General features: G+C 49.1%; 1 protein-coding gene across 1 annotated transcript; it reads left to right on the top strand.

Moving 5' to 3' along the window:
- The first annotated feature begins 44,616 nt into the window (after positions 1-44,616).
- On the top strand, positions 44,617-48,228 carry LOC128947942 (E3 ubiquitin-protein ligase RBBP6-like). Its single transcript, XM_054292467.1, has 4 exons — positions 44,617-44,782; positions 45,423-45,492; positions 46,989-47,025; positions 48,136-48,228. Exons 1-4 carry the CDS (start codon positions 44,617-44,619, stop codon positions 48,226-48,228), a joined length of 366 nt encoding a protein of 121 aa, XP_054148442.1.
- The last annotated feature ends 23,051 nt before the right edge of the window (positions 48,229-71,279 follow it).

Below are 71,279 nucleotides of genomic sequence, written 5' to 3'. Positions count from 1 at the left end.
GGTAAACCCGAAAGACGTGCAGGCAATTGTTAATTCGGTTGCAGACAGGGGGATTAATTCTGCCATGGTTTCCACACTCATTTACAGCGTTTTTGGAGGCGATGATATGCTTCCCTTTGATATCAAACAGACTTGCAGGCTTATTTTCGATGGGGCGAGGATGATCGTTTTTAAACAGGAATGGGAGGACAATTGTGTAAAGCAGCTAGCCTTAGTAACAGCGGCAGACCATCCACTGCACGGCTCCAGCATACAGAGGCTAATGGGCACAGACCCCACTATGATCACTCCCCAGGTGCAGGCTGAGGGCCTGCGGGCCCATGAGATTATGACAACAACCCGTGCTGCCCGAGAAGCCATCCATGTTGCTTCCAAAGTTATAGCCAGACCATCGCCATGGTCCACTATAAAGCAGAGTGAGAGTGAGAGCTTCACTCAGTTTGTGGACCGCCTTCAGGCAGCATTAGATTCCTCTGCATTACCCTCAGAGGCGAAGGGTCCTGTGCTAGCAGACTGCCTGCGCCAGCAATGCAACTCAGCCACCAAGGACATTTTAAGATCACTGCCACCTGGGTCCAATGTTGCTGCCATGATCAGACATGTTGCAAAGGAAGAACACCTAGCTCCCATCCAAGCAGCAGTTCACACCGCAATAACCAGTGTGATGGCATGCTTTAAGTGTGGCCAGGCAGTAAATTGCCCCCAGTCAGATGCCCCCGCAACCCATACACCCCACGACCAGGAAAGAGAGAGAGACCACCAAGCAACCCGACATCACCTGAGAAGCTCGCTCCATCAAAATCAAAGCGGCAACGGTATCTCTGTGTGATCTTGTTTCTAGGGTTAGCAGGTGGAGGACAGGCAGACACAAAACATTACCATCACCAGCCATTCAGGTGGGTTCCACACCATCTCTCAGGTGAGGGGGTCATCAAAGAAATTGTCACAGCCGACACTCCATCTTTCGAGTTCAAGTTAAAAGACATTTTGCACTGGCATACAGGGCACCCCAAATTTGAGGAGACAACATTATTTCAGACCTACTGGTGCCCTGCTTCCAACCCAGGAAAAAGTTACTGTAATTACCCAGGGTATGGATATTGTGGATATTGGGGGTGTGAAACTATTGTGACAAGCAATAGATGGAAACCACAACAGCCTGATAAGTTCCTGCAAATTAAGTATACTCCCCACGGCTGTCTCGAACCAAAATTTGATATGGATCTTGTCCCAAGGCAGGAAACAGCACACATGCACAGGCTATATAATGACAATCCTGCAGCCGACCCATGATGGCTGGGCCACGGGCAAAGTGTGGACAGCGTTTGTTTATCTCTCTCGCCGCATCTGGGTGAACATACAAATTAGCAGATTCCCACCTCCAATATCCCAATCAGTCGGACCCAATCCAATTCTTGCAATGAGTAGACCCAGGAAGGAGATTGCAGCTAACGGTAGTTTTAGCCACAAAACACAGATGCTTAAACTAACCTCCTCCCCATCCGATCTCTTAGCCAAACCAACCCTCTCCAATCCATTCTTAAGCGTGTTAAATGCTGCCTTCTTATCGTTAAACCAATCCAACCCAAACCTCACAGAGTCATGCTGGTTATGCTACGATGTACAACACCCTTTTTATGAAGGTGTTGCCCTCGATCTCCCATTCATCTTCTCAAAGTCAGACAATCCACGCCAATGCAGATGGGACGCCCCCCAAAGAGGCATTACCCTAAGTCAGGTTACGGGCCAAGGCAAATGCTTTGGCAATGCAACCTTGGCAAAGCAGATGGGCAACGTCTGCCGGGAATTCATCAAACTTAAGGGAGGGAAGTTCCAGTGGGTGATCCCAGCTGCATTGGGAATGTGGGTCTGTCAACGATCCAGGGTGATCCCATGTGTACTCCTTGACAAATTCAATCATTCTACTGACTTTTGTGTCCGAGTTTTAATTGTTCCCAGAGTCCTGTATCGCCAGGAAGAAGAGGTGCACCGCTTGTTCGAGGAACCCGACTGGCTCCACAAACAAGAAGTGATAACAGGCATCACCATCGCAATGCTCCTCGGTTTAGGAGCTACCGGCGCTGCCACAGGCATCTCGGCCCTTGCAACACAACATCAAGGACTGGCACAACTGCAGATGACTGTCGACGAGGACTTGCAGAGGATTGAGAAATCCATTTCTTCCCTAGAAAAATCCCTTTCCTCGCTCTCAGAGGTTGTCCTCCAAAACAGGCGAGGACTGGACCTTTTGTTCATGCAGCAAGGAGGCCTGTGTGCTGCCTTGAAAGAGGAATGCTGCTTTTATGCGGACCACACCTGAGTTGTCAGAGACTCCATGGCCAAGCTGATAAACCGACTAAACCAAAGAAAAATGGACAGAGGAGCTCAACAAGGCTGGTTCGAGTCGTGGTTCAAGCGGTCCCCATGGCTCACCACCCTGATTTCTACCCTAATAGGCCCACTCGCTATAATCTTACTAACCCTAATCTTCGGGCCTTGCATATTAAACAAACTGGTGCTATTCGTTAAAAAGCGTTTAGAAATGGTTAACATTATGTTTGTCGAGCGCCGACAATTACTTTAAGGCGTGCCAGTTACTAACACACTTACAATTTTATACTAATTTTACTAACCCATGAAATTTTGTAACCTCTGCATTTTATAATTTTTTACAATTTTTACTAATCATGAGGGAGGGGGGAAATGTGAAAAGTTAGGGACATGCGTGGGGAAGAAATCGGGCTGTAGGGTCAGTCAGGACATGCCCTCCCTGCAGTCCGACCTTTGCTCCATACCTGGCCAGACCCAGCCAGACGTGAGCAGAAGGAAATGACACTGACTGCCCAAGCTATAAAAACCCTTGTGACCCCTCAATAAACGCCATTTGCTGTCCACCATGTTGGTGTCAGGAGCATATGGACCGAGTGACCCTGGGGTTAGGGCCACCGTGCCGGACTAAGAACCAGGTCGCCACGCCTTGAGAAGGCAACAGAAGAATAATGAGAAACTATGTTAGAAGTTTGAGGGGGACCACGAGGAGCCCATGCTTGGATGAAATCTAGGTATACAATAGAAAAATAAAAGTTTAATAATTAACATGAAGGTTATATAACAATAGAGTATAAAAACATGTTCATCCTGAATGCATGTCGGAGACAGATTTGTGTTTGTACCCCTGACGCCCAGAGCTCTTCAATAAAAGCACCTGCATAGAATCATTCTCGTCATTATGTGCTTCTGAACGCTGACAGGAGCAGTGGGTGGAACGCCTGACAGTGAGGGGATTAGCATAATTATAAATCTTTTAACTAGCATTGGAACTTGACATAACTATAAAACATTCAACAAACAATCTATAACTAACATTGGAACTTTATATGAACTCCTTTAACAATGAACTTTATATCAACTCCTTTAACAATTGATTCTCTACAATTTCCCCCTCTAATTGTTTGATTGGACTCAAGCCTGCATCAATTAGCAATTACTTCTTCTTGAAAGTACAATTTTCTTTCAATTTTTAATATTGGTTGTAAATTCGCTTGGCATCTTCACGTTCTTGATCATTCATTGTCATGATTTCTTTTGCTTCTTTTTTATTAAGCCCTTTTGGTATCATTACACTTGCTTGTACAGCAGATGTTACAACTCGGATTATACAGGGGAGCATGCAAGGTAGGAGGATCAAACCAGCCATTTCACATAAGATGAAAAAGGTTTTTTTTTTTTCCCACCAGTTTCCTTTTAATGACCAGAAATTGTTCCACCAGCTGGTATCAACTGTAGGGATCCACTCTTGTGTTCCAACATAAACTAACTTCCAGATTTCCTTTGAGATATTTCTAATGACTTCACTGCAGTCATCCATTACTAAGCAGCACTCAGAGGAGTTAAATTTTCAACATGTGCTTCCATCATCAGCTAATAAATAATCTACTCCTAGTCTGATTTGATACACCACAGTTCTAGTCTGGGATAGTTGTTCATGTATGTGGTCTAAAGCTAGAGAGGTTCGGTTCGATACCATCTTGAGTACTGCTTGTAATCTCAGAATCCGATTTAACCCCGTATAAATTGGGGTCCAGTGTCCCCAGGACCCATCTTGAGCCCGGGTCGCCGGTCCATAAGTGCAAATTATTTCCTGGGGGCTCCATACTCTGTTTTTCCATGTCTAGGTTCCGCCAATTTCAATTAAGTTTCTTTTTGGTCAGCTGGATCTGTTCAAATCATCATATACTGGGACCCCTTGGTTCAATCCAGACTCTTTTGGGAGTAAGAAAAATGACGGTTTAATAATTCCGATAGTGCAAGTGCTGCTCCACTCCCCGGGTAATTCAGTGTAAGCCATATTCCCACATATCCAAACCAGGTTTTCTGGAGCTTTCCAAGAAGCATCATTGATAGTCATTGGAAAATCCCAGTACTTGGATATTTCTCTCACTCCCCAGAATGGGTTTCTTCCTTTTCCAGTACACTCATGGAATTTAGATCCTTCTTGGTAGATACACCCCGTTTCTTTCTTCCCAATGGACCAGTATTTATTGGGCTTTCTAGGGATCTGTCTAGCTACTGGATGTTTTACTTTTAGATATCTTTTACAGGACATTTCTCCTACTGGGGTTTTATACATTTTCCCTTTCCTAGATATACACTACTCTTCTCCAAATATTTTAGACTTTAATTCCCACCATTCTTTTCCTTTGTCCAATAGTTGGTACTTTTTGTCTTGTTCGTGTCCATTTTAACATATCTATTGGTCTTAAGCTGACTTTTTCCCAAGGCCAGACTTTGGCCATTTGTGTATTTCCACAGATCCAGCAATTAGTTAAATGTAACTCTTTCCTGGTCTTTTCCACTAAATCTATGAACAAGTTTTTCCCACGAGATGTTTCTAGGTCTTCTTTCTCATTTATTGATGTTGTTACTTCTTTCTCTTTTATTAAGTCTGCTGTGCCTTTTTGATTGGACTTATGTTCAAAGCAAAGCCAAGCATCTCCTCTAGGACACTCCCCAGACAGTCCTTGCTGGTAAGTGGCTATATTTTGTGAAATCCAGTAAGTCTTCCCTTCCCCTAGACAGTTTGCTAACAGAGAGAGGTTGGCACAATTTAAGTTTAAATTTGTATGTACTCGTATTAAAGATCCGGTTTCTTCCCCTTTGTAAAGGGGGTAGTAACATTTAGCACATGGGCTCTTCTGACTTCCCAGCGTGATGTTAAACAAGTTAGATCAGTAAGAGCATTCCCAAGAGTCTGGTATGAGGCGTTCCCCTAAACTCTACAACTACTGAGCAGCACCCAGTGATTGGAGGGGCTGTTTTTAGATAGACTGTAGACTCACCCAGCCTTGCCTCCTGGTTATGCTTTTCTCCTACAGAAGAGCTCATTGGTTTTAGTACAGAGTTTTTATTCTCTCAGTGTCAACACATTTGACTTTTCTTTACTAATTTATTTTTGCCTTGAGGGATGTTTTATAGGAGATTGCTTTGTACACTAAGATTGGAGTTAACTGGTGTATTTTAACTTTTAAACACCAAAACATGCACCTAAAAACCTTGAATTCAATGGTCAGATCAGTTTAAGAATTTTCGGTATCCAAAATGAGAGATAAACTACTCCAAAAAAATAATGAGGTATTTACTCTTATGCCTAATCCTCCAAAATCAGAATATACACCAAAACAAACAAAGGCTCCAACACAAACTAAAAACTGTACATTCATTAATAAACATTAGCTAATAATAAATGCAACAGGAAAGTATCTACTTTTAAAAATCAAAAGTAAAATATAAATAACATTAACTGCAATTTTTAACAGTTCTTAACAAGTTTTGATTTTTTAAACAGTTCTTAACAAGTTTTTGACTATAGACAGTCTCCAATAGTCTTTAGGTCTGCTCTGGAGGGTTAGCTTTAGATTGTCTGAGTAATTAGTCACAATCCATTCATTAGAAGACTTAGTAGGGGATGTGGTTGGTTTTGACTCTTCAGTGGGAGGTGGTACAGGTCCTTTAAGCTGGGTTATATGTGTCCACCCTCTCTCTTGGGTCTGTATGGGTGTGTTGGTGGTGAGTAGGACCTGAAAAGGGCCTTCAAACTTAGAGGTTAAAGGTGCAGTGTTCCATGATTTAACTAACACCTGGTCCCCTGGATCGATGTTATGTCCCTTAGTGTCTAAGGGAGAGGTTTGAGGGAGATAACCCTTTTTCCTAAGATCTTTGAATCTCCTTCCTATGACCTTTACCTATTTTTGGGTGGCTGTCTCTCCTGGATAAATTCCCATGCTATACGGGGTTGTCAAGAAGGGGAGTTCTAACATCATTTCATAAGGTGAGACTCTTATACCTGTTCGAGGCCTTGTTCTAATTTGTAACAGTGCTAAGGGTAGACATTTAAGCCAATTCATCTGGGTTTCTGTAACTAATTTAGTTAACACGTTTTTGATGGTTTTATTCATTCTTTCTACTCTTCTGGAGCTCTGGGGATGCCAATGGGTTGTGCAACCTCCATTTCATTCCCAAGGGTTCAACAACTTGTTGTAAGACTTAGGCAGCAAAATGCGGACCTCAGTCAGAATCAACATTATCAACCCATATTGGGGAATGATGTTTTCTAGGATTGCTTTTGTGGCTGCTTGCACTCTCTCTGTTTTGGTCGGGAACGCCTCTACCCAATGGGTGAGGTGATCCACGGTCACTAATAAGTGTCTGTATCCCTGGACAGGGGCCATTACTGTGAAGTCTACCTGCACACTTTGGAATGGCTGCAAGGCCAACTCTCTTCCCCCAGATCAGAAATTACTCTTCTCATTAATTTCTGATTAATTTGTTGGCAAGTTAAACATCCCTTGGTAACTGCCTTTACTATGGTACGTACTCCCATGCACATATGATCCCTTGGAAAGTGGTCACATAATCCTTGTATTCCCCAGTGGGTCAACTCATAAAACTCTGTCATCACCTTTTGGGCTGGAGCTTTATTTAAAATTTGCCATCCATCAAGGGTCCACCATTCTCCATTTTCTTTTTGCTGTCCTCTCATCTTTTCTAACTCTCTTAATTCTTTCTCGTCAAAGATGGGTCTTTCCTCTTTTCTTTCTCCACTAGGTGTTCCCTCTATCTTAAGAATTTTAACTGGACTTTCCTGTTCCAAAGATTCTTCTTTCACTACTTGATCAGCTAATTGGTTTCCCTTTATTTCAAGGGTGTCCCCTTTTTGATGTCCTTTTATGTGAACTTCGGCTATCTCTATTGGTTTCCTCAGGGACTCTAGTACTCATTTTCTTAGCTCTTCTTGTACTAAATTTTTGCCTTAAGAATTAAGGTACCCCTGTTCTTCCCATATTTTTCAAATGTATGGGCAATCCCAAATGCATATCAGGAGTCAATATAGATTGTTTCTTTATCTTTTTCTAGTAAATCTAGTCCTCTCTTGAGGGCACAGATTTCACAGCACTGGGCAGACCAATTTGAGGGTAGCTTTCCCATTTCCTCAACTTGCGTGTTCTGCCCATCTATGGTTGCATACCCTGAGACCCGTTTACTGGCTACCATTTGTGATGATCCATCTGTAAATAAAATTCTCCCATATGGGAGCAGCCCTTTTTCTAAATCTTCTCTCACTTTAGTCTGCATTTCAATAATTTCTAAACAATCATGCTCCAGGTCTGTTAACAGCTCTCCCATGAGGAACTGGGCTGGATTTAAACATTTTGAAGTGACTAATTGGAGGCCCTTAGTACTTCTTAGGATTACTTCATACTTTAGTATTTGGGCGTCGGTTAGCCACTGAGGGGCCTTGTGACTTAAAACATCTTTCACATTGTGTGGGGTATGAACCTGGATCTTCCCCTTTCAGGTTATATTCTGTGTGTCTTCTATTGGGGTGGCTGTTGCCTCTATCACTTGCACACAGGCTGGCCACCCTCTGGCTACTGGATCTGGTAACTTGGAGAGAGATGCGACCAGCTTCCTGCACCTGCATCCTCCCCAGTCCTGTGTAAGGACTCCGCAAGCTATCCCCTCTTCCACGTTTACCAATAGGTCAAAGTTCTTTATAAGGTCTGATAGGCTCAGTACAGGGGCAGAAGACAATTTAATTTTCAGATTCGGAAGCTGTTCCTCATCATTTGACGTCCAGGTTACAGGCTCTGAGTCTATCAATTTGTCATATGGAAATTTAAGACTTTTATTATACTGATCAAGCCATAATCTGCAATACCCAAACAAACCTAGTAATTTTATAACATCTCTTTTGGTCTTTGGGGCAGGGATGGACAGAATCCCCAAAATTCTCTTGGGGCTTCATCTTTTATACCCTTGGCCAATTATATGTCCTAGATATGTTACTTCTTGTTTCACAAATTGCAGTTTCTTTTGTGATACTTTTAGGCCTTTTTCCCCTAAGAAATTTAGGAACTGTATGCTAGAACTTCTAACTTTGTCTTGTTCTCCCTCTGATGCAAGTAAATCATCAACATATTGTAAATGTCCATTCTCAGGTTTAAACTGTTCTAGGAGTTCTTCTAGAGCTTGCCAAAGAGATTCGGGGATTCTCTAAACCCCTGGGGAAGATGTGTCCACCTTAGTTGCTGTTTTCTTTTCTTTTCAATGTGGTCCCATTCAAAGGCAAACCAGTTCTGGCACTCTTCAGCCAGGGGACACACCCAGAAGACATCCTTTAAATCCATGACAGAGAACCATGCATGCTCCTTAGGTACTTGGCTTAAAAGGGTTTAAGGGTTTTGTACTACCGGTTGCCTCGCAACCATTCTTTTATTAACTTCTCTTGAATCTTCTGCTAATCGATGCCTTCCATCAGCTTTTCTCAACGCTAGTATGGGAGTATTATGTGGAGACATGCATGGTTCTAAAATCCTTCCTTTAATAGCTGGTTAATTACTGGGGCTAGTCCTTTCTTTCCCTCTGGGGAAATTGGATACTGCCTTACCCGAATGGCGGAGATGTCTTTCTGCATCTCTACTTCTACTGGTGGAATATTCAAACAACCAATTTTTCCCTCCTCCGCCCACACATTTGGGTTGATTTCATCTATGTCTCCCTTTGTCAAGACCATTATTTGTACTACCATTTTTCCTTCTTTTGGCATTACTCCAATTCCCAATTTGATTTGTAAATCATATCCTAATAAATCACAACCTAACTTGGGGATGGAAATGAAATTAGCTCAACACTCTCTTGAATTTCCTCTAATTTCTACATCTTCTATAATCTGGGCCTCCAATGGTTCTCCTTTGGCCCCTCATACTTTGCAGACCTTTTTACCGACTGTGATTCCTGTTGGTATTTTAGTCACACATGACTTGCCTGCTCTGCTATCAACTAAAAATTCAAATTCATCATTCTGGGGACCAATCTCGAAATTTAGCAAGGACTCTTCTAGATGATTCATTAAATTCCCCAGAGCATAGAACCCTTGACACCCCTATTCTGCATATTTCTCATCTCTTCTTAAGATGTTCTCTAGAGTTTCTTGCTCCCAGGCTATGGCTTCATCTAATTGGCGTTTCTTACAATTTCTCTTTAGGTGTCCTTTCTCTCCACAGTAATAACAATATTAGTCACTGAGTAGAGCCCTAGCCCCTTTTGGTCCAATAAAACCTTTGTCTCTTCTAAGTGGTTCTACTGGCCCATCCTTGTTGGCGCCTACACTTTCTCTGCCTATGGCTACCATAATTTTAGCTTTTGTTTTTGTCTTTTTTTCTTCTCTTCTCAGATATACTCTTATGGCTTCTCTCAGAAGTTCGTTATACTTTTTTCCTGCCAGTCCTCTATTCTTTCTAACTTTCATCTGATATCTGGCCAGGATTTAATTACAAATTATGTGTTGAGAAGGACTTGGCCTTCAGGGCTATCTAGGTCAACATTAGAGTAAATCTGGAAGTTTTGCTTTACCCTATTAAGCCATGTTGCTGGGGTCTTGTCTTTTTCCTAGGTGCTGTCAAATGCTTACCTGGTATTACTCCCTCTAGGGACTGATTCTTTTATCCCTCTGGTCATCAGGGACCTGTGATCTCTCATATTCTTTCTCCCCTCTTCTTGATTAGGGTCCCAGTCAGGCTCCACTAAAGGCATTTTTTGTTACCTTGGGGCCCGGGTTGGTTTTCTCGCTCACAAATTTTCATTCCTGTAGTTCTTATTATTCAAGTCTCTTCTAGGGAAAATAGGATGTTTAAGATGTACAATTCTCCTCATGTCTAAATATTAGGGGCTAAAAATTGATCAATTTGATTTGCTATTCCTACTGGGTCTTCCACTAAATTTCCCAATTCTTTCTTAAAGTTTCCAACTTCGGACGCAGTCAAGGGAGGGTTTACAAATCCAATCTCATAGCCACCCCACCCATGGGAACTTCTCTAAGGGGGAACAATATTTCCACTTCAGCCACTTTGGTCCGAGTGGTAAAACATCAGCTGTGGAGGCTGACTGGGTAACTGCACTCTTGGGCATGAGATTCTGAGATGTTGTTTGGCTTCTCGTTTGTGCTGGGGGAGGCAGAGCAGGAACTTGCTGGTGAATAAGGAGTGCATGAGATGGTTGAGGTAAGAGGACGGTAGTGAAGGGTAAAGAGAGTAAGGAGAGGGTTGAGGGGAAGGTGTTGGAGGTATAACTGGGTTAGCAGGTGGTAAAGGAATGACAGCTGAGAGAGGAGGAGGAATTGGGTCCACAGCAAGAGGAATTGGAGGAAGGATTTGAGGTACTGCAAGGGTAGGAGCAAGTAAGTGGTCAAGGAGGTCCCAGTTTTTGTCAGCCTTCCCAGCCTCTTCTTTTACTTTCCTAGCTTGCTTTCCCTCTTTTAATTTATGGACTCTTGTATTTTCCTCCTCTGAGGTGTACTTTAGCCAACAGGTGACGTTCTGTATGTGATGGGCCTTTTGCAGGAACTTAGGGCAAAACAGAACATGCATCACCTTCTAGCGGAGAGGTAGGTATCTCAGGATGTGTTTTAGGATGTTGTTAGCTCATGCAGAACGAAAATTAGAGAGCTGAAAGCTTAAGACTTAACCAGGCCATGTCTGTGAAGGATAATAAAAATGTTTCTATAAGTACATTAATGGCAAAACGAGGTACAAGGGCAATCTCCATTCATTATTTGGGGAGATGTGGTTACTAAATATGAGGGAAAGGCTGAGGTACTTAACCCCTTCTTTGCCTCAGTTTTCAAGAATAAGTCAAGTTGTCCTCAAGAAAAGTGTTCTCCTGAGCTGGTAGATGAGCACAGGGAGCAGAACAGCCCCCCCTGTAATCCAGGAGGAATCAGCTGTGGACCTGCTGAGCCACTCAGATGCTCACAGGTGTCTATGGGAGGAGATGGGATCCATCCCAGGGGCATGAGGGAGCTGAGGCATGAGCTCCCCAAGCTGCTCTCCATCATTTACCATCAGTGCTGGCTCAGCAGGGAGGTCCCAGAGGACTGGATTTGCCAATGTGAGCCTATCCTCAAGAAGGGCTGGAAGGAGGATCTGGGGACCTCCAGGCCTGTCAGCCTGACCTGGGTGCCCAGCAAGGTTAAGGAACAGATCACCTTGAGTGCCATCACAGGACGCCCACAGGATGGCCAAGGGGTCAGAGCCAGCCAGCCTGAGTTTCAATATCTGCACTGATGATCTGCCTGAAGGGACTGAGTCCAGCATCAGCAAATTTGCAGATGACACCAAGCTGGGTGTGAGTGTGGATCTGCTGGAGGGCAGGAGGGCTCTGCAGAGGGACCTGGAAAGGCTGGATCCAGGCCCCAAATCCAAAAAGGTCAGGTTGAACAAGTCCAACTCTCAGGTCCTGCACTTTGGCCACAACAACATGTTCCTGCAGCAATACAGGCTGGGGACAGAGTGGCTGGACAGCGGCCAGGTAGAAAGGGACCTGCAAGGACTGATGAACATCAGGCTGGACATGAGCCAGCAGTGTGCCCAGGTGGGCAAGAAGGCCAATTGTTCCTGGCCTGGATCAGGAATGGCGTGGCCAGCAGGAGCAGGGCAGGGATTCTTCCCCTGCACTCAGCACTGGTGAGGCCACACCTCGAGCGCTGTGTCCAGTTCTGGGCCCCCAGTTTAGGACGGCCATGGAGGGGCTGGAGCATGTCCAGAGAAGGGTAACAAGGCTGGGGAGGGGTCTGGAACACAAGTCCGGTGAGGAGCAGCTGAGGGAGCTGGGGTTGTTTATCAGGGAGAAGAGGAGGCTCAGGGACACAAGGTGGTGACAGGGCACAGGGTGTACTTGATGATCTCCAAGGTCTTTTCCACCCTTGTTGATATTGTGATTCTCTGGAACCACCCTTGGAGCAGTTGCAGGAGGAGCCCTGGACCTCCTCTTCAGAAGCTCCAGCAGCCCAGGTCCCTCAGCTTCTCCTGCCAGCCCCAAAGCCCATCCTGTCACTCCTGCAGAGTGCAATGCAATCAGGGGCTGCTGAGCCAGTGCTGTCGTGTCTGTGCCTGCAAGGATGGGGCACCTGTGTGAGCTGGGGGAGAGGCCAGGGCTGCAGAGGGGGGATGTTGTTGCCAGCTCCATGAGGACGCCCTGGGACGCTGCCCTGGGCTGTGCAGCGCACTGGGGATGGACCAGCCCCTGCTCTGCTGCTCCTTCCTGTCTCCCCCAGGGCCCTTGCAGAGCCCCAGCCATGCTGTTTGCCCCCAGCCTGCCCACGGCCAGCCTGGGGCTGCTCAGGGGGCTTTTCTGTGCTGAGCATTGGCCTGGGCGTGCCCTTGTGTGAGCCTGGGCTAGGAGTCTGGAGCCCCCAGGGCCTGGGCTGAGGCGTCAGCGCTGCCCCAGCAGTGCCCATGGCCTGTCCCTGCTGCGGCCCCGGCACTGCCACCCCCAGGGCTGTGCCTGGCCCCGAGAGCACTCAGGCCCTGCAGCAACACCAGGGCCACCAGGGCAGCGGGGCAGGGCCACGGCAGCAGCACTGGCAACACCAAGTGCTGCTGCTGCTGGGCACAGCTGCTGGGCCAGCACTGATCTGCCCCAGCTCTGCACACAGACATTGCTGCCGCAGCCCCAGAGAAGGCAACAAAAGGGGACATCTCCAGTGAAAACTTGGCTGAGAGATGCTTTACTTTGCTTAAGCCATCAAGAGCACAGCTCCTCATTGACACAGTCAGGGGCCACTGCAAATTTTGAGAGAAACAAAATGAGAAACGGTACAAACCATTGTATTTCTTTGTGGACAATATTAAAAATGTAATACAAAGTGAAAGAACCTCTAAACTAAAACCAACTTAATGTATCAAAGATGACTTATATTACAATTGATTTGCAAAAATTTTGCAGCAGTTTACTGTTTCTGAAATCGTCCATTCATCAGTATCCACACTGCAGCCTTGAGCTCCTGGTTCCTCAGGCTGTAGATGAGGGGGTTCAGGGCTGGAGGCACCACCGAGTACAGAACTGACAGGGCCAGATCCAGGGATGGGGAGGACATGGAGGGGGGCTTCAGGTAGGCAAAAAATGAGGTGCTGACAAACAGGGAGATCATGGTGAGGTGGGGGAGGCAGGTGGAAAAGGCTTTGTGCCGTCCCTGTGCAGAGGAGATCCTCAGCACAGCCCTGAATATCTGCACATAGGAGAAAACAATGAACACAAAACAGCCAAAAGCTAAACAGACAGCAAGCAATGAAATCCAAATTTTTCTGAAGGTGGAGTGTGAGCAGGAGAGCTTTAGGATCTGGGGCACCTCACAGAAGAACTGGCCCAGGACATTGCCATGGCACAGGGGCAGGGAAAATGTATTGGCTGTTTGCAGCAGAGCAGTGAGAAAGGCACTGGCCCAGGCAGCTGCTGCCATGTGGGCACAAGCTCTGCTGCCTAGGAGGGTCCCGTAGTGCAGGGGTTTGCAGATGGACACATAGCGGTCGTAGCACATCACAGTCAGGAGAGAAAGCTCTGTTCCAATGAAGAAGAGAAGCAGAAAGAGCTGTGCAGCACATCCTGAGTAGGAGATTTCTCTGGTGTCCCAAAGGGAATTGTGCATGCCTTTGGGGACAGTGGTGCAGATGGACCCCAGGTCACTGAGGGCCAGGTTGAGCAGGAAGAAGAACATGGGCGTGTGCAGGTGGTGGCTGCAGGCTACGGCGCTGATGATGAGGCCGTTGGCCAGGAGGGCAGCCAGGGAGATGTCCAGCAAGAGGCAGAAGTGCAGGAGCTGCAGCTGACGTGTGTCTGCCAATGCCAGCAGGAGGAAGTGCCTGATAGAGCTGCTGTTGGACATTCCTTAACTCTGGGCATTGTGGACTGTAGAAACAAGACCTTGAAAAGCTGAGACCAAGCTCTTGGAATCAACCCTATAGGGTTATTTTAGGAATTCCCTCAAAACTACTTCTCTACCTGTGGGGAAACTTCACTCAATATGCTTATTCTTGAGCTTGGGTTTATGCTTCTGAGTTACTGATTCATCTTAAGCACTGCTCTCAGCCTGAACCATGGGAAAGCCCACAGGGAAAACAGGGCTCCCTCTGCCCCATTGCAGTCAGACCTGCTGGTCCCCAGACAGGTGCACTTTGTCCATTCCACCTCCCTCTAGTTCAGGGTGATCCAACATAAACTGAGCTTGAAAAATTAAGTCGAGTTTTTAAAGACTGCAGTTTAAAAGTCAATTTCTCTAAGCCCTTCTCTCTTTCCCTACGCAGCTGGACAGGGAGGGATGCCAAGGGTTGGCCTGGATCTCTGCTGCCTCGAGTTGTGCCTATTGGGAGCTGTTTCTCTCTATCCAAGCCTTGTCCCTGCCAGTGCTGCCAGAGCCCAGCCCAGCCCTGGGGGCTCAGCTCTGCCCTGCAGCCCCCTCCCAGAAAAGGGCACTGCCCAGGGGCATCTCCCTGGCTGCAGGGCCTTAAGGGCAGGCCAGACAAACAGAGATGCTGCAAGCCAAGGAGCTGCTGCTGTCTGTAGGGAGAGGAGGCTGAGGAGGCACTTTCTGAGGGAGATCGGAGGCCCATCTGCTGATACCCAGGGTGACAGTGCAGGAGTCTCAGTGACACAGCCAAAGATGACAGCCCCTTTCCCTGGCCTTTAGGAGAAAGCTGAGAGCAGCCCTGGCCATGCAGCACCATCTCCACAGCAGGACGAATCTGCCCTGATGGGGGTGGCTCCTTCCACCTCCAACTTCGCCCCTGCAGCGTCCATGGGGAGCTGCCAGGCAGGCTGAGAGCTGCCCCTGGCAGGTGGCACATACCCTGGGCTGGCCAAGAGCCCTGAGGGCTGCAGGAGCTGCTCTGCAGGACAGCCCTGGGCAGCCCTGGCTGCAGCCCCAGCTTCAGCCCCTGCAGGTGTCCCTGGCAGCAGGAGCCGTCCTGCCCTGTCCCTCTGACGGTGCCCAGGGCAGCCCCGCTCTGCAGCACATTCTCCCCCCTCCTCCATCCTCCTCCTCCTCGTCCTTCTCCTCCTCCTCCTGCTCCTGTGCACAGAGAAACTGGGAGAGTCCTCCTGACACATCCGCCAGGCTGTTGGGTGTGCTGGCTTCAGGAGATCCCTCCAGGACCACAGGGGATATTGCCCTGCACCCACACACTCACCATGCACAGGGCTGTGAAGATCTTTCCCCAAGTGAAGTCTCAGCTCCATGTCTTCCCAATCCTGATTGCCTTCAGCCTGTCTCTGCCTGGCTCCTGTCCCCTCAGTGCCTGCAGGCAGAGCCCTCAGCCCTGCTGGGCTGGGAGAGGAGCTGGCCCTGGGAAGAGCTGTTCCTTTAAAGCTCAGCAGCACAGACACAGCACAAGGACCTTCGGGGATGAGCCTCTTGGGGATTTGGTGTTGTTTACATCAGACTCAGTCCCTGAGAGTGTCTTCAAAAAACTTCTCAAGAGCTCAAACTTAAATTGAAAGTCTGAAGTTTCCCGAAGTTTTAATGGTTCCCACTGAGGAACACGACTGAGAAAGTGTCCCCAAGTTCCAGTTAGTGCAGAACACTGGAGGCAGTGATGACAGCTGGGGACAAACAAGGCAAAGGTGTCTCTGGTGCTGAGCAAGGCTGGATGTGTTTCAGGAATGCCAAGGGCCAAGGCCTGAGCCCCAACCCCCGGCCAGGCAGATCCTGTCCCTCCCTCCTTGCTCAGGGCTCTTCCCAGGATGGGCACTGGCATGTGGGGATGTGCAATGGCAAGGGCAGGAGCATGGGGCAGCCCCTGCCAGGCTGCTGAGCAGGGACAAGGAGGCAATGAGGCCCCAGGCCTGCAAAGGTCACTTGTCTCCTGCTCCTGCCTCGGGCCCAGGCCCAGCAGCCATGGCCAAAGTGCTGCCCAAGTTGGCTCTGGCAGGGCTGTCTTGCAGCTGCTGCCCATCCCTGTGCCCTGTGCAGCCCAGGCTGTCCCACGGTGTCCCTGCCCTGCGCCTCTGTCCCTGCAGGCTGTCGGCATCCCCCGGCTGCCCCACCTGTCTGGGCCCTTCCTTTGCTGACAGCTCTGCCTCCTGCCTGCCTCTGCCTGTCCACACAAAGCCCGGGGCTGACCCAGACTCCTTCTGGGGGATGTGTTGCACCACTGCCCTGCCCTGCAAGGGAAATTCCTTTGTCCTTCTGTCCAGTCCTGATCTCCTCAGTGGCAATTTACATTAAATTTTTCCATTTTTCTCCCTGTTTACTATTATGTTAAAAGGATCCACCATCTCTGAAATCTCCCTTCAATCCCTCCCAGGGCTCTCCTCTGCTGTCCTCAGTCCCCACCCCACTGAGCACAGAGCTCCTCTGTCCCTGTACAGTGCTCGTGTGCTTGAGGCCAGGGTGCCTGGACAAGAAGGACGGTTCTTTTCTACAGGAAGGAAACCACAGAGCCCCAGAGTTTTGAAGGCCGATCAGAGGCAGCCTCAAGGAGGCCAAGGCCAGCCAGACCTGTTTGTCTTCAGAGCTTTTTTCTGGGAGCAATCCTTGGATAGACAGAGTTTGGGATGCCAAATCCTAGTTTTTCCATGAGCACCTGGACAAGAAGGACAGTTCTTTTCCATAGGAAGGAAAGTACAGAGCCCAAGTATTTCACAGGCAGGTGAGAGCTGGCCCTCAAGGGAACCCAAGGGAACCTAGACAGTCCTGGCAGCTTTTGTCTGGGAGCTATCCTTGGATATAAGGAATTTTGGAGGAAGATTCCCAATTTTGGCCAGAGACGCTTGCATCGAAAATGTTTTTTCAATGGAAAGAAAAGCACATCCCTCCAGTGTTTTGAAGGCAGATGAGAGGTGGCCCCCAAGATGCCAAGGCCATCCAGAGGAGTCTGTTCTGGCAGGTTTTATATAGAAAGAATCTTTGGATTTAATCAAATTAGGAGGTAAAATCCTAAATTTGGCCATGAACACCTGGAGGAAACGGAGAGTTCTTTCCCACAGGAAAGAAAGCACAGACTCCAGAGTTTTAGGGGCAGATGAGAAGCAACCTTCAACATGCAAGATCAGCTGGACCAGTCAGGCCAAGCCAACCAGACCTGCTTGGGGCCCTGCAGCACCACAATTGTCCCTTGGTTCCATAAGCCCCCATAGTATCAAAAAAGATCTTTGTTTTCATGAGGCCCAGTGACACCTCAAGCAGAGGTCTTGGTTTTGAAGATGTGGGAATATGCTCTGAGCCCAGTGCCCACGGTGCTGGTCTCTTCCTGCCGAATCTTCTTGATGAATTGGCAGACCAGCTGTAGGAGAAGGGCAAGAAGCCAGGGATGTTGCAGGGAATGCTCCAAGCGCGGTGCCAGCAGGCCCAGCCCAGGTGGGGATGGCTGCAGGTACCTGGGCTGTGCTGTGGAAGAGGCCACGGGCAGGGTCCTGCTCCAGTGTGCGCTGCAGGGCTGCACCTGGCAAAGAGCGAGCGCAGCCAGAGCTGAGGGGCTGCGGGAGAGGCCGGAGAACACGGCCCAGCCCTGCGCTCCCCAGGCAGGGACAGCCCCGGGGTGCCCCAGAGGATGGAGCACGGCCCCTGCGGGGTGTCTGCCCGGGCCCTCTTCTGTCCTGTCCATGGGAATGGGATGGGATGGGATGGGATGGGATAAAATGGGGTGGGATGGAATGGTGCCAAGTTGGTTGCGGGCACCAACCCTGTGGCCCCGCTCTGCCACTCACCCTCCTGCGGCAGCTCAAACGGCACCACCGCTTTGGTTTCATGTGCTGAGGCAGCTCCAGGGCCTTCTTCCTCCTCTTCCCCCCAGGCCACCTTGGGTGCTTTCAGGGGTCTCTGCTCCATAATAATGACTGGTTTTGTGTGGGCACCTGCAGAAGAGAAGCCTCGGGAAGGCCACGGGTCAACAAGTCCTGTGGTCTGGCCTCGAGGTCAGCTGCAGGAAAAACGCCTAGGAAAGGCTCCGGGTCAGACGGGAATGAGTGCGCTGTGCGGGGGCTCCTCACAGCACCGCTCTGTCCCGTTCTGCCCTGTTGTGTATTCCCAGCACCTGGGCAAGCTTCTATTTCCCACGTGTCACAAAGGGCCCTTGGTCACCGGGTTCCATTCCATGGCACAGAGACCGTGCTGCAGCGTGCCACCCAGGGCCCTTGCACACACTGCCTTCTGCCCTGGGGCCGCCCCCAGCCCAGCCAAAGTGGCCCAGCTTGGAAGGAATGCCTGGCCCCAGGTGTCTAAGACAGCCTGCACAGGATCTTTGGGAAGGGCTCAGAGCATCAGCAAACGCTGCCCGCCTCTTCGTGCTCAGTCCTATCCCCATAACTTTCCCTGAGAGCATTTGAATTTCTAAATTAGAATCATTTGAAGGGAGGGGATTTACATTTTCCATTTCAGAGAAGGCTTTTGCCTTCATTAGCAGGCACCTCTCTCTTCAAACCAAGACAACTGTTTATCATCTTGCAGATGCGCAGTTGCTGGGGAGCCCTGTTTTACACCAGGGACCTGGAGAACCATTCCCAGCAATTGGGAAAATCCTAGATGGTCCATCCACCCATAGATGAGGTCTCCAAATGTGCCCCAAAATGTGGTCCAGCTCTTAGGGGCCTAAAAGAGCAAGTCCAAGGGACTTGATGATATTTTTTGGCCCAGAAAGCCCTGCAGCTGATGGCACACTTCACAATCAACAGGGGACACAGCTAGGCCAAAGCCTAGACCTCTGCTGGGAGCCTTTCTCCTCAAATACCCTTCAAGCAGACCTCCATGCAAGTCACTTGGGAAAGTTTCTTCAAATGATACATTTCTGGCACATAACTGCACAGGCTTATGTGAAAGATTCTAAAGCAGCTGCTGGGGAGTCTAAGAGCCAGCACTAAGAGTGCTTGTCATCTCTTTGTAGCTAAATCCCACTTTGGGGGAATTGAGGGAGTTTGGAACGAGCTAGAGAGAAGACCTCTGAGTGTTTTAGCTGATGCCATTGCTTTTTCTTCTCTTCTACATAAAGAGGAAGGGTGAGTTTGGCTCACATCTCCACTGCATGGCTCACAAGGCCGCAAGACCTGTAGTTACAAGAGCTTTGAAGGATTTCTTGGCCAAGAAGACACTGCCAACAAGGATATTTATGTTTTGCAGCCAGTCCTTCAATATTTCATCTAATGGACTCATGCTACAGTGTAAGCTTCCTTAGCCAATCATGTTATGACACACAAACCTACAGCACTGCATCCTAAACTTCTTGTTTACCATTGTAACTACTTTTATATTTTCTAGATCTTCAGCCCTAAAACTCTAAACTTTCCTCCACTTCAACCTTCCTCCCCGTGTCTCTGCTATAATAAACTAGAAATTCACATTTTCATTTCTAGCACCTAAGTTTGGAAGCCCTTTCCAAGGTCTCCGATCAAATCCTGTCTTTAATTCAAAGCTTTGCTGACAAGACCAAAGGTCTGAGATTTCCCTGCATTTGGGTTTCCAACAACACCGATGCTGTTAGTTCCACAGTGCCCAGGGTCCGTCTTGCAAGTCAACTCTGGCAGGAACAAGGCGGCTGCCAGGGGGCTGCTTGTGGCCTCTGACAGCCCATTGCCCAGGGCTTGCCAGCACCCCAGCCCCTCAGGGGCTGCCCCAGCCCGGCCAAGCTGCCCGGCAGCAGCGCCGCAGCCCCACAGCAGCTCCAGAGCAGCCCCATCCAGAGGCACCTGGGAGCCCTCAGCAAGGCAGCCTGCAGCACACGGGCAGGAGGACACGGATGGCGCTTTCTGCCTGGCACAGGGCTTGTGGCCATCTCCAGGCACCGCTCTGGCAGGGATCCCCACAGCCCCGGCCCCTGCCCACTCGCTCTGTCACAAGCACATAGGCTTCAGCAGAACCACCAAAGGGCAAGGGGCTCTGGCCATTTCCCCTTGCCCGCTGCACGCCTGGGCAGCTTGCTGAGCACAAGCACCCTTCTCCCCATTCAGGGCCTCACCACCTCTCAGCCTGCTGTGCTGCTGAGCACAAGCTCCCTTTTCACCCTTTCCTGCCTCTTTCCCTGCAGACACTGGGCAGCAAAGAAAAGCTGCTGGCAGTCTCTGTATCATAACACATTCAAGAATTTATTTATTTACAGTAATCTACAACATATAATAATAGATGGAATTATGTGTACGCTGTAATTTATTTATTTACAATAGAGATAAAAAATTGAAAAAAGAAAAGAAAAATCTTAAAGAAAAGGCAAATTCCTGTCTGTCTCAGGTGAGCTCCTGTGTGCTCCGGGTTTCCACAGTTGGTCAAAAAACTTTTAAAGTGAGTTGTAAAACTGAGCTCTTGGTCTGCTGCCTGGGATGTGAGCTGATGGCATCTTCCCATTGTCATAACCATGTAGTGAGAGTGATGCTGGAAAATAGAACAGCTTGAGATGCCTTCCCCAGCAGTCCCGTCCCGTTTGTGGTTTGTACAGAGCCCCCAGCTGGCAATACTTGGTTTTGCTGTAACACCTCCTGTTGGGAAGGATGAAAGTTTGACAAGAAAGTCTCACAGATATGTGTGCTTAGCAGAAAGATTTTTGAATGTAGAGTCTGATGAAGGAATAGAGATGGAAGCAAGTTTTGATATAGAAAAAAAGAATTGCTGAGCCAGTCTTGCAGGATAACCAAGGAGGCAAAGGGTGTGTTAGTTAGAAGGGGTTTTATGCCCTAGAGTAAAGGATAAACCCACCCCAAACAAGATGATATTTTTACCAAGCAGAAAGATAGCACAGGCAAAAAGTCAGCAAAGTTACAAGTAGAAAAAAGGTCTCAGAATTTTCCACTGCAAGAAAAACTGAAAAACAACTTCTAGCTTAAACTGTAATGTACTGACTTTTAGTGATTGGAGAACAGTAACATGAATATGGTGATTATAGTAGTTATGATAGGCTAGAGATAAAGGTTAAGGTCTAGATTGGTTCTGCTGTATGAAGATGCTTAGCAAAGAAAAGTATATAATGCATTGTACCAAAAGAAAAGTACAGAATGCATTGTAACCTAAACTCAGGGTCTCCAGGCCTGCCTGCAGCTGGAGCTGACAGCTGTGGGCACAGCTCTGTCACCCATGACCCTGGACTGCTGTAACGTTTTGGATGGAATAAACTGCATTTTGGAGACTGCCTGGAGTTCCCCATCCCTCACTCAGGCTCTTACACTGTCCCATTTTGCCTCTGCTGCCCCAGGACAAGGAGAAGGCGGCGCCGGAGCAGCGGCGGTTCTCGCTGATCGACCCCTCCTCGGAGTCGGAGGTGATCCGGCTGCAGCACCGGCTCGTCAGCACCGAGGACGTGCTGCGCAACGCCCTGGAGCAGGGAAACCAGATGGAGAAGCTCATGGAAGCCATGAGGCTCTCCTCTGAGAAAACACAGGTACCTCAGCAAACAGGGCAGCTTAGCCCTCATCTGTGGCATTCACAATCTCTGAATGTGATTCCTTCACCCAGAAGCCAGGATCAAGTGTCACACTTGAGCCTCTTGCTGAACTCTTCATTCTTTGGCAGGCATGCAAAAACTCTGATGGATGGAGAGTCCAGAAAGCTCTCCTGTCTCAGAATGCAGATTTGTTCAGCTAATGCTGCTAAAATCAATAATGCTTTGAGGAAGGCAGTCAGCAGGTTGTGCCTGTGTGTGGCATTCACATTCTCTGGAAAAATTCCTTCACCCAGGGTTTTTCTCTGGGAAGCTGAGAAGCCTCAGAGAAAAGAAAAACAATTCTTCTCTCATTTGCTTCTCCTGTGTTGTGCTCATGTGGAATGTGTTTGAAGATTGTTTACTCACAGGTGATTGTTCCATTGGATTCTGCTGTGAGTTGTTTTCACTCTTTGGACAATCAGGGCCAAGCTGTGTCAGGACTATGGAAAGAGTCAGGAGTTTTCATTATTATCTTTTTAGCATTCAGTAATTCATTATTCTTTAGTATAGTATAGCATTATTTAACATAATATAGTATAATAAAGTAATAAATTAGTCCTCCTCATCATTCTTCCCTCCTTTCCTTGTGTGGAGTGGGCAGCTAAGGAAGGACAGGGCAGCCTTGCCAGATTTCAGTGCTTGTAAGCAAAAAACACCAGGATCTGTGTTGTCTTCAGTAAGTGTTGTTTGTTTTCCATTGCAAACTGTTGGAAATTCTGGGTCTGCTAATGGGATTCACCAGCAGGATAAATCCCACAAGCAAGAGGTAAGTTTTGAGCAGAATGTTATTTAAAACAATATCTGCTTTGTGTGGCTTCTTGCTTGCTGTAGTGGGGACAGCACTTCGCACAACTCCAGTTCCCAGGTGTGATGGGAACCTCACTAGAAACCCCCTGAAACCATGGGCAGGGTGGTGAGGGGCACACAGAGAGAGGGGCAGGGCAAAGGGACCTTCCCCACAGTCTCCTGGGTCAGGGCTGTGTCACATCTCCCCTGGCAGCCCCTGCTGGAGCCTGCTCAGCCTCAGCTCTGCTGTCCCCTTTGCATGGGTGACATTTGTGGGACATGCTGTGCTGGCCTCCCACAGCAGACTTCATCCACACATACTGGGCAGAGCAGTGGGCAATCAACTCCATGCCTCTTCCAAAAAACTCTCTGTGCTTTCCAAAAAAGTCTCTGTGCTTTCAAAATAAAGCCTCTGTGCTTTTGCCTAACAAGTTCTGTTTTTTTCCAGGAGAAGCTCTGATAGAGAAGAGGTGGAAAGGATCATTTCATGCCAGTATCAGCTCCTCTGCACAGTCAGGAAAAGCAACACCACATCTGGCTTTAGCACCTCCAAAAGACCACACACAGTATTTTCATTTTAAAGCAGGACAATGTTTATAATGTACTAACTGATGTAATCAGGACAATCCAGAGTCCAGCTTTCCAAGACAGCCATTGTTCCAGGAGGGAGCAGAAGGACCTCTCTGGGTTTGGTTTCTTACTTGTATTGGTTTTGACTGTGGAATTTGTATTGTTTGAGCTGCCCTTGTCCCACCAGCAGACGTGGTTTGGATGACAGCTGCCCTGACTGAAATAAACAAGGCCAGGAGACTTCTTCTCCTTTTTAATGCCTTTATTAAAAGTGATCAGCTCAGGATTGGGTAGCTAAGCAGGTCTGCAGCATCCGTCGTCTCTCCCAAGGCGACTCAGAGGAGGAGGATATGCACAGCTCTGTCCACAAGGGGCAGAGCTGGGGATCACGTCCTCGTGGGAGCCTTTAGGGCCTGCTGATCCCCGTCAGATGGTGCCCCTCCCACTCAGTCGGCCTGGTCTCACCGCCGGGGTCGTCTCTCTTGGTCAGGGCGAGAGGGTCCAAAGGTGTTCCGCATCTCTGCAGGCTCAGCATTCGGCTCCTCACGTCCAGACATCACTCCAGTCTCTCAACTCTTAGGCGGCTCGTTGTTTTGGGGTCTTCTCTGTACACCGGGGGACCCATGCTGCATTGTGGTCTTGGAGTCACTTTGCATAGCCCCCCTCACCTTCTCAGGTCTCTTCACCCTTCTGGGAAAAGAACACCTTAGCCTCGGGTGAGGCTCTGCTAATACAAAAGGAGCGATTAGCCACAACGACCCGTGATTACAATAACAAAACACGAAGAACTTGGGCAGCTACAGTGCTCTGGCTGCCTTTTTGTAAATTTTTCTCACAAAAAAAATATTACCCGAATTTTGTTCATAACAGTCCCCCCTCTTTTTCTTTGATCGAGCTTAAATTCTAAGCTCGCATCAACTCACAATTTTTTGTTTTGAATCTACTATAAATCTCTTGTGCACTTTGGTAATCATGGTTACTTAACCTTGTTACTTTCCTTGGTTTCTTCAGGTTGGTCTGCATGGCAAGTACTATTCTACTAAAACAGATAAATAAGCATAGTAAAAAAAGCAATCCTCCAAGTACACACACAGTGAGAAAAACTACCTTTTCCCGTACATCCTTTTTGAAAATCTCCAGGTTCTCCCACCCACTGGGATCAAGTGTAGGAGTTTGTTCTTCATTATTTACACATGCTAATCTTTTTATTTCGTTTGAAATGTTCCTAATAATTGAATTCTTTATTCTTAATACTGCCTGGAGCCGGATTACTTTATTTAACGTAGAAATTGGGATTCGAATTTGGCTTTTACAATTTTGGATTTTCTCAATTTCTATTTCACTTTCCCGGTTCTGTTTATTTTCTCCCAAATCATTATATATAGGAACTCCCAAACTTGATCCAGTTTCTTTGGGTAATAAGAAGATTGGTTTTATCACTCTAGCAATGCTGGTGCCAGACGAGATCAAACCTAGGGATTTTGGGCTCCCCTGAAATGTGTTCCAAAAGGGGTTAATCTCCTTTCCAGTACACTCATATAAATACTTGTAACAAACAATTTTTCTTACCATTTTCACCATTTCTTTGCTTTTTACTAGATCTGCTGAGCTTGTTTCAGCAGCATCACATTCAAAGCACAACCAGGCTTCCCCTATAGTACACTCTCCTAGGAGTGGCTGCCTAAAAGTGGCAGTATTGTATGCTCTCCAATACACTCTCTTATTTTTCTGATAAAGGACCAATTGGGAGAGGTTAACAGGATCAGGGTCAGAACTGATGTGGACTCTAGACAAGGAGCTCACTTTCTCCTCATAGAGGGATTGGTAGCATTCACTGCGCCGCTCAGCTGGGCTTCTCAGAGCACCACCAGCCATCAGAGCCATCAGTACTACCCTTCCCAAGAGTCCGGTATGGGTCATCTTGCACAGCCTGCCCACCCGGCCTTGCCTCTTGGGGAATTTTACTGAGGAAAAGCTTCCAAGCTCTTTAGAGTCTCTTCTACCCGCTTCTCTGGTTAAACCTCTCTTGGTCTGTTCCCTACCAATTCTGGTTTCCCCTCCCAGGGGAGTGTTCTGTAGAGGATTAACCTGGAGTCTTTAGAAATAAATTGGGGAACTTAACCAGAATTACTTATTTACGGTCTTAAACTTTTTACCAACATAGTTTACACTTAACAGTTTTGAAACATTTTAAGCAATATTAGAACTCTTGATACCAATTTTTTCCCACACAGTTCAGTCTATTTGACTCTTCCTTCTGAGAGTCAACTTTAAATCCTTTGGTCCTTTTACCACAGTATACTCAGGTGATTTAGCTTGTGAAGCAGATGAATCTTTATCCAGTGCCCGGAGGTGAGAGTGGTGTGGACTCTGGCCCAATGCCAGAGGGAAAAACTGGGAGTCTGGCCCAATGCCAGAAGGAGAAAGGGGTGGAGTCTGGTCCAATGCCAGAGGGAGAATGGGGTGCAGTCCGGTCCAATGCCAGAATGCCAGAGGGAAAAAAAACGTGATATTGAATCCTGGTCCAATGCCAGGGGGTGAGAGTGATGTGAGTCCAACCTTTTTCCTTTGGTCTGCACAGTCGAATTCGTAATGAAGAGTATCTGAAACGGGCTTTCAATCACAGGCATTAATGGTCTGCAATGTTATGATCCTATCAAAACTCAGTTTCTCTGTTTAATGTTATTGGTTAATTTCTCTTTTTCCATGGCTTGCATGCTTCTCTTATCAACTTCTACATACTCTGTATTTTGCAAGGAGTTTTATTTCTCAGTTAACTTAATTCCCAAAGTTCTTTTATTCTCCTATTTTTCTGTGTATTTAATTCACTGGTTTTCTGTTCTATTTTTCAAGATCTTATCTATTTATCTCTTACTTCTGTTTCTTGCTTTCACTTAGAGACTAAATATTTCTTTCAACCCCTTACACTTAAATTTTTGGGGTTTTTTTTTTCTTACACCATTCTTCTACACAATACACTTCCCTCTAAGGAAATGTGGTAAAACTTATAATGCACAATCTACATTACTATTGGAATATGAATCCCAATATTATCAGTTAGATGGTGCCTGGGCCAGTCTGACCCTCGCTGCTGGGCCAAAGGCAGCAACTGTGGTGTAAATCACCCCAGAGATACCTTGGCTGCTGGAGGTTGCAGCTGGGCACTGAGCAAGTCCAGGCTTGTCAGGAACTCCGTTTACCTCAGGAGAGAGAGCTTCTGGCGATGGTGAAGAGAAAAAGGAGAGGATTCCGCTGGAAGGTTTAATGTCCAGAAGTTTATTCCATGGTTACAGAGGTCTGGACGGGAGCAGCTGCTCCAGCAGAATGGGCGAGCACATGTCCTGATCACCTTTTAAGCTCCCGGGGCAGGGGGAGGGGGGGACAGGTGAGCACCAACCAGGTGAAAGGGGCGGGGTCTCAAGGGACGAGGGACACCTAGACATAGGCCAATGACCCCTGGGCATAGGGGCATCTTTTGAACTTGACCAACCACAGGACACCTCGCTGGAATGTTGAGCCTGATTGACAGGACTCACTCAGCATGGGGGCAAGGGGGAAGGGAGAGAGGTATAGGCACACCTGGGAAAGGGACCGGGAAGCTCAAGACACACCGCAACATCTCCCCCTAGTTTTGTTTAAAAAGAAGAGGGCTGTGCTTGTGGTGCAGAGTGATTGCCAAACCATGGTTGGTAAATCAGTTCTTCCTCTACAGGAGGGTCAGTGTTTTCCACAGAGGCCTCCAGGTCATCCATTGGAGCACTGAGGGCTTCCAAATGGTAGACCTCAGGAGGGGGAGATGAGCCTGAAATTAACTTGAGAACCATGCATTTGATTAGTCCAAAAACAATGCTAAAAACTATAATAACTATAACTAAAATAAACAGCACTAAAAACACAGTTTTCAGAATAGATCTCAACCAGCCCGAGAGTCCCCAGCCTTTGAACAGTCCATTCAGTCCGTTGTCAGTTTCTCTCTTGATGTCCGAGAGCCTTTGTCAAGGTAGTCCATATGTGGTTTGGGCTGCAGCACTATGCAGGAGATCGCAGGTGGGATGATCACGAGCAGAACGAGAAGCAGGCTCGGTCTCATGGCATCTCGAGGCTACACACGAACAGTGGGATCTAAACTGGTACAAAAACTTGAAACAAACATATATTACAAACTATTCCAGATAGGAGGCTTAAATGGAATTTCCTCCAGAGAACGCGTGCGGCGTTTTCTTCTCCAGGCAGCATGAGCAACCTGGGGTGCTTCTGCAGATTTCTCTGAGACCTTGGGAACATAGGGCTTTACCCATTTGGAAGGAACCCATCTTAAACCAGAGGGGGTGGACACACAGGCGTACCCACGTCCCCAAGTAACCAATTTGCAAGGTCCCACCATTTTCCAAGTCTCAGGGTCCTTTACTAAAACCGGAGGTTTTTCTTTCATCAACCTGTGACTGCTGCCCCCAAAGTGGCGTAGGATGGGTGGGTTCAGGCTGTCAAAAGAACAATTCAGAAAATTGATTGTGAATAGCGCCCTGGATAACCGGATATGGGGAGGTTCCACCTTCAGAACCTGTTGTTGCTGGTCCAGGACCCTTTTAATATCACAGTGAGTTCTTTCTACAATGGCTTGACCTGTAGGGGAGTAGGGGATGCCAGTTTTGTGCTCTACTCCCCATTGCTGCAGGAAGCTCCCAAATTCCTTGGATTTATAAGCGGGCCCATTATCAGTTTTCAGCTCCTTGGGGATGCCCATGAAAGAAAAAGCCTGTAAGAGGTGCTTAATAGCATCAATAGATGATTCTCCTGTGTGGGCAGAAGCATAGACCGCTCCAGAAAAGGTATCTACACTAACGTGAACATATTTTTGCCGTCCAAAAGACTGTATGTGTGTTACATCTGTTTGCCACAGTTCACAACTGTTCAGTCCCCTTGGGTTTGCTCCCGTACTCACTGTAGGGAGTGCATGTTGTTGGCAATTTGGGCATGTGGCCACAATCGCTTTGGCCTGTTCTCGAGTGATGTTAAACTGACGAACCAGGCCAGGTGCATTTTGGTGGAAAAGCTGGTGGCTGAATTTTGCCTGTTCAAAAACATTTGGGAGAGTGGCCATCACTGCAGGTGCAGCAAGAGCATCTGCCCTTCTGTTGCCTTCAGCGATAAACCCTGGCAAGTCAGTGTGTGACCTGACATGCATCACATAAAATGGTTGCTCTCGGTGAGTGACTAACTTTACCAGTTTTGAGAGCAATTCGAAAAGTGCGATGTTAGATACATCCTGCAGTATTGCTTGATCTGCCCTGGATACTACTCCTGCCACATATGCAGAGTCTGTAATCAGATTAAATGGTTCTGAGAACCTTTCAAAAGCCCTAACAACAGCAGCCAATTCAGCAACCTGAGGTGAACCTTCCACCTCAGCAATGTCCGTCTCCCACTGCTGGGTTTGAGGATCCTTCCAAGTCACAACAGACTTGTGGGACCTCCCAGACGCATCTGTAAAGACAGTCAGAGCCCTTTTTAAAGGTCTCCTACTTAGAGCACTTCTCAATTTTAAAGTAAATTGAACGTCTTGTTCAAACAATTTGTGAGCGGGCCGCACTACCGAAATTTGTCCTGAGTAGGAATCTAGAGCAAACTGCAACACTTCATTTTCTTGAAACAATTGTTCCAGTATTTTCATAGTATTTTGACCTGATTTTAACTCAACTGGAATGTGAATGCACTTAAAATCACATCCTGCTAACTCCATGATCCGGGTCCTTGCTTTCCGGATCAGTTCTGCTACCAGCTCCTGAGGCTTTGTCAGTCTCTTGGACCTTTTGTGACTGAGGAAAACCCATTCTATGATCAAGAGAGGGTCCCTCTGGTCCCGGTCCTTTTTTGGTGTGTTCTTTGCCTTAGGTGTTTGTTTTTCCTCCCACTGGAAAATAATTCCATGGAGGTGTGGCAACTTACCTAGAATGATAAATTTGAATGGCAGGTCAGGCCGGCATCGGTTGGCCTGTCTTGTGGACATTGCAATCTGCACCTTTTCTAGAGCTTTCCGTGCCTCTGGGGTAACAGACCTAGGAGCACCTGGGTCCTCTCCCCCTTTCAATAAATTGAAAAGAGGGGCAAGGTCTTCATTAGTCAGACCGAGCCATGGTCTTACCCAATTCAAAGACCCACACAACTTGTGGACATCCGCAAGGGTCTTGATCCTTGGATTGATTTCTAGTTTTTGAGGAACAATGGTCCTATTTCCAATTTCTAAGCCCAAATACTTCCAAGGTGGCATCTTTTGAATTTTCTTTTCCTGGAGCTCGAACCCTGCAACAATCAATGCATCGATCGTTAGGTCAAGCGCATGTGTGAGTAAATCATCATTGGGGGCACACACAAGGATATCATCCATGTAATGATAAATAATGGCCTTCTCTGCGGCTGCACGTACTGGGGAAAGCAGGGAAGAGACATACCACTGGCAGATAGCTGGAGATACCTTTAATCCCTGAGGAAGAACGGTCCAGTGGTACCTTTTCATAGGGGCTTCCATGTTGATGGAAGGGACCGAGAATGCAAAACGCGGTGCATCGTCAGGGTGCAAGGGGATTTGGAAAAAACAATCTTTAATATCAATAACAGCTAATTTCCAATCTTGGGGAAGCATTGTTGGGGATGGCATACCAGGTTGGGGAGAACTCATATCTTCAATTACATTATTAATTTGTCGGAGGTCACAGAGGAGCTGCCATCTCTTTTTGTCAGCTTTTTGGATGACAAACACTGGAGAGTTCCATGGGGACATGGTCTCCACAATGTGGCTTTTTTTTAGTTGCTCTTGCACTAGTTCCTCAAGCGCCTTTATTTTTTGTTTACTGAGTGGCCACTGTTTCACCTGAACTGGTTCGTCTGTTTTCCACTTCAGTTTTTGGGTGGGGCGCTGTTGTTCAATGACTGCTACACAAATATGCTGTGGAGAGTCTGGAATATCAATTGTGACACCCCACTGGGCCATTAAATCTCTCCCTAACAAAGGTTCCGAATAATCTAACACAAATGGACGGATATTTGCCAATTGCCCGTTTGGTCCCTCAAATTGAATAATACTTTTGGATTGTCTTGCTAATTGCAGACCGCCCACACCTTGAAGGTGACCGGCAACATTTTGCAAAGGCCAATGTGCTGGCCAGTCTTGTACTGGAATCACTGTGCAGTCTGCACCTGTGTCTACAAGCATCTCAATGCGTTTAGACTCCCCACCCCCACTGACATTGCACCATAATTTGGGTTTGTCTTTCCCAATAACTTGGACCCGGGTGACTGTGGGCCCTTGTTTTTCGATATTTTCAGGTAAAGATGGCACAGGGATAGCTTGTGCAACAATTTGTCCCTTGGGAAGAAACAGGGGTGGGTGGAAACAGTGCAGGCCGAGAACAAATTTCTCAGGATCTGATGTTGTCATTCCTGGAGCAGTCCTGATCTCTTGTGGTGTGTGTTTGGTGTCCCCAATGACGATGTACTTACAACGAATTCGGTTCCAAGTACTCTTCTGTTCAGGATTTACAGAGACAAAATGCCAGTTGCTGTCCTTCAGGAGAAGTGACTCTGTCAGCTGCAACCTGTAAGGCTCATTGACAGAAGACGTGGTTAACACAGGATCACCTAAATCATAACAAAGGTTATTTTGTTTCACTTTCAACAGCATACTAGCAGACTTGGTCTTTGAAGCACCTGCTTCACTTACACAAACATTAGTATCGCGCGCTTGATTTGATTTGCTACCCTTATTCCCTTGGCCTGCTTTTTTTATGTCTGCGCGCCTGGCAGGCGGGCGCTCCCATTTCAGTTTTTTTGTTGTTGACCCGCAGGGAGGGCTTGTAGTTCTCCTCCCCTGCCATTTCTAAATTCATCAAATTCTCTTTTCAGGGGGCACTGGTTACTCCAGTGCCCTAGGTTATTACAAAGCAGGCATGGTTTTGTGGGCTCAACCATTGCTGGTCTCTGCTGCTGCCCAGGGTACTGCTGTGCTGAGGGGAAAGGTGCAGGGCTGGCAACGGCGACACGCTGAGGTGGTCTTGGCAGCAGCTTTGGTCTGGAGTCTTCAGCCACACTCATCAGAGGCACTTTCCTGTTACAGACTAGAAGCATATCTTTTAATGTAGGAGTAAGTTCCGTAGGAAGGCTCAGGATTGCCGCTTGACACTGTGCATTTGCATTTGTAAATACCATTTCCTCTAAAATTGCTTCTCTAGCATTTTCTTTTTTAACTTGTATTTCAATGGCTCTAGTTAACCTTTCTACAAATTTCACAAAAGGCTCTGATGGTAGCTGTTTAATTTTACTATAAGGCTCAAAAGGCCCCTCAAGTTGGAACGAAAAGAATGCTTTTTCAGCTGCTTCTTTTACTTTCTCGAGTGTTTCTGCAGGAATTGCAGTAGCTTGGATTGAGGGGGAAGACCATTGGCCCTCACCACAGAGGTGCTCAATGGTGATAGGGTTACCACTGTTGTCTTTGGCTGTGTTTGGATCAGCATGCAAGCCTGGGAGAGCATCTTTTAGCAGTTGTTTCCATGCTATTTCCCATAATTTGAATTCCGTGGAAGTCATGAGACAAGAAAAAAGCTGTTTTAAATCATGTGGAATCACTACAGTCCTACCCAATTCAGAATTTAAAAGGCCACGGAAATATGGACTGTGTGGACCATATTCTTTATGAGATTTACAGATCTCTTTAATCAATTGTCGTCCAAAAGAATTCCAAATAGCAGTCGAGGCTGTCCCCCCTTGTGCTGCAGGCTGAAAGGTAACAGGAGCCAGTGACAACATGGGACTATGCATTGAATCTGCTGTTCCCTGCTCTGTATCCCTTGAAACAGAAGCATTGGGATCACAGCTACAGGTTTGGGGAGAGGCAGTGGGTGTGTCCCCACTGTGGGAACTCGGGGAGGGGGCGGGGACAGGGGGCAGGCAAGGGGCGGGGAAACCATGGGAACAGGAGGCGGGGACAAGGGGCAGGCAGGGGGCGGGGACACCGCGGGAACAGGAGGCGGGGTCAGGGGGCGAGCAGGGGGCGGGGACACCTGGTGACATCATGTCAGCAGACGCCCCCTGGGAGGAGTAAAGAGGCGGAGCTGAGGGTACTGCAGGAAAGGGGGGGGAAGGGGGGAAGGGGTCACGAGGAACAGGAGGAGAGGGGGATGGGGCTGGAATTTTGGGATGTTTAAGAGGATTTTGGGAAGAAGAAGACCAGGTTTGGGAAGGTGCCACGTGGCATCCACCATTTTGCGTACCCCCTAGGGATTGGGGGCCATTTTGGGCATCACTGCTCTCCGGAAAGCTAACTTTGGGTTTCAGAGGAGGGGACACAAGGGATTGGGAAAGGTTCCACGCAGCCTGGCCAGGGCCTTGTGGACAGGGCAACTCAGGCAATTCAGCAGACTCTGGGAGACGACTTCTCAATGAGTGTGCTCTCTTTAAAATACCAAGTTTTGGGGTAAGAGGTTTAGGGGTTTTAGAGCTAGGAGAGGGAGAAACAGGGAGAGCAGAGGTACATGGCTTGGCATTTGGCTTTTTCTCCATTTCCCTTTGTTTGAGCAATGCAGTTCGAATTTGTAAACTCCAGAACACAAATTTAGCTGAGGGTACATTGCCAGATTGTCCTAAGGTTATCAATGCATTCCCAACTTTATCCCAGAATTGAATATTGTAGATTTCTTCAGGGGAAATTTTTAGGAAGTGGAGGAAAAGCCATCTTATAAACTGTTTTAATTTTCCTTTAGAGAACTTCACATTACCACTGTCTAAAATGCTAACAATATTATAATACACTCCTTTTTGTACAATGCTGAGTTTGGAACCCATGTTAGATGTAAAAAGCAAAGTACTTAATTCTGCCTGACCAAAAACAAAGCTAAAATCAGCTACCGATTTCGAAAAAAAACCACAGATAGAAAGCGATAACGAACAGATAAAAGCTTCACAATGCAGCTGTATGTACTGCTTTTGAAATTCCCGGGCAGCAGCAGCAGGGCACGCCCTGCCAAACCGAGGTGGAAACAAAGCCTCCCCCGCCGTGGAATGCAGCCCCCCCGTGGAGCTGAGAGAACAGGCTCCCCCACGCCACGTGGCAAGCCGAAACCCCGGTCCCCCGCGCCGCATGTACCGAGAACACCCCCCCCCCCGCACCGAGAAACGAATCCCCCGGCCACGTGGAAAGAGAGCCCCCCCCCTCCCCCGCACCGAGAGAGAAAGAGAGAGAGAGAGGTCACTCGGCCACGTGGAGAGAGCTGAGCACGCTGCGGTGCCGAGCCGGGGGGAAGGGCAGAGCACTCCCGCCGCTCCGGCGCGAATTCCAAAAGACAGTGAAACACACGGCAGAAAGCAAAAGCTAGAAGGCAACGAATTCCTCTGTGGGGCTGCGCAGCCAAAAATGCAAAGGCAAAAAAAAGGAACAGAACTCACGGCAGAGTCTGTTTTTGAGCTTCTGCTCTACTGAAAGCAGAAATACTCACCTGAAATGGAAGCTGAAGCTGGCTGGGTACAGGAAGGTCTCCTCACCGGACAGGACTTCTCTCTGGGCACGAGAGAGGCTCCCCTGTCCTCCCTCTGGAAAATCTGCTCACCACAAAAGAGCTGGGCTTTCCAGAGGCACCGAACAGTCCACGAAACTTCTTCTGGGAATATTCCCAAAGTCTCGAGCTGAGGGCTATGCAACTAAAGCCCTTCCAGCTGGATGCACGGCTGCCAGAAGCTTCTCCGAGGTGTTGGGAGTCCGTTCTCGGGCTGCAGAGTCGCTTGCCCACCCAGGGACGCCAAAATATTGGAATATGAATCCCAATATTATCAGTTAGATGGTGCCTGGGCCAGTCTGACCCTCGCTGCTGGGCCAAAGGCAGCAACTGTGGTGTAAATCACCCCAGAGATACCTTGGCTGCTGGAGGTTGCAGCTGGGCACTGAGCAAGTCCAGGCTTGTCAGGAACTCCGTTTACCTCAGGAGAGAGAGCTTCTGGCGATGGTGAAGAGAAAAAGGAGAGGATTCCGCTGGAAGGTTTAATGTCCAGAAGTTTATTCCATGGTTACAGAGGTCTGGACGGGAGCAGCTGCTCCAGCAGAATGGGCGAGCACATGTCCTGATCACCTTTTAAGCTCCCGGGGCAGGGGGAGGGGGGGACAGGTGAGCACCAACCAGGTGAAAGGGGCGGGGTCTCAAGGGACGAGGGACACCTAGACATAGGCCAATGACCCCTGGGCATAGGGGCATCTTTTGAACTTGACCAACCACAGGACACCTCGCTGGAATGTTGAGCCTGATTGACAGGACTCACTCAGCATGGGGGCAAGGGGGAAGGGAGAGAGGTATAGGCACACCTGGGAAAGGGACCGGGAAGCTCAAGACACACCGCAACACATTACCTCTATTCTAATTTGTCTATATTCACTCTCACACATTCCTTCACACCCTCAAGACACAAACTGGATCCTTATTGCTAGAAAATCACGGGTCCCTGTAGCCCCCCCCTCACCCTGGGGTTGGCTCACAGGTCTCAGTATCCCTGGGCCTCTTGGAAGGGCCCTTACCCTGGTTGCCTCTGGTGCACATTCACCTGTGAGGCTGTCTGCATGTCACTCACGCTCTTACAGCTACGGCTCCCTCACACACCTGAGGAGCACTAGTCTGGTTTGCAGGTCACACACACACACTTCAGTCACAGCCCCCACCTGCCTGGGGAACAGTATCCTGGTATTGCAGGTCACAAACACACACACTTCCACTGCCCCCTTCCCACCTGCCCGAGAAGTTGAGGCTGACTTCGTGACTCACTCTCACACACACAACAAGACAACAAAGAGGCACCTTTTACTTTCACATCACTTATTACAAGTTAAGTATTACTGGCCAGTTTTGGTGCTACTGGATATCCTTTCTACCTAGCTGGTTTTTTGTCTAAGTTCAGATGTTTTTCACTATTCTATACTATACTTCTTAGTACTTTGTTGAGACAGGACTTACCTGCTCCTGTATCTACTCAAAAATTCAAATTCTTCATTTAGGGGTCCCACCTTAAAGTTTACCAAGGGCTCTTGTAGATGTTGCATCGGGTCCCCTATAGTGTAAAGCCCCTGACCCTCTTATCGTCACCTCTAAGGATCTTCCCTAAATTCTCTTGTTCCCTGGCTATTGCAGCATCGATACTAAGCTTTCTACAAAACCTCCTGACGTGTCCTGGCTCTCCAAAGTAATAACAATGTCGTTCTCTCAAAGGGCCTTGAGGTCTCTCCATCCCTCTTGCACCTGACAGTACTGGCCTATCCTTGCCTCCTCCTGGTGGTGGACCCGCCCACCCTGCACTTTCTCTAGCTACAGCAACCATGATCTTAGCCTTGGCCTTTGCTCTTTCTTCCTCCCTCCTTAAATACACCTTCAATGCTTCTCTTAATAACTCATTAATGTCCTTCTCTTGCCAATCTTCCATCTTTTCCAGTTTTCTCCTTATATCAGGCCAAGATTTGGTAACAAATTGGACTTTTAGTAGCATTTGACCTTCTGGGGTGTCTGTGTCTATTCTAGAGTACAACTGGAAGTTCCGCCTTAGGCGATTAAGCCAGGCAGCAGGAGCTTCATCCTTCTCTTGTGCACCCTCAAATGCCAATTGGGTATTAGTTCCTTTTGGAACTGACTCTTTGATCCCCCGTATTATCAAAGACCTATATTCCCTCATGGCCTTCCTCCCCTCCTCCTGGTTAGGGTTCCAGCTGGGCTCCGTTAGTGGCAATTTCTGTTCACCTGTTGGCACCTGGGGTCCTGGACTGTTATCTTTCTCCCATATTCTTATGCCAGCCGCCCTAATCATCTGGACTTCTTCTGGGGAAAATAATATACTCAGGATGGAATTCATCTCCCCCCAAGTGTAGATATTTGGACCTAGAAATTGATCCACTTGGTTGGCTATGCCCACTGGGTCCTCAACTAAATGCCCCAACTCTTTCTTGAATCCTCTCACCTCAGAAGCAGTTAGGGGAGCATTCAAAAAGCCAACACCTCCCGCTACTCCTCCCATAGGAACCTCTCTGAGGGGAAAGAGTCTCTCTGCCTTGGAGGTCTTGGATCTGGTGCTACAGTATGGCCCATCTTCAGATGCCAAACTACTTTGTGGGATATCTGGGTTACCCTGAACGTTCTGGCTATCAGCAGGTGTATTTGCTGATAGCTGTTTATCAGGCGAGGAGGCATTTGTGCCCCAACTAGGAGGAGGTAAAGGGACAGCAATAGGAGGGGGAGAAGAGCCTGAGTGAATATTCAGCAGAGCTGGAGAAGGGGTGGAGAATGCAGCAGGTGGAATAGGCGCTTGTGGTGGTGCAGAAGGAACTGGAGGAGATACTGGGTTTATCATAGCGGAAGCTGAAGAGGTAGAAGGTGGAGTTTGAGCCGGTGGTAATGAGATGGCAGCCGGGGGAAGAACCGGACCTGCCATTTGAGGTGCCCGAAGAAGAGGATTATAAAGTGGAGGGGCAGAAGGAGGCAAATAATCCAGGGGGTCCCATCTTTTACTAGTTCTATCATCCCCTCCTTCATTCCCCTCTTTCTGTCTCTGTACCTTACAAATTCGCACCCCTTCATCCCCAATAGCGCTCTTTACCCAGCAAGATATATACAGTAATTGCTCAGGATCAGTATCTCCTCGAGCTGTCAGATAATTATTTAATTGTTGGCACATCCACTTATCCTTTGTCCCACACCAAGGCCATCCTCCTTGCACCTCTAATTCTGGCCACACTTCCATACAATAATGGATCATTTTCACTTTATCTAATCCCTCCGTGGCCTCTATAGAATCCCATTTTACTAACAGTTCTCCTAAGGGACTATTGGGATGTATATACCTCAGTTTCTTGCCGGTCTTTTTACTACTACAACATCCCATTTTTTAGGTTTCAATAAAAAAGTCCCAAAGGTGCCTCTACTGACCGGGAATTTCAAAAAAACCTTGTTTGAGGAGCTTCAGCCTCCTCCACTGAACTTCAAATTTCTGCCTGATGCTCAGGACTTTATACTGAAACAACTGCCCAATCTCTTGATTGCCCAACTTGCCAGCGTCAAGTCTTACATCTATCGGGACTTGAACACACGAAGCCTCGGCCAAGAATCCGGGTCGTGCCTGACTCCCTCAGTCAGGAAAAACAACTGCCTGATTTTTAGTTTGCCTAACTCGCCAATTTTTAGGCCTCACCGTATCAGGACTTAAAAGCAAACCACAGCCTCCTTTGCTGGGGTTGGTGCCTGACTCCCTCTGTCAGGACTTACTTTGCCTGCAGGGCTTGTGAAACACCCGAATCCTTCTCGGGACTGACAAATCTTACGCGAATCCTTCTCGAGACTTACAAAAGTGCCTGACCTTCCTCTGTCAGGACTTACTTTGGGTGCGTGCCACTCATACACAGTAATTCACTCCGCACGCCCGGAGTGGGGGGGCCCTTTATTCCCCCTTGGGAGACGACTTCACTCACGCTAATTCCACTCGCTTTCCCCTGTTTCCGGCCTGCCCCTTCGCAGGAGTCAGGAAACGCGGTACTGAGGGGTCCCACTCGCTTCGAAGGTCCGGCTGCCGGCCCTCGTCTCACTCACACACATGCGCACGTCTCCTACTCCCGCCACCGGATTTCTCACCAGTCCGGTGCTCCGGTGCTCCTCTGCGTCGCTGTCCTGAGCCGATCCCTCTTGGTCCTGGTAGCCAGCTGTCCTCTGAAGATCCAAGATGGCCAGTCCTGAGTCTTCTTGCGGCGTGGCTATTCCGGACGAGCGCCCCCAGCTGAAATAAACAGGGCCAGGAGACTTCTCCTTTTTAATGCCTTTATTAAAAGTGATCAGCTCAGGATTGGGTAGCTTGGCAGGTCTGCAGCATCCGTCGTCTCTCCCAAGGCGACTCAGAGGAGGAGGATATGCACAGCTCTGTCCACAAGGGGCAGAGCTGGGGATCACATCCTCGTGGGAGCCTTTAGGGCCTGCTGATCCCCGTCAGATGGTGCCCCTCCCACTCAGTCGGCCTGGTCTCACCGCCAGGGTCATCTCTCTTGGTCAGGGCGAGAGGGTCCAAAGGTGTTCCGCATCTCTGCAGGCTCAGCATTCGGCTCCTCACGTCCAGACATCACTCCAGTCTCTCAACTCTTAGGCGGCTCGTTGTTTTGGGGTCTTCTCTGTACACCGGGGGACCCATGCTGCATTGTGGTCTTGGAGTCACTTTGCATAGCCCCCCTCACCTTCTCAGGTCTCTTCACCCTTCTGGGAAAAGAACACCTTAGCCTCGGGTGAGGCTCTGCTAATACAAAAGGAGCGATTAGCCACAACGACCCGTGATTACAATAACAAAACACGAAGAACTTGGGCAGCTACAGTGCTCTGGCTGCCTTTTTGCAACTTTTTCTCACAAAAAAAATATTACCCGAATTTTGTTCATAACACTGACCTGTGGCTCAAGTGTCAGTGGGACTCCACAGGAGCTGCAGAGGGATTTGCCTGTGGTGTTGAAAGCATGTGCCCACAGGCTGCACCCTTCCCACGGGGTCTGGCCCTTCCCTCCCACACTCCCTGGTGTCCTGAGGACCTGCACAAGTGAGTGAGACCTGCTAGGCTGATGATGTGAGGTTTGGGGACGTGTTCCCCTCCTCCCTTTTGGAAGACATCACTGTTGTAGAGCAGAACCTGCACTTAGTTCTTGTATTATAGTACGTCGTGGGAAATAATCCAGTTTCAGAGGGGTATTTATTTTGTTTCTTCTCTCCTGGCATTTGGGGAAGAGGCTGTGGTGGCTGCTCTGGGTTTGGGGTCAGGCACACCTTGCCTGGGTGCATTGGCCCTTTTTCCTGCAGTGGGATCTCTGAGCAGGCTGCTGGAGCCCTGTGCCATAGCCATCTGTCCAGCTGGGTCCCCCTCACTCCTGGGGGGTTCCTGGGCTCTGTTTTGAGCTCAGGACTCCACAGGTGCTGGATCCCAGCATTGCTGGCCTTGGAGCTCCATGCTGGGGCACTCAGTGTGGGACAGACACACTGAACAAAAGGTTCCCTCCTTGCCTGTGCAATTGAACAGCTCACTGTGATTGCCTGGAGCTTTCCAGAGCTGTCCTGGGCTCTCCAGTGTGATGCCCATCCCCTGCTGCCCGAGGTGGAGGAGGTGGAGGTGCTGCTGTGAGCCTCTGATGGCTTCAGCAATCCTCTGTCATGACCTGGGTGTGTTTGGAGCAGAGGCAATCCAAGAGCAGAGCCCACACAGCTCCTGTGTCTGCACCAGCAGAGGATCTTGTTCCTTCTTCCCAAGGCTTTACTCCCACTTTGCACCGCAGCTCCCAGGTGATAACAGGGCAGAGGAAGGTGACAACATGCTCTTAAAGGTGTGAAAGAGCCAGCTCAGGGTCACTCTTCAGCAGCACAGGGAACAGTCACAGCAATATTTCTCCAGGCTTCTCCCAGTTAGTGCCACCTCCTCCAGCCTTCTGCTATGATGGGACATCTGTGACAGGACAAGATGGGAGAGGAGATCTGAGCCAGACCCCCAGCAGGTGAACATGAGGGCACATCAGCTCTGTTGCTTTTTGCCCTGATTTCCCACAAAGAAGTGTCACTTCTTCTTAGTGGGTTGCCAGACTCCTGCTTCTCTGAAGGATGGGCAGCCAGAAGCAGCCTGGGAAAGACCTGAGCTTCAGGACTGTGATTTTGCCATGAGGAGGTGACATTGAACACCTGACCCTTCTCACCTGATGCAGAATTGGTGATCTCTTGTCCTTCAAGGAGGATGGGAGAGGAAGGAGAAGTAAAACAGGTCAGAAATCACAGCAGAAATCTGCTCATGGTAGCGGGAGGCAGGGCATAGCATGGAACTGGCTGGAAGTAATTAATGTAGAATTCCATCCTGCCTTGTAGAAGTGTTTCTTCAGCTCTTACTAATCACCAGGAAGATTGGCACATCTCTGCCTAGCTCTGGGAGTTTCCCAAGGGGTTGTAGGAGTGGTCTCCAAAACCCTCCTGGCTGAGTATTCATCTTCTAAGTGATTTTGGAAAGTCCCAGAGGGAGTTTTTGTTTGTTACAGCCCTCAACAGTGAGTACCTCACTGCTGGTTTGAAGAATTTGGGGCTGGTGTTTCCCAAAATGCTCCTGTTGGCTGGATGGTCTCTGAAGTCATGTCTGCAGACCCTGTGGGCTTCCCTGGACACCTGCAAGAGGGAGGGCCCATGCTGGTTTATAATTTATTTTCCTGTTTGGGTCTCCTAGTGACTCGTGGCCAGCTGCCTTCACCTGCAGCAGAGACATCTCTGTTTCCACCTCCCTTTGGCTCTGCACAGAGTGGGATCCCCTGGGAGTCAGTCCCCATGTTTTTGGTTCTGTTGATCAGATCCAAAGCTGCCAGGCTGGAAGAGTCTCTGGCTCCTGCCTCTGCCCAGGGACCATCCCCTGAGAGCAGCTCAGACCTGGGGCTTTCCCTGTTCAGCTCAGGAGACAATGCAGCACAGGAGCAGAGGGGTCAGAGCAGGTTCAGAGTTAGTGCTGATGGTGTCCTCTGGCTGTAAATGACTGTGCTGGTCCCTGAGGATCAGCCAGGAGCTGCTGGCACTGCTGGGCTCTCTGTGCAGGCTCTGTGGTCACTGTGTGGCACGGCTGAAGGTTGAAGCTCCTCTGGGGTGCAGGTCCATGGGAGCTGCTCCCAAACAGGACCATCCACAATGCCAACAGATATTTGTGTGCTCATGTGGGCTTCATCTCAGCCCTGTGTAAGGAGGGATTGCACTCACTCACTTCCTCCCTCTCCAAATTTAGCACAGGCTTCCCCAGGGCACCAGCCTCTGGCTGCCCCCCTGAGGTGGTGAGAGACCACACTGGGGACAAACTTGGAAAGGACAAGGGGGAGAGTCCCCATCCCCTCTATTTATTTGTAAGTTTAAGTGCTATTTTTACCTATGTGGTGGTGTATAAAGTGCTTCACAATCCTTGGTCCTGCTGGCTTGGTTCTTTGGGAGAGTCTGGGGCCCTGGAGCAGTGGTGATGTCCCCTTGTCCTGTTGTTGATCCGGGCTGGTTCCTGTTTGTGCCTTCACTCTCCCTCCGGCTTCAGCCCTGCTCTTACCTCGCTCCCTGGGAGCTGCTGAGGGAGGGCTGTGCTCTCCCCAGCCTTTCTCCCAGCCTGAGAGTGCCATGCTGGTTCTCCAGCTGCAGGTGGGTCCTGAGCAGGGGTGCAGCATGGGGAGCAGGGGGTGACACAGCTGGGCTCCAAGGGAAGGAGCAGCCCTGACAGTCAGTGATGCTGTTCTGCTGGGAGCTGAGCCCTCATCCACTGCAAAAACAGCCTTTGGGTGGAGACTACTTAGTATGGAGTGATTTCTTCTCTATTTCTCAAGACCAAAGGGGAAAAGAATGAGTCTTGCTTGGGAATGTCAGCTTTTTCCCCCCTGCAGCATCCAGAGAGCTGGAGCAGCACCGTGCTGTGTCCTGTGGAATTATGGCACCAAACTGCCTGGGTGTCACAGCTCTGCAGTGATGGTACCAAAGTGCCAGCTGGGTGTCACAGCTCTGCAGTGATGGTACCAAACTGGGTGTTGCAGCTCTGCAATGCTAGGTGCCAAGCTGCCAGCCAAGGCCTTACAGCTCCTGCCTCCCCCCAGCCACCAGCAGCTCCTCTGACTTGCAGTAGAGATGCATAAGGGTTTCATTAAACAGAACAATGCAAATGGAACTGTAAAAGTCTTAATGAAAATTCCAATACTCCATTATTCAGCAGCTTTAGCAGCTCAGCACTATCTGTAGGGAGTTATTAATACACTAAGATCCTATAGGCCTCCTGTAAGTTACCAGAAAAAAGATGATACTAGATGTATAAATGGATGATAACCTTTTACCCATACAGTATGTATTACAATTTTGTAGCTTAGTCATTTTTTGGCTATCAGATTTTGTTAGTATGATACAAAAAAAAAAGACAAAAAAATGTTTGACTGCTAATGTCTATTTTGTTATTTGATTCATTTTCTTCCTCTGTACAAAAGCTGTACAAATCTGTCTGTGTAACTCCTCCACATCTGTATTCATGTACCATCCCCCTTGTCCTGGCTTGCTGGTGTGGTGAGCTCCTACTGAACAATAAACTCTGTGGCTGAACTTGGGCATCCTGGGGCATGTTCAGGGTGTTCTGCAGGGCACAAAGGGTCCTGAGCTGGAAGGGGCTGGGGCCACGGGGCTGTGGCACTGCTCCCCCTGCCCTGGGCCCCAGCAGTGACCTGGAGCCGTCTGTGTTTGGGCTCTGCAGTGGCTGGGAGGCTGCAGAGCTGTGTGGGGAGGAGCTGAGCTGGAGCAGAGCAGTGTTTGCTCATGCCTGAGGTGGGGACAGGAGGCCCAGCACCATCCCCTGGCTGGCAGCTCCTGCCATCGAGTGTCTCCCAAGCCTCAGAGTGGTTGTGCTGTTTATCAATCCATGGTTATTTTCCATCTGATTGTCTCCCTAGCCCCTCACTGACATTTCCACAATGCCCTGGGGTGAGGAGTGTTGCAGGGTGCTGTGCCAGACCCACCTCCCTGCACGCCAGCACTGATCCGTGAGTGTTTGAGCACAGACTGTGACTGGGTCATCCTCATTCCTTCCAGGCCATCCCCCACAGCCCTCCAGAGCACATGGAGATGGGGATGGCACTGAATCACTCCAGGAGGAGCAGCCACACCCCTGCCTCTCTTGTCCCTTGTTCCCACCATGTCCATGTGGATGCTCTGAGCATCACAGAGTCCCCCTGAGGTAGGACTGGGTGGATTTATGCCAGGGCTTGGTGTTTTTTTCATGGTAGAACATCTCAATTAGGAATTTCCTTAACTGCCTGTGGCCCTGGCTCAGCACTGCCCATACAGCAAGGGAACATCCATCTCCTGCCATGTTTTCCTGCATGCAGGAGCTGTAGTTCCTTTATAGAAAAGTGCTTAAGATACAGGGAAAACTGGAATGATTTTCCCCTTGCTCCCTGGCTCCTGCTTTTCCTGGATTTAAAATTCTCCCCTAATAAGATTACCTGAAAGTTTTAAATTATTTTCAAGAGCAGCTGAAGTTTGCAGTGCTGGTTTTATTCCAGAGCAAAGCCCCAAGAAAATTAGAGGTGCCTGATGACAATACCATGAAACCTGTCCATGAAGCCTTATCCCAGAGCTTTCACAGAGGCTGTGCAGATATCCCTGATATCCCCAATTTTTATTTTTCTTTTCAAGGTGGGTAAGACACTCTTGTGTCTCCAGCAGCTCCCTGACCCTGTGCAGGGTCTTGGCACCAAAAGGGTTAAAAGCACTGTGCCTAGGCATACTGGGGAAAGCATAAAATACCTGGTAACAAATAGAGGAGCTACCAAAATTTAGCACAAAGCATACTTAGGAAACCAAAAGATACCTGGTAACCAATACAGGAGCTACCAAATTTCAGTCACAAGCTAGAGACCCAGAATGAAACTTGGCAAGAAATAAGGAGCAGAACTTGCAGAAATGAAGAACAAAGTTTGCTGAAACCAGTGAGAAAATCACTGAAAGAGCCAACAAGAGGCTGAACATGCCTGGAGGAGAGAGGTGAAAAGGGCACAGTGATGAAGACGTCCAGCCTTCATCAGACAGAACCATTGAGGAATGTCACAATAAAACAGAAAATGAACGATACACACTGAGACGTCCAAGGCAAAAAAGGTGTGTTTATTTCTGGATTTTGATATTTATAGAATTCTAAAAGTGACCATGGATTGGAGGATGAAATTGCCACCTCTCCAACCACACTGGTTAAAATAACAGTTTGTCAATTCTCTCCTCCTCCAGAAAGGAATGTAAAACAATCATTATTTACATGAAATGTGTGTGAGAAACACTGTCACTGACATATTTTATGAAAATCCTTTTGCTAGGATTTTTCTCCCGAGAAGCTGAGAAGCCTCAGAAAAGAAATGTAAACAATAACTATCTGATGGCTGTGAATGTGGTCTGGAGATGGTTTCCCAACAGGTGCATTGGTCTCACACGGATTGTTTTTACTTGATGACCAATCATGGTCCAGTCACAGGATTTTATTATTCATTCTTTTCTAGCTTTCTGATGTCTCCTTTCTATTTTCCTTAGTATAGTTTTAGTAAATCATTTTCTTTTAATATAATATAGATCAAACAATAATAAATCAGCCTTCTGAAACATGGGGGCAAGATTCCCATCTCTTCCCTCATCCTGGGGACCCTCAAACACCATCACAAAATACCATCACAAAAATGTAAGCATCAGAAGGCTTAGACGGACAGGGTGACAGAGGAAGACGTGGAGCCTTCCTCAGTGCCCCCACCCTGGTGCTCTGTGCTGCCCTCTGTGTGCTGAGGACAATGAGGGTCCTTTGAGCAGAGCTCTGGGGTTCCATGGCTCCTCAGCAGCACGCCACGAGGTCACAATGCTCTGGGTGGTGCCCAGGACTGTGTGTCTGTCCTGGCTGCCCTGGCAGTGCCCAGCAGAGGTGCCCGAGCCCCCCTGGGCAGCTCAGGCAGGGAGCAGCGAGTGCTGAGCCAGGGCGGGCTCGGGGCCATGTCAGGTGTGCACTACAAGTTCTCCTCCAAGCTGGGCTATGATGTGGTCATGTTTCATGGCCACAGCATCTCCCTGGCTGACCTCAAGTGCCAGATCATGGCCCGAGAGAGGCTCAAGGTGGCCAACTGTGACCTGCAGATCCTCAAAGCTGAGACCAGTGAGGGTGAGTGGGGCCCGGGGCCACCCAGGTGTCACTGATATATTCTATGAAAATCCTTTCGCTAGGATTGTTCTCCTGAGAAGCTGAGGGGCCTCAGAAATGAAATGTAAACATTGATTATCTGATTGCTTGAAATGTGGTTTGGAGGTTGCTTACCAACAGGTGCATCATTGATTGGTTCCATGTGAATTGTTTCTGCTTGATGGCCAATCACAGGTCCAGCTGTGCTGGGACTCTGGTCAGTCACAAGATTTTATTATTCATTCCTTTTCTAGCCTTCTGGTGAAATACTTTCTATTCTTTAGTATAGTTTTAGTATATAATTTTATTTTAATATAATATAGATCATACAATAATAAATCACCCTTCTGAAGCATGGAGTCAAGATCCCCATCTGTTCTCTCACCCTGGGGACCCTCAAACACCACCACACCCAGGGGCAGTGGCACAGATCAGCAGTGCCACAGGCTGTGGGAGCCCTGCTCTGCCCTGGGGACAAAAGCCAGGCTGGGAAAGCACAGTGGTGCTTATAAAACTGGCTTTTACAGCTCTGAAGGGATTCTGTGATGTGCCATCTAATTCCATGTCCATATCTATTCCTCCCAACTAACTCACACTTGTTCTGCATTTGTGCTGTTCTCAGAATACTCTGATGATGCACAGATCCCAAAGAACATCTCAGTGATTGTGAAGAGGGTCCCAGCTCGAGCCATGTGAGTATCCATGAAGCTCTGGATTCCCTGGGAGAGATGTCAGGGTGTGAACTTCTTTTCTTTTCTGGATATGGGTTTGCAGAGGCACTTGGACTGCATCTGGTCAAAGCTACTGTTAATTTCCTTTTTCATGGGGTAGATTTAAATTTATCTGCTCCAAAGCAGACTCCCACTGTTAGGTTTGTGGGGATGTGGGGTTCAAACTCCAACACTGGTAAATCCTATGGTGATTCTTGGTTTTGTTCTTGGGATGATTGGGCTGAGAGCCAAGTCACAGATCCTGTTTCCTCTGCATGAGGAGATTTCAGATTGTGTTTGCTTTTAGTGGCTTTGTAGTAATGACAGCTACACACTGTAACAATTACATATTATTAGAAATAAACTTTTATTGTGCTCCCATCAGAGAAGAGTCTGTTTGTCAGTATTTGACTATTTCTTGCACTGGGGAAAGTGGGTTTGGGGACTGTGGGGTATCTTGCACCCCAAATTTGGGGCTTTTACACAATGTCTGTAGAGGAGAGATGAAGAATTCTGGATGCCTCAGTGTTGGCTTTGGTTTGGGGTTAATGCAAATATGGATGGTTCATGCTGGCCTGTCACAGCATCCTCCCTTTGGGCTGCATGGCTCTCCCCTGGTGTGGTGCTGCCTGCAGGGGGAGGGTGGATGCTGGCAGTGCTCAGATCCCATCAGCTCCTGTGTGAGATGGCAATGGCTGTGCAGCTGCAGGGATGGCAGCTCCCAGGCAGAGGAGCTTTCTGTCCCTGCAGCTGGAAACACAGCAGAAATACCTGGCAGAGAGGCTGATGAGTGGGAGGGATGAGGATCTGCTCTCACAGGGGTTGTGTGTCTGATTCCTCAGCACCTGAATCAGACACAGATCACTGAGTGTGTGGAATCCCAGCAAGTCTGCAAGTGTAATAAACAGCTCCCAAAATATTGTTGCATTTTCAAGATCACCCAAAAGGAAATTCTGCCAATTAAGACTCTTTTTTTCCCCCCTACAGAGCTCCTAAATTGCACCAACCCCTAGGAAAGGCTTCCAGGTGACCTTTCTACCAGCATTTGTAGGCACTGTAGCATCTGTAACACACTGGGCACTTTGGCCCTTAAGGATGGCAGAGATGTGAGCAGGGCTCCCACAGAGAAACACCAATCTGGAGATGGAGCTGCTGGCAGTTCTGGTATTGCTTTGGCACAGGAGGGATCATTTTTCACAGAAAGAAACCTGCACTCCTGAGCATTGACACTGTCACTGCTCTGGCTAAGAAACTACACTCCTGTGTAACTGGTGGCAACAGAAATGAGATTTTGGGGGCTTTAGTGGCATTGGAGGTGCCAAGAGAGAAGAGTTTATGAAGACAAATAAACTCCCACATTCACTCAACTATGAGAACATAATGGTCTGAGGTTCAGGTGTTCTTGTTGGTTTTCACTGCTTGATTCTGGGTCCAAATACTTCATTTTGAGTTCTGATCACCTCTGTTTCTTCTGCCAGGAACCAAAAGGAGCCAGTGAGGGGAACATCTAAGGCAGTACGTAAAACCCCAGCCTCACACTTCCTACACACTGCACTCCATGCTAAACAGTGCAGCCTTGCATTAATTTTCTGGAGATTGAACCTGAATATGGTTTAATTATTTTGTGAACAGATTTCTGACTCTTCTGCCCCTCTTACTCTGGCCCAGCTCATTAGGTATAGAGATATTGTTTGTCAAATACTTGACAAAAAATCATTTTATAGGATTTATAATCTTATACTGTGACCTACAGCTGGATAATTGTGGTAATGTGATCAAAACTGTATTTGTAGTAACTTAAGGTGTTTATTGTAAGTTTAAAATGCATGTATGTTGTGATGCTATCCCAGAAAGAGAAGTTCCCAGGTTGGGAAGAGGAAAGGAGAGCACCTTATCAGCCCCAACATAATCTTGCAGCATTATTTCTTTTCAAGAGCCAAAGCAGCAGCACTTCAGCACCTGTTTCCCATTTGTATCATCAGTTTTGCACTGGAAACTAACAGTTTGTGTTGTACAAATGTGTACAGAAGAACTGAACTGGCTGTAACTTGTGGAGATTTCAGGGAGATTTGCAGCAGCCAAAACAAACATTTCTGGAACAAGAACACTTGTGAGGCTTGAGTTTTGAATTTTTGTCCATGACAGCTACAGATCTATTCTTTGATTGCTGCACTTGTTCACAAATTGGGGTCTGGGGACAGTGGATAACACAATCTCCTTTGTTTGATTGCAGACAGTGTAAATTATTTTGGTATCATCATTACTTTGTAAAAAGTGCCATATTTGAATCTGGGTCTATTCCCAGGCATGTTTTGGTGGGGTTTGGTTGTGTTTTGTAAACCATTTGGGTTCAAATACATTGGTGAAGTGTCTGTAAATTTCTATGTAAATGTTGATGGAAATGATTCCAGAGAGGTGGATCTGGATCATGTTCCTGCAAAGAAAAACACTGTGCCAATGGAACACCCATTTATTAAATCTCTGACTTGGCTGCTTTTGTGAAGGAATATCTGTGAAAGCAAAACCTCCAGAGGCTGATCTCTCCTAGGCTGCGTGGAGGCTGTTTGGCTGTGGAGGCTCAAACCTGTTCTTCACGTGTGTGTCCAACCCTCCCCTGTCACACAGACCCCAAATCTGGCTGAGGCCAATGCTGCAGAGGAGGACAAGATCAAAGCCATGATGATCCAGTCCTGCCGTTACTATGAGCCCCTCAAGTAAGTGTTGGCAAGAGCTGGTCTTGGAAGAACATGGAATAATCACATTTATCTCTGACAAGGGATCTGTTCTGACAAGGGACACACATTCCTACCTTCCTCTTTTTTTACCCCCAAAACCTTGCAGTGACCTGAAGCCACCTTTGGGTCCTGTTCCATCATCATTTACCAGCCCTGTTCCCAGGCTTAAAAGGAGCTCAGGAATTCCCATGAGTTTTATGGTGGAGGTGAAGGACCCCAACACAAAGGGAGCAATGCTTACTCCCACTGGGAAATATGCCATCCCAATTATTAATTTGTAAGCATGGATTTAATTGCAATGACAAAAAGTGACCAAAGAAGCCATGGGGAAATGTCTGAGTGGCAAAGCCACCACTCTGGCCACCACCTGTCCTTTGGGGCAGGGAGTGTTGCCTCTGTAGCTGATCCATCCCAGAGGTCACCCAAAAACCCCAGATTATGTAAGCAAGGAAGTAACAACTGCAGGACAATAACAGCACAAATCCATTGTCCTGAGGCAGCAATGCAGGGTCTCCAAAATCCATTCATAGCTCTGGGAGTTCATTGGGCACAGGAGAGTGGAGAGAGATGGACCCTCCTGGATGCTTTTGCACTCACACAGCAGCTGCTCTTCTGCCCTGGCAGCAGGAACTTCTCCATGGCACCAAGTTCTTCCATGGGCAGCAGCTGAGAGATGCTTTCACATGAGCATATGGAGAGGAAAGAAAACACATAAAGCAAATTTCACAGGAAAACAAGTGGGGAGAGTAACTGTTTTGAATTAACTTCATCATGTTCTTCTTTCACCCATACAGAACACAGCCAAGGTCTCCAGCTGGAATGGAGCCTCCAATGAAAAAATTCAAGAAGGCAGACAAGACAGTTTAACTAATGTTCTTCATACTTCATTCATGTTCTGTATTAATGTTCTAAATAGTTTCTTGTTCTAACTTCCTATTCTTATTTCATTGTTCTTTATTCACTGTTCTTATTTCATGTTCGTAATTCATTGCTCATTCATTGTTCTTGTAATTCTTCACTGTTCTTATTTAATCTCTCTTTGTCTCTTGCAAGATATATTTGGACAATAAAGAGAATAGCATTGAAAGGAACTTACTTTGCTATACTTTTCCCTAGATGTGCTCCTTATTACAAGCCTTTTCATGTCACTGGAAAGTAACTTGATGGGTCAGTACGGCAGACAGCTGCCTTTGATGCTGGTTTTCTTTCTCATACTCTATGCAATAAAAACTCAAGAAAATAGGGATAAGAAAAGACCTTGAAAGGTGAAAAAAAAACAAACCAAGGCAATAATGATTAGAGATATTAAAGGTAAGAAGATGTTCCAGAGAGGATTTGCTGGAGTCTCCCATATTCACATGTCTGACAAAGAAACAGCAGAAGGTGGCTGACAAGGTCAGGGTGCAGGAAATATATTCCCTATCCATGTCGTCAGGTTTCCCAATGCTTGAAAGCAGATTTGAGAGTCCTCAATGGTTTATTTCCTCCTCTGACTGATAAGTCAGCTCTGTATCCCCTCACCCAAACGTGGCTGCAGTAAAAGCTTTGAAGCAGGAAGGACTAGGGGTGAACAGAGCAGGCTTTGGAAAGGGGCAGGTGGGGGTGGATGGCTGCTGTTTAAGGGAAGAACTTGTTTTGTCTTCCCCAACAGTCTTAGGGATAGTGCCAGAAGAAATTATTTCACTGTGTTCTTTATGGACTGTCAAGCTGACATAAAACCTGACTTGGAGGAAAATGTCCAAGGTCTTCACCCACAGACTTTTTGCCCTAAACTCCAGAGGAGAAAGGAGTCTGTGCCCCAACAACCCCATAGCTCAGCCAGGGGCTCATGCACAGCACCCCACTGCTTCCCTGCCAAAGGCTGATCCCAATGGATGCTCCAAACCAGGCCTTGGGTTTGCTGTGCCAAACCACCAAGTAGCCATGTCTCAAACCCCGGGGAAAGCAGCAGGTTGGTGATTCTCTCATAGGGACTGAGCTCTTGTGGGGCTGCTGGTCCCACCTGCAGCCTCTGCCCAGGAGCTGCTTGGGGGATCCCTCTCTTGGTGAGGAAACAAACACAAAGGTACCCTTTGCCTCCATCTGGGGCTTTGTGGTTGTTGCAGTGCCCTGCCCGTGGTGACTCACACTGACAGTTCACTGCACGGCAAAGCCAGGCTTGCTGCCCACTCCACAATGCAAGAAGAAACTGAGAACATGAAATGCCACAGAACAGGACTCTGACACAGCAGCTGGACAAGTGGTTTAGCTCTAACTCAAGTCTTAAATGGATTAAAAGAAAAGTAGTGAGGCCTCTCCTGTCCTGTGAGACTTTCAAGCACCTTTCAGTCATTAAAGGGCTCCAAATGGGCTGGAGAGGGACTTGGCACAGGGGCCTTGAATGACAGGACAAGAGGCAATGGCTTCACACTGTGAGACAGCAGGGTTAGACTGGGTATTGGGAAGAAAATCTTCCTGAGAGGGTTGTGATGCCTTGGCACAGGTTGCCCAAAGAAATTGTGTCAGCCCATTCCTGAAAGTGTCCGGGGCCAGGCTGGATGGGACTTGGAGCAACCTGGTCTAGTGGAAGGTGTTCCTGCCTATGGCAGGGGATTGGAATGAGAGGATCTTTGAGGCCCCTTCCAGCCCAAGCCATTCCTTGACTCCATGAGTCTGTGACCCAATGTCTGGCAGGGATCACGTGTCCTGCCTGGCAAGGGGAGTTGTGATGAAAAGGGGCAGGAGGAGAGCAGGCTCCAGTCCTTTGTTGGACAAGGAAGGAGCCCTGCCAGGCTGGCTGCGCTGGTCCCTGAGCTGTCCCCCCATGCTGAGCACACCATGGCAGAGCTCAATGCCCTGCTGGTGCCCACAGACCCATCCCAGGGGCTGACTGACACCACCTCTCCCTCCTGGGTCACATCACTTTCCAAGAATCTCACTGAGGAGATTGACAGGATAAAGACAACACAGATCCACATGGCACACAAGATTAAGGAGTTGGCTGCCTCGTAATCTATGGGGTGATATCAGCTTTGGGGTCTCATAGGGAACTTCAATGTGACTCCAAGAGCAGTAAGCTATGGGGTCAGAGTTGGGGGCCCTGGGGCTTTCTGTGTATCTGAAGGGCCCCCATGCTGAGACACCATGATGTCTGTGCCCTGACTCTACCGTCACTGACCTTCCCAAATTAAGCAGATGGGAGAGGACCTTTACAAGCTGAGGGAGGATGCAGCCAGGTGGAGAGAAGAGAGCAGCAACGAGATCTCTCAGCAAATTAAGTAAGTGGACAGGAGTGGGTTTCATACCCTGGGGGCCTGCAAGGGAGCCCAGGGGGTCTGGCTGCGTCCTGGTTTGTGGGCATGGGATGCCCAGCAGCCCTGCAGGGGTAACCCTGCCCTTGCCCCCATCTCTCTGGCCAGGGCTTTGCTGGAGGAGACAAGGCGTGAGCTGCAGAAGATGGAAGAGGAGCAGGAGATGAGGAAGGCCATGCTGGAGCAGCTGGTGGCTGAGGCAGCCAACAAGGTGAACGAGCCGATGAGGTCCTGGGGGAGCACTCCCACCACTCCTGGCTTGGTGCAGTAGTCCTAGTGGGGTTCCCAGCCATATTCCCCAACCGGCTGGGGCCACTGAGGCCCACAGCACGCAGGACTGATGGTTCCATTCATCCCATCTCTGGAGCCAATTCTCTCTGCCCTTCCTGCAGCTGGCTGAGATAGAGGAGATGGTGGAGAGTGTGCAGGAGGAGGCGGAGAGAGTAAAGGCAGAGTGCTCCAATTGCACCTTCGATCTCAACGAGCATTTGGGGGAGCTCCTCAAGCGCTGCGAGAAACTCGAGGAGCAGATGGAATCCCTGGAGTACCGGCAGATGGCTATGGGCAAGTTTGACAAGATGATGAGGAACTGGGGCCAGGTAGGCAGCAGGCAGCATGGGAGACTGAGGACATCCCCTGGGGTAGACCCAAACTTCCCCAAAGTGGCCTGGACCAGTCAGCAGCATGGACAGTAATTAAAGCCTTGATGCAAATGTCCTGCTGGCAAAGTCAATCACAGCCAGTTTGATGTAAATATGGAGTGTCTGGATGAGAGGATGCAGGAGTTGCAGAGCCAGATTTTAGGCCAGGAGCAGTACTGGAACAATACACAGCAGCAGCTCGGTATTGTGGAGGAGAATGTGAGGGGTACCTCGTCCCTTTTTTCTTCCATTAGGTGAATAAAAACCTTCTGAAAGAGAGGCCGAGCCTGTTCCCACTGTCAGTGAAAACATTGAGATAACTCAAACTGTCAAGGTTGTTTAGCAAAACTTAAAAGTTCAGGGATTTTTCCAAATGGTGTTCCACTAATAGTTTATGGAAAACCATGCTGCATGCTCCAGGGAAAGACTACACTGCTTCTAATTAAGTAAATCTATTATTAACAGACTTAATAAAAACAAATAATTGGAATAGCCAATTAGAAAGTTATATGATTTCTAACAATCCCCACTTTTAAAAGTGATCTTAACTATTTCTTTTAGGATTACTTCTACTTACCATTGAATGTTTACCTATCATTGTCTACTTATCATTGAATGTTCAGAAAGACTTAAGACACTAAAATGAAATAATTGCTAGTAAACTACTTAATAAAACTTTTTGGCTAAACTTATCATATTTGAAATCTAGGGCCATTCGATTTTGCCAGCATTTTATCTTGGGCTTGTTATTCTGGGTTACATTTGAAAGGTCACACATTTTGGTGCAGCAACTATTAGGATGCTTTCCTCTGCCACTCCTTTAGCAGCTTTATCTGCCAGTCTGTTTCCCACACTAATTGATGTATTTCCAAATGGAAGAGCTTTGCAATGCATGACAGCCACTTTGGCTGGTACCTGAACACTTTCTAGTAGGTGTCTGATAATGTCTCCACCTTTGACAGGAGATCCTTGTGCTGGAAGGAGCCCTCCTTTGTTCCAGAGAGCTCCAGGGCCATGTACTGCTCCAAGTGCACACTTAGAATTAGCCCATATGCTCCCCTTCTTCCCTGTGACAATTCCAGGCTGCCATAGACGGAGCAGCTCAGCCTTGTGTGCACAGGTGGTAAGAGGTAATGGGATGGCTTGGATTGGGCCCTACTGCACACCCAAACTTCTGCTCTCCTTTGCTCACAAAATTGCTCCCACCTGTGGACAATTCCCAGTCCAGATCTTCTCCCAGAGGATCTCCTCTGCTGCAGTGAAGCTGATGAACACAGTCATGTTGTGAGGCTTCTTTCTGGTACAGATCCCAGGAACGTGGCTGGCTGCAAGGCAGAGGTGTCTGCAGTTCCACATCATCCTGGTCCAACAGGACAACTTGATACTTAAGCATTCGACCTGGGGGTAACCAGTGGCCTCCTTTTTGTCCTAGAGCTGAGAGGACCAAGGGTGGAACATCAACAGTCATCTTTTGGCCCATGGTGCTGTGGTAGATAGGGAAAGGCGCTGCGGAAGATCTCGCGATGTCACGGAAAGGCAGGACTCTCTGTTCCCCTTAGATAAGACCATCTGTTCCCCGTAGATAAGAAATTAACATAGGAATGTAGCCTCCCTTAACCAAATACCAGTAATTTTCCATCCCCTACCCAGTAACTGTCCACTCCTTACTAACCATAGATGGTAAAGACAGACCCATGCTGACGTAGAGACCCCTTAGACTATAAAAACCCAAGAGATGAGATAATAAAGGCCTTTTGACCGTCCATCACTTTGATGTCTGCATGTGTCAATGGCCCTAGCGGCCCAGGAGAGTTGGGCCGCCGTGCTGATCCTTAGAACCAGGTCGCCTGCCTTGCTCCAGAAGGCAACATGGTGCATTCTGGACTTCTTGTATTAAAAGGCAGTTGCTGCTACAAGTCAAAGGCAGTTAAGGGACATCCCTTAACTGACACTGCCCACTTGTTTGGAAAAATATCCTATGGCCCTTTTCCATGTCCATAACCTGTAGTAGATAGGGTCAGGCGCTCGGAAAATCTCGCGATGTCACGGAAAGCAGCAGGATCCCTCTCCCCCTAACTTCTAGTGATAAGGGATCACCCAAGAATGTAGTCCCCCCTAACATTAGTAACTTTCGACTCCTTACTAACCAATTACAGTAAAGTAAGACCCCCTGACGTAGAGAGAAAACTCCCCCAGTATAAAACCCGACGAGACGGGACAATAAAGGTCTTGAACCGTCCGCCATACTGGTGCTAGCGTGTGTTCTTGGCCCGAGTGACCCTGGAGAGTTTGGGTTGCCGTGCCGTTTCCTCAGAACCAGGTCGCCTCGCCTTGCATCAGAAGGCGACAAGTGGTGCCGGAAACCCGGGATCGAACCAGTGCCCGGGGAACGGGGATCGCCTGGACAGAGGACGGCGGCTGCACAGCTGGCCTTGTGCAGCGGAGGGGACGCCCTCGAATCATGGAAGCAGTCTCAAAGGTCGTAAGTGAAGTGTGCACACAATGGGGAATAGATTGTAAGCTTAAAGATGTGACTCTCGCATTGTCGAGATTGATTAAGCTGGGGGCTATAGAGAGCCCCGTGGGTATTTTACACCCAGAGGTGTGGGATAACTGTACGAAAACCCTGGCCGAGGATACCATGTGTTCAGGCTCGGGGAAAGCCCTAAAATCGTGGGGCAGAGTCATCCGGGCTCTGCAAAAAGCTCGACAAGAGGAAGAAACCTGGAAAGCTGCCAGAAGCTACTTAATAGCCACTCCGCAGCTAGGGGTGGGGGCACCGACACAGACCACCCCGGAAAGCGATCAGATTGCAGATGGGGATGTGCGGGGGCTAGGCGCGTCCCACCTCCCCTCGAGCCCGAGCCCAAAACCCCCGGGAGACCCCCCAACCCCCCCGCGAAGCCCGCCAGATCCCAGCCCCCCGCCGGAGCCTCCCGACAAAACCGCGGCTCCTCTACCCATTCCCCCCCCGCCAATCGCTGACCCAGCACAGGAGGCAGAGCAACGGGCGCAGTGTTTTTGGAGGGGGCTGACGGAGGAGGCGCGGGAAGCGGCGGGACGGTCAGAAACCGCCCGGATCGATAACATATCTCCGCTGCCGTATGGGCTCGAAGATGGCGGCCGGCCGCGTGGTCAGGGCGGAAGAGAAGAGGGGACAAAGGGCGGAAGTGGGATCAGCCCGCTTAACATCGCATGCGCGGGAGAGCGGGGAGGGGGGGCGGTCCCCGCGGTGAGGGGTGAGACCAATCAGAGCGCTCTATTCAAATTAAGCCCGTATAAGGCAAGGACCTCCCCCAGCAGGAGGCGGGGAGACCCCAGGGGGAGGGAACGGTCCGCCCCCCGCAGGAGGGGGCGGGGTCGGAGCCCGAGAAAAAGGCAGAGCAGCCCGGAAGTGCTCGACCATTCCACTTCCGACTCCGACTCAGACTCGAGCCGGGACGAGTCCGAGAGGGAGTCGGGGAGCTCCAGTTCGGATACTAGCCTTAACAGAGGGAGAGCAGCAGCATACAAGATCTCTAGTCACAGTGCTCCCGCATGGGTGAAGGGATTATCAGAGAAAGACCGGACCCCTCTTACAGATTGGCGAAAAATAAAGATAGCCTGCGCCGAGTACACCCCTTCAGCCAAGCTAGTGTTTCCTGTCCGTGTGGGGGGGGCAGGCGAAAACCAAAGAAGGACCTATTCTCCAGTGAATCCAAAAGAGGTAATTATTAAAGCGATTGCAGACAAGGGAATTAATTCTGCCATGGTTAACACGCTCATAGATGGGGTTTTTGGAGGGGATGACATGCTTCCCTTTGACATCAAACAGACGTGTAGGATGATTTTCAATGGCGCAGGGATGATTGTTTTTAAACAAGAGTGGGAGGACCAATGCACAAAGGAGCTAGCCCAGATAATGGGACCTGACCATCCACTGCACGGCTCCAGTATACAGAGATTGGTGGGTAGAGACCCCACGATGATCACCCCCCAGGCCCAGGCTGAGGGATTAAGGGCCCATGAAGTTATGACAACCACCCGGGCTGCCCGAGAGGCCATTCGTTCTGCTTCCAAAGTAGTGGCTAAACCTGCCCCGTGGTCTACCATAAGACAGAGTGAAAGTGAGAGCTTCACTCAGTTTGTGGACAGACTTCAGGCAGCGTTAGATTCCTCCTCATTGCCCCCAGAGGGGGGTCCCTGGGTGGCCCTGGCCATGAAAATAGGGAAGGAACCCCTGATGGTGTGGGGGACATGCCGCCTTTACGGCAGTCAAGATCCCCACGTCATAGGGTTTCAGTTCTGGGCAGACACGGGATCAGACTGCACGATCATTCCCCAAGCACATTGGCCCGGACGTTGGCAATTCAAAGAAGTCCCCCCAGTGAACGGAGTGGGAGGGCAGTCCCGGGCGTGGAAAAGCACCCAGCTGGTGGCTTTAACACCTCACACAAAAAAGGGACCAGGAGTGCCAACATCAGCAGCAGCCCTGATGCTGGAAGAAGCACCCTCCTCGCAACAGGGCACCGTGTCAGTCATTCACATCAACAGCCACCTCCAGATCGGCAACGACAAAGCGGACGCCGCAGCGAAAGGCGTCTGGACGTTGCAGGAAGCCCTGAAAAAGGCCCAGATCGAGGAGCAGAGAAAGGCAGAGCTGGAGGACGAGAGGGACCGTGGGAGAGACGTGGATGAAGAGCTGCAGCAGGGGAAGCAGAAGCTGCCACAGCGAGCAACAAGGATGAAGCTGGAGGAAGAGGAAGATGTGCGGGAACTGAACGCGCTGTTCCTCAGTGCCAAGTGCAACATGATCTGGGACAAGCAAGTCCTGGAGAAGCAGATGATCCTCGAGGAACTGGCAGAGGAAGAGAAGCGCCTGAACGAGATGATGGAAATGGAGCGGGAGAAGGGCATGGAGGCCCAGGAGGAGCTGGAGCGCCAGAGGAAACAGGGGCTGATGAGAGCCCAGCAGGGCATTGCGAAACAGATGGAGCAGAATGTAGAGGAGCGGGCATTGAGGGCTGAGGAGCTGTACCAGCAGGGCCAGAGGCAGCTGGAGCGACTGGAGCAAATGAAAAAGGGGGGATCAGAAGGCCTGGGAGCAGAAACAGGAGCAGGGGGCCCACAGGTGGTAATTAGAAACGAGCTAGGCGAATGGGAACGGGGCTGGAGGTTGATGCTCACGGGGAGAGGGTACGCAGCTGTCAAAGAGGACGGCAAACTAAGTGGTGTCCACTTGGGTCAATTAAACCGGACCTCCATAACGAGCAGAATGAGACTGATGAGAGTTGCGAGTTTCTGTTTGCAGGACCTGCTCGTGGGACGTCCTCATGACGCGTACATCCCCATTCCAGAGGAAGGCGGCAGACTACCAGGCCGCCGGGCAGCGCCCGAGGGACCCGCGCGGGTGAGACCCAAGCACCAATGGTGTCTCTGTGTGATTTTGCTGTTGGGGCTTGTTGCCAGAGGGCAAGTCAGCCCAGACCACTACCCCCATCGACCATTCAGGTGGGTCATGCAACACCTTAGTAGTGACAAAGTGCTCAAAGAAATCACCGCACCAAACACCCCATCCTTCGTGCCACATCACCCTAGCTGGGCAACAGGCAGAACGTGGACAGTAGTCCTTCAAGGGTCAAAAGAGAGAGTGAACGTGCGAATTATTAGGCTCCAACCGTCGGCATCCCGAGTGGTCGGACCCAACAAAGTGATTAAAAGCGTGCCGAAAGGGAGAAACGCGACCCGCCCCAAAGCCTTGCCCACAAGGGTCGCTGATATCCCGACCGGCCATGTAGAAGCCTTTCAGATAGGCCGTTCAGCCGAGTCAGACTCAGACCCAATCCTTCGTATGTTAGAAGCTACCTTCCTATCCCTGAACGAATCTAACCCTAACCTAACTGAATCCTGCTGGCTTTGTTACGATGTCGAACCTCCCTTTTACGAAAGAGTTGCTCTAAACACTCCCTTCAGTTACTCCACAGCAGATGCACCCAACCAATGTAGATGGGACACCCCCCGCAAAGGAATCACCTTGAGTCAAGTCACAGGCCAGGGCAGATGCTTTGGCAATGCAACCCTAGCTAGGCAGAAAGGCAACGTCTGCACCAAAGTAGTCAGACCCAACGGGAAAAACAATAAATGGGCAGTGCCATCCGCATATGGGATGCGGGTTTGCCAGCGATCAGGAGTGAGTCCTTGTGTGTTCCTTGCCAAATTCGATGACTCTAACGACTTTTGTGTCCAAGTTCTGATTGTTCCTAGGGTCCTGTACCACGCAGACGAAGAAGTATATCACCTTTTCAAGGAACCCAGCCGGCTCCACAAAAAAGAAATAGTAACAGGTATAACTATCGCAATGCTGCTGGGCCAAGGAGCAGCCGGAACGGCCACAGGAGTCTCAGCCCTAGCGACCCAGCGCCAAGGACTGTCACAGCTGCAGGCAACAATCGACGAGGACCTGCAGAGGATCGAGAAATCCATCTCCTTTCTAGAGAAGTCAGTCTCCTCACTCTCAGAAGTGGTCTTGCAGAACAGGCGAGGTCTAGACCTCCTATTCATGCAGCAAGGGGGTCTGTGTGCCGCCTTGAAAGAGGAGTGCTGCTTCTATGCAGACCACATGGGAGTCGTGAGAGACTCCATGGCAGAACTCCGAAACAGACTGGCTCAGAGACAGAAAGACAGGGAGGCCCAACAGGGCTGGTTCGAGTCCTGGTTCAATCGATCACCATGGCTAACCACTCTGATTTCTACCCTAATAGGTCCTTTGGCAATGCTACTTTTAGCTGTCACCTTCGGACCATGCCTGCTGAACAAGCTGGTCTCATTCATTCAGACGCGCCTAGAACGGGCCAACATCCTGTTCACAGGTCAGCAATTCACTGCTGTGAATTCGACCAGGGAACACTGCCAGTCACAAGATTTCCCACTAAAGTTTACCAAACCCCTTTCTTTGTCAACAACCCCATGCCTCATCTCAGTACCTATGTATATGACTACTTTGCTCATTTGTAGAAAAAGGGGGGGAGATGTAGTAGATAGGGTCAGGCGCTCGGAAAATCTCGCGATGTCACGGAAAGCAGCAGGATCCCTCTCCCCCTAACTTCTAGTGATAAGGGATCACCCAAGAATGTAGTCCCCCCTAACATTAGTAACTTTCGACTCCTTACTAACCAATTACAGTAAAGTAAGACCCCCTGACGTAGAGAGAAAACTCCCCCAGTATAAAACCCGACGAGACGGGACAATAAAGGTCTTGAACCGTCCGCCATACTGGTGCTAGCGTGTCTTCTTGGCCCGAGTGACCCTGGAGAGTTTGGGTTGCCGTGCCGTTTCCTCAGAACCAGGTCGCCTCGCCTTGCATCAGAAGGCGACAATAACCTCTGAGCTAACACCCGTAGCGCAACACGTCAGTGTTCCTGAACAAACTGCTCAAGAGGCTTGGTCAAGTCAGGCAATGTCCCTGCAGGGCTGACATTAGGGCTCTCTTGGACTCTCTGAAAGCCTCTGCCATTCTGGAGTCCACTGTAGCACCTCCTTGGTGTAGCACCTCCTTGGGCAATTCTCAGGGCTTCATATAAAGGTCTTACCCATACGCAAGAATTAGGAATCAGAGCCCAGACCAACCACCCATTCCTAGAAATGTTCTTGACTTGCAAACAGATCTTGGCTCTGGAGTCTGGCTCTGTCCTTTCGGTTCCAGGGTTTTGCTGTCCCTGGGAAATGGTGAACCTTAGATAGGTAACATGCTCTCTTTTGCACTCTGAGCCCTCTTCTTGGATACCCTGTAACTGGCTTGCCCCAAAAAGGTCAGTAAACTTAGAATTATTTCCATGCATCCTGCTTGAGTTCCAGTATCAAGTAAAAGATCACCTACATACTATTGCAAAGCCATATCCTCAATCTCCTTTTCCCATACTGAATTGGCTGCTGCAGCCCTGGCCAGCTCTTTGAACTCCAGAGCCTCTCCAGGACTGGGGAGCTGCCCCAGTATGGGGATTTACAAGAGGCAGATCCTTTACAGCCCCTTGCACTAAGGTGCCAGATACAAGGCACAACAGGGACCAGGCAGAGAAGATAGGAGGACTTTCTGTCTTGATGTTCCATAAGAAACAGTTTATTCCAGGCGAAAAGAGCTGAAGCAAAGAGTGCTGGGCAGTCCTGAGTAAGGGTTTTTATACAGATACAAATCAGGAGGTGGATACAAACAGCTAACCAACAGGGAATCCTCAGGGGAGGAGTGAGGGGATTCCACCAAGAGTCTGGGGCCAATTGGGGCGGGAGGGTGGGGAGGATGGGCCACATAGGCCAATGGGGCTTCGAGGAGTAGGGGAATTTCAAAGGGGTGTTGCAGACTGGGATTGGCCCGAGGGTTGAGTGGCAGAGAAGGTTCAGGAATCAAGGGCTGGGTTACCTTGACAGGCAGGGAAAGAGCTGGAACAAGGGGTGGGGGATGGCACGAGGGACAGCTTTGAGGGAGGGTAAAACCCAGGGGTAAACCAACTCGGGGAGAGCATGGGGGTAAACCAACTCGGGGAGAGCATGGGGAGAGCATGGACGAACCATTTAACAAGAAATCAGTAAAATAAATTTGAACCATAACACCATAACTCCAAATCTTTTGCCAATTGGTTCTTGTCTTGGGGTGACTGTATGAGACTGTATGAGACTGTGTCCCTTATTGTGTGCTTTATGCCCAGACATGGGTCCTGTAACTTTAAGCTAGGTCTGAGAGAGGGGTGGAAAGCCGGTGGAATTCTTTTGGTGTGGTCTTCACCCATCCTCCCCAGGCTCGCTCAGCTGTGTTGTGCAGCACAAACAGAGGGAGGACATCTTGGCTTTTCGCTGGCTTCTTGTTCTTTGATAATGCAAGAATTTTTTCCAGCACTGTGGCAGCTTCTCCTGGAACTGTTTGGCTTTGTCCCAGCCCAAAACACCAGAACATCTCCGGGAGCCCTGTGCCACGGCCGCAGGGGAGGCCCTGGGATGCCCATCCCGGCCCTGGGCTGGTGGAGCCGAGCCACACCGACAGAAAGAGCTCTGAATCCTCCAGCTTTGTCTGCAGAAGGTTTGAAGATCTAACATTATTCATTCTTTTTCCCATGCCTGCCTGCGTTCTGTGTGTTAAATAAACAGCTTTTTTCACTTTCCTCCAAAAAATTCCTTGCTGTGGGAGGCAGGGAGTGCCCAAACTTGTTTTCTTTAGAGGGGATGTTTCCTCCTAACTTGTCTCCAATCCAGACATTTCTCAAACAATGTGGGTTGATTGTTGGACCCTGGAGGAAGAACGTTCCGCTTCAATTGGGTTTCATGGCCTATCAAGGAACTTTCCATTCAAGAAGCAAGAGCTGACTTTCAGTTTCAAGGGCAATGCAGAAAAAAGGATCCTTAACATCCACAACAGTAAACACATCAGGACTCACTAATCAGATTCCTTAATTGGGATACGAAGGACTTATATAAGGACTTGCTACCACTGGGTCTAAGTCTCACACTATTTCATTGACAGCTCTGACATCTTGTACTGGCCTGTGTTCCTTAGTATGTGCTTCCTTTACCAGCAGGAGAGGAGTCCTATATTGTGACTCACATTCCCTTAGTGATCCATCTTGCAAACTTTAGCAATTCATTCTTCTGACCCTCTTCCAGCTTCTGACTTCAAGGAATATTTTTTCTGCCTAACCAGTCCTCCGTCAGGCTCCAACTGAATCCTTACTGGTTCCACTGCTTTTGATTTCCCTGGAATTCCATTGGTCCACACCAACACAGTGACAGTGTTTTCCACCTCCTCCCACCAGGGATGTGCAGGAGGGAAAGATTGATCCAGCATTCCCTGCTGACATTGCCCTCTCTGAGCCTCTTCCCCCACTTTTGCCATTTCCACAATTCCTCCACCTGGAGATAGCAGTGTGTCTGAAACTCCCTTACTAAAATCCCAGGGCTCTTTGCCATGAGCTCAGTGGATGGGAGCATCAGAGGATCTCCCTGAAAAATCTCTGGAGGGCACTGGAGTCCTCTCGATCCTGTGAATCCATGGAGCAAAAGAAGGAGGAAAGTTCCATCTGGGACATTAGAAACTGTCACCAAAACTAGGATAAATGAAATCCTCAAGCACTGTCATTTTAGTATTAGTGAGTTAGGCATTATTTTATTCTGGTCAGGGCGTGTGGAGGGGATAGTTCCAGCCACACACACACACAAAACTTTTGACTTAGTTGTCTGTTTTTAGCAAACAAAGGAATCAACGGTCATCCATTCTAAATCACATAATTCCAAGACTCCATTAATCTATGACTTCATGAGTCTGGGACCCACTGGTTCCCAGGTGTGGATTAGGAAGCGTTGCCTGGCAATGGGAGTTGTGTTGAGGAGGGGCATCAGCAGGGCAGTCTCCAGTCCTGCAAGGGATGAGGAAGGAGCCTGCTGGCTACTCGTCCTTTTAAATATCGAATTTGTTCATTGCTTCCATCAACCCTTTTGTTCATCCCTTTTGTCATCCATTTTGCTCATCCCTGACAGACCCAACTGGGCAGAAGGCTTGTGACAAATCAGGGACAGAGAGTGTGCAGACATGGCGGCATCCCTGGACACACTCAGCCTCTCCCAGATGCTGGATCTCGCCATCAGGATGCCCAACAATGGTGCTGTCCATTTTGCAGCCATGAGAAAACTGCTGCAGGCTGTGCTGGAGCACCTCGAGGTGCAGTACCTGAGCAGCCAGGAGCCGTGGCCAGGCCAGCACAGTGGCTCCTCACTTGCTGATGTGGCCGCTAACATGAAAAAGATGAAGAAAGACAATGACGAGTTCAAGAAACACATGTCCAAGGTAGAGGCTCTCCCCAGGCCAGCGGGCACTCCCCCAGCAGACAGCCCCTCCCCACTTCCTCAGACAGCAGTGCTTGGCTCTGCCCTCACTGCCCTGGCAGTGCTGCTGGCAGGGGGTCTTTGCTGTCTGGAGGGGCTTCAGTGCTCTGGCACTGAGCCCCGCTGGGGCAGGTGGCACCGGGACTCTCCCTGCTCACCTGGCTGTGCCAAGGGCTGCCCGTGGCAGGGTGGGGCTCTTTAGGGTGTTGCTGCCCTGGCCATCACCTCTGACATCCCTGCTTCTGGGACTGTTTCACAGGTTCTTCGTGATGAGTTTGGTGCCATAAAGGCAGAAGCTTCCCGCATGTCAGAGGATTTTAAGAAGTTCCAGGAGGCCCAGGTGTGTGCAGACCACTGTGGTTCTAAGGTCATGTTTCCTAAATACCCTCACCAGAGACTTGTGTCTGACAATTCTTTCTCCTAGACCACTGAGAGTTCCCAGCATCTCGAGGAGATTGAAATGATAAAGGCTAGCCAGCGTTATGTGACAGAGGAAATGAAGAAGGTCCTGATGTCACGGGACAAGGTGAATTTCTGCTGGGAGCGAATTCTGGGTCTGAGACCGCAGCCCGTAGCCTCTGCTCTGCTGGCTGGAGGCTCAGCACCCTTGGCCCTGCTCGATGCAGGGACCGTGCTGCCTGCAGAGCCCTGCCAGCCTGGCTGAGCCCGGCCCTGCCCTGTCCCCGGTGCTCCACAAACCACAGCAGGGGCCAAGGGCTTGTGGGTCCCCACTGACCCTGCCAGAGGCTCACTGCCACCACTGCTCTCTCCTAGGACATGGCTCTCGTCAAGGACCTCCGTGAAGAGGTTGAAAGGCTAAAGACAGCACAGATCGTCATGGAAGACGACATAAAGAAGCTTAAGGACTCCATTGCTTTAGTGAGTTGTTGGGTTGTGTAATCTTTGGGCTCTCATGGGGAACTTCAATGTGACTCCAAGAGCGGGTTTTGGGATCAGGCTCTCAGGACCGGGTGGAGGACTCTGGGGCTGTCCATGCAGCTAAAGGGCCCCCACGCTGGGACAACATGATGTCTGTGCCCTGACTCTACCATCACTGGCCTTTCCAGATGAAGAAGCTGGAGGCAGAGGTTAAAAAGCTGAAGGAGGATTTCGCCAAGTGGAAAGAACAGGAAGGGGATCTCTCAGCAAATTGAGTAAGGGGACAAGCGTGGGTTTCATACCCTGGGTGGCTGCAAGGGAGCCCAGGGGGTCTGGCAGCATCCTGGTTTGTGGGCATGGGATGCCCAGCAGCCCTGCAGGGGTAACCCCGGCCTTGCCCCCATCTCTCTGGCCAGGGCTTTGCGGCAGGAGACAAAGTCATAGCTGAAGAAGATGGGAGAGTATCAGGAGAAGAAGTATGCCACGCTGGAGGAGCTGGTGACTGAGACAGCCGACCAGCTGAGCGAGCAGGTGAGGTCCTGGGGGAGCAGTCCCACCAGTGCTCAGTCCTGTTGGAGGTCCATGCCACATCCTCATGCTGTGTTGTGCTTTGCTGTAATCCTATGGGAGACCCAAACTGCCCAAATTGGCCTGGATCCGCCAGCAGCATGGAGGGAAATTAAAGCCTTGATGCAAACGTCCTCTTGACATGTTGGGCTCATGGCCAATGGCTGAGTAATGTGGGTCTGCCCCTGTGGAGCAGCCAGACTCCCTTTGGTCAGCACCGTATGTTCTTTCATCCCGGGAGCAGGATCAGGAGCTGAGACAGGACATGGAAGCCAAGATTTTGGACATTCAAAGAGACTATGAGAAACTCCGCTTTGCCACCAAGAGCATCCAACAGGACTCTGAACAAAAGCAGAAAGATATCATGGTGTGTGGCTGAAATCCACCTTGGGTCAGAGCATCCCCCAAGATGACTCCAGGCAGGGATCACAAGGAATCTCCTACTGCCCTTCTCACAGTCCTGTGCTGGTTTCAAATGCCTTCCCCCAAGATTTTTGGGTAGGGGGAGAGGTTCGAAACTAAACCATCTGCCAGCTGTAGTGTTAGACATACTGGCATTTGTACTTCCAAAAAGATCCAATTCCTCAGGAGGAGAATGCAAAGAAGTGTTAAGTGATTGGATTAGTAAGCGTTGCCGATAGCCATCACTCTGACTTGCAGTATACCCTTGTTGTGCTGGCAATTTGATGTTTGACATGTTATGCATGCATAAAGTTCGATTATTTATTAAACTGCAAAATTCTCCAGGAGACCACACCGGAAGTCCTACCAGGCATGTTCGAAATGGGTTAGTAACCCCTCCAAGACTAAGACAAAGCAATGATTGGTTAATTTGATTAGCAAGTGTTACCCAAAGATTTTCTCTTGGCTGACTAAAATGTGTTATTCCTACTGCTTCACTTGCTACAGCATTGAGGAGTATAATAAAAACAAACCTCATTTTTCTCTCTTCTTTCCCTGTTTTTCCTTTCTTCGCTGTCTTTTACCTGGTTTGCTAGAACGGCTAATGCAGTCCTGAGTCAGTCTTTGAATACACTGATCTAATTCCAAATCAGCATCCTTACTTACAGGTATAGCGTCAGGTAGGTTTAAAGGCAAATTAGCTTTACAGCGAGCTGCTATGATGCGTGAGGCTCTAGTAATTTCAAACTCTCTAAGTACTTGCTGCAATTTCCACCTAATATATGCTATAGCCACTTGTTCTGCACTCTCATAAAGTTGTAATCCTGACCTTCCTGGTAGGCCAGTACTCTACCAAACCTCATGGAAGCAAGGGCCCATTGTGACACTGGAGAACTTCAGGGAACCAAGAGTCTCTTGTGACACGGGGGGTACTCATGAAACCATGGAGATAATTTTGAAACTTCAAGGCTCGGTGGAACCAAAGGGTCATTCTGGCGCTTCTGAGTCTTGGAAGCAAAGGGATCAAAGTGACACCGTGGGGCTCTGTGGAACCAAGGGGCCGTGGTGACATTGTGGAGTGTCACTGAACCAACTGCCCATGGTGACACTGCAGGGCCTGATGGAATCATGGGCACCATTGTGACACTACAGGGCGTCATGGAAGCAAGGGGCCATTGTCATACTCTGGGGCCTCTTGGGATCCAAGGGCAGATGTGATACCATGGAAATTATGGCAACTGTGGCACCATGAAACAAGGAGACCATTGTGACCCTAAAGGACCCCATGGAACTAAGGATTCATGGAACAGCGCAGGACACATGGAACCAAGGGGCCATTGTGAAGCTGTAGGACGAAAAGAGCCCATTGTGACAGTGTGGGCCCCCATGGATCCAAAGGTCCATTTTGACATTGCAGGGCCCCATGGAATCCTGGAGACCACTGTGAAACTTTGGGGCCTTGTTGAGTGAAGTAGCCCTGCAGGGCCTGATGGAACCAATGAGACCCCATAGAGCCAAGGGTCCATTGTGACCCTGTGGTCTCAAGGTGTCGTGGGTTGACCCAGGCCAAATGCCAGGCATCCATGTGGGCTGCTCACTCACTCCCCTCTGCAGCTGGACAAAGAAAATTTAATTAAGGAGTCATGGGTTGAGATAAGGACTGGGCGAGATCACTCATCAAATACTGTCCTGGAAAAACTGGCTTAGCTTAGAGATGTGAAATTCATTTATTAATAACAAAGTCAGAGCAGGAAAAGTGGAAATAAAATAAGCCACTCACCTCCCTCCAGCTCTGCCTCCTACCCCAGCAGTGCAGGGAGACAGGGAATGGGGGTTATGGTCAGTTCATCACCCATGGCTTCTGCCCCTGCTCAGGGAGAGGAGTGGTTCCCCTGCTGCACCGTGGGTCCCTCCCAAGGGAGACAGTTTCGCAGGAGCTTCTCCCATGTGACTCCATTTCAGGGGCAGCAGCCCTCTGCAAACTGCTGCAGTGTGAGTCCATGCCAGGGACAACAGTCCTTCCCAAACTGCTGCGGCATGGGTCACTCTTCCAGGGGGTGGATTCCTCCAGGGACAGGCTGCTCCAGCCTGGGAGCAGGGCCCCTCTCTCCATGGCTCTCCTGCAGGGTGCCTGGGTCTCCAGTGCCTGGAGCACCTCCTGCCCCTCCTTCTGCACTGACCTGGATGTCTGCAGAGTTGTTCTTCTCACATGTTCTCCCTGTGCTCTCCTCTGACTGGAGTCAAAACTGCCCCACAATCTCTATTTTGATTTCTTTTTCAATCTGTTATCACAGAGGCATTGCCACCATTTGTAACTGGCCCAGCCTTTTCCAGCAGCAGGTCCATCTTTGAAGCCACCAGGAATTGGCTGTGCCAGACACGGTGGAAGCTTCCAGCAGCTTCTCACAGGAGCCGTCCCTGTGCCCCCTGTGAAATACAAAGCTGTGTTTTGTGTCAGGCACATACAGGCAACATGGTATTTGTGATTGTAATATGAGTGGAAACAGACCATGGGACAGTTATAAAGATGAATTCTAATAATTACTGAGGAAAGTAAAGCATGGAAGAAGGCCTTTGAGCCTATCTTTTGTTTGTAATTAACCTTTATATGTCTTAAGTTGATTTAGGAGTATTTGAATTAAAGCTTTAAGGATGTTGCTTTTTGACAGGAACTTTCTGCTTGTAGCTAAGCCTTAAAGAGTTTTGCAGTAATAACCTTTTGAAGTATAATTTTAGAATATTGCTTTTAGTAAGAATCTTTGAAACTATAGCTTTAGAATATATAAAAAGAAACATGCTTATCTCACACTTTAACAAAACAGTGAAAAGCAACTTGAGAAAGGAAGATGAACATCAACTAAAGGATTTATAGTTTCAACCAAGGGAAGCTGGACATCACTGTTATGAGATTTATAGTCTCTGCAATTAAATGGTGGACCCACATCTGGAATCTGGACCACACCATCTGGGAGCTTTCTTCCTTCTTTCAGAAACCGAACCACCACCATCTGTGGATATTCCTTTCTGGGACACATCCTGAGAAAAACTAAATCACAATAGGTATGGAATTGTGACATAAAAATTGGGAATAGAAACTGCTGAGAAAGCTGATGAGTACCCCTATAAATACCTGTAAGCCTCAACTATCAGTGTGCAGTTGGAGGGAAAACTTCCCCCACTGTGCCCAGCACTGTATTGCTCTTACTTTACCATAGTAATTAATGACTTGATTGCTGCTTGATTATTGGCCTAGTAAAGCTTCTCATTTATAACACCCCTGTGGTGGGAGCTGGGAGAGAAGAAGGGGATGCTGGCCTGTCCCTCAGGGGAGGCATGGCTCTGTTGCTAACAGCTGGGGCCTCCCAGCTGAAAACTTTCAAACTCAGTGTTTTTCTGGGACACAACATTTTTCACAGGCTGATTCGTGTTTGGTCAGGTGCTTCTCACTGGGATTTGGGGTGCCTGACTCCCCTCACAGGCACCAGCGGCGTGGGGGATGTGGCTCCCAGAGGTGCTGCCTCTGGCCACAAGCCCGGAGGGGATGAGGATGGTGCCGAGGAGCAGAAAGTGGGAACACTGGAATTTGAATCGTGGGGTTTGGTGGAGGGGTGTACAGCGAGCATCGCTCACTTTTTCTGGGGAAAGAAGACCCCCAGATCCGGGATGGAGATCCCAGGGAAAGCTTCTCCTTCCCAGCCACCAGTGTGCACTGGTGGTTCTGGGGGGAGAGGGAAAAAGTGTTCGGTCACTCCTGCTGCCAAGGCACTGGCAGCACAGTGGGGGTGGGCTGTGAGAACAAAGACCCCGCCCTGCAGGCCATGTCTGGGCTGTTTGGCCTGCCCACTGTTGGGTTTGGGGGCTTTGATCCCCCTACCTGGACCCGGGGCACTGTTCTGTGGAAGGTGGACAGAGCTACCAGCTCAAAGCACTGGAAAGCCACGAGTCAGACTCAGCCCAAGTGATTCAATTAAGGACAGTGGCCAAGGCATTCCAGAAATTTTCTCAATATTGTTTGATAAATATCAATGGATTTCTTTTAATAGTTATTAGTGATTTTTCTTCAGCAGTTCTTTGTTTCAGGATTCTACAAGTCTGTTTCAGGACCAAAAGTTACCTTCAGGGATTTCAAAGATCAACACCTTCAGTGACTGGGATTGTACTGGGATACTACGGGGATCATACTCGGAGCAGCTGGGCCCATGCCGGGGCAGACTGCAATCACACTGAGGGAGACTGGGATCATACTGGGATCATACTGGGATGGAGTTGGAGCCTGCAGGGGGCAATTGAGACCATATTGGGGACAGATGGGATATACTGGGAGTGACTGGGATCATTCTGAGGGTGACCAGGAGCAGCTCTGAGCAACTGGGATCATGCAAGGAGCAACTGGGAGGAACTGGTAGTGACTGGGTGCGTGCTGGGGTGATTGGAAGCCACTGGGTTTATACTGGGATGAACTAGTATCATGCTGGAGGTGACTGGGATCATACTGGCAGTGAGTGCCACTACACTGAGGCTGACTGGGAGTGGTTGTGAGCAAATGGGATCATGCTGGAAGGAACTGGGAGTTACTGGGAATGTGCTGGAAGGAACTGGGTTACACTGGGAGAGACTGGGAGTGACTGGAACAAAAGTGAGGGTGAAAGGGAACAACTGGAACCATGTGAGACACAACTGTTTCACACTGGCAGTGACTGGGAGCACACTGGGGTCATCTCTGGATCATGCTGGGAGGGACTGGACTAACACTGGGAGTGTCTGAGAGTGACTGGGAACACACCCTGCAAATCATTCCCCATACTGGGGGGGTCTGGGAGCAACTGGGAGCAAGTGGCATCATACTGGGAGTGACTGGGTTGATCTAGCTGGAGGCAACTGGGACCCTACTGGGAGTGATTGGAAGTTACTGGGATTATACTGGGACCATACTGGGAGTGCTGGCATGTGACAAGGATCATACTGGATCTTCCTAGGCTCCTATTGGTATTGAAAGGGAGCAACTGGGAACACACTTTGGGCTACTGGGAGCAACTGAGAGAAACTGGGATCATGCTGCAAGCAAACTGGAGGAACTGGCAATGACTGGATGCATGATGGAGGCAACTGGAATATGCTGGCCATGACTGAGAACATACTGGGATAACAAGCACATTCTTGGGATCACTGTGAGTCTGGGAAGAACCATGGACATGCTGAGGGAAACTGGGATGTAATGGGAGTGTCTGTAATCATACTGGGAATGACTGGGAACAAGAGGGACCATGCTGGGGAGAACTGGGACCATGGTAGGGGCAACTGGGAGTGAGTGAGAGTGACTGGGTCTACACTGGGGGCAACTGGGCATGACTGGGATCATGCTGGCAGGGACTGGGATCACATGGGGAGTGACTGGGACTATAGAAGGGACAACAGGGTTCAACTGGGATCACACTGGGAGGAACAGGGAGCAACTGGAACCATGCTGGGGGCAACTGGGATCATACTGGGTCATACTTGGAGCAACTGGGACTGCACTGAGGGTGACTGGGAGTGGCTGTGAGCAGCTGGGATCAGGCTGGAAGCAACTGAGGACAACTGGGACTAACTGGGAACCTGATGGAAGTAACTGGAATATGCTGGGAGCGATTGAAACCACAGTGGGGGTAAATGGGAGCAACTGGAACCCCACTGGATGATCATGGGAGCAGCTGTGCCCACGCTGGGGTCATACTGGAACTGACAGGCATCATACTGGCAGTGACTTGAAAAGCATTAGGAGTATCTGAGAGTGACTGGGATCCTACTGGAACCAGACTGAGAGTGACTGGAAAGGTGCTGGCTCTGACTGGAACCATGCTGGAGGTGACTGGGAGCAACTGGGCCTGCACTGGGAGTGACAGGGAGTCACTCTGAGCATGACTGGAATCATACTGGGAGGATCTGGGAGTGACTGGGATCATACTGGGGGTGGTTGTAACCATACTGGTGTGGACTGGGTGCAACTGGGATCATCCTTGGAGCCACTGGGATTGCAATGGGTGTGAATGGATCCTGACTAGGGGGTACTGGAAACTACTGGGCCCATGTTGAGAAGAAAATGTGGCACATTGGGAGCAACTGGGATCAACTGGAAGGTACTAGAACCATGCTAAGGGGACTAAGGACACAACTGGTGCAACTGGGTGTGAGACTGTCCAAAATTTCCCTCATCTACCTCACGATTGTCATTGGGGACCACTGAAGAAAAGACCCCCCTGTCTTAAATCTCTGGCCCTGTGGGAGAAAGTCACATGCTAAGGGCCCGGAGACCTGAGAGCATTGCTAAGCTATTGTTTCACAGATGTGTTTACTGTATACTACACTGAGCTCAATGAAAAGAAGAGAAAGACATTCTGCCCTTTATGCAACAATACCGCTGGGATTTTTCCCCC

The sequence above is a fragment of the Melozone crissalis genome, unplaced genomic scaffold, assembly GCF_028551555.1.
Source record: "Melozone crissalis strain CALT ecotype California unplaced genomic scaffold, PUWL_Pcris_2 ptg000111l_1, whole genome shotgun sequence".
Classification (NCBI taxonomy): Eukaryota; Metazoa; Chordata; class Aves; order Passeriformes; family Passerellidae; genus Melozone; species Melozone crissalis.
The sequence above is the reverse complement of the archived record's forward strand: the minus strand, read 5'-3'. Positions and strand labels throughout refer to the sequence as shown.

Bases quoted from the DNA above. Each gene is read 5' to 3' on its own strand.
- LOC128947942 (XM_054292467.1), top strand. From the start codon at position 44,617: ATGTCAGGTGTGCACTACAAGTTCTCCTCCAAGCTGGGCTATGATGTG. The intron at 44,783-45,422 runs GTGAGTGGGGCC...TGCTGTTCTCAG, and splicing joins CAAAGCTGAGACCAGTGAGG to AATACTCTGATGATGCACAG. The intron at 47,026-48,135 runs GTACGTAAAACC...CCTGTCACACAG, and splicing joins TGAGGGGAACATCTAAGGCA to ACCCCAAATCTGGCTGAGGC.